Source organism: Cibotium barometz, chromosome 24, assembly GCF_041138505.1.
Source record: "Cibotium barometz isolate CiBa-2024 chromosome 24, ASM4113850v1, whole genome shotgun sequence".
NCBI lineage: Eukaryota > Viridiplantae > Streptophyta > Polypodiopsida > Cyatheales > Cibotiaceae > Cibotium > Cibotium barometz.
In genome coordinates, this window is record NC_141069.1 from 32,148,337 (window position 1) to 32,220,425 (window position 72,089).

The window sequence follows — 72,089 nt, forward strand, 5'->3', positions numbered from 1 at the left end:
TCATTCAATTATGTGGCACATAAGGTTTTTGAGCCACACTTACAAGACTTCATGAGAGTATTTGTTGATGATTTCTCTGTTTTTGGTAAGAAGGACTTACATCTGATGCATCTGAAGTTGTGTTTGGAGAGGTGTAGGCAGTTCAGACTGGCCTTGAACCCTTTTAAGAGTGTGATTGCTGTGAAGAGTGGGATTTTGTTGGGTCATGTGATCTCACAGGAAGGCATGGCAATTGATGTGAAGAAGGTTGAGGCTATTCAAACAGCAAAGTCTCCTACTAATGTGAAGGAAGTCATGAGGTTTGTGGGTCAGATTAAATGGCATGCCAGGTACCTCCGATATTTAGCCAATATTTGTGCACCATTGACACATTTAACTAAGAAGGATGTACCTTTTGTGTGGGCTGAGCCTCAAGAGAAGGCATTTCAATTGTTGAAGAAGATGGTAGCTGTTGCACCAGTTTTGCAGCCACCAGATTGGACTCTACCTTTCCATATTTTTGTTGATGCCTCAGATGTAGCAATAGGGGCAATTTTGATGCAGGAGAGGGTGACAGGATGGTATAGGCCAGTATTTTATGCCAGTCGGATATTATCATCTGCAGAAAGGAATTATGCTGTGACTGAAAGAGAAGCTTTGGGGATGGTATATTCCTTGAATAAGTTCAGGCATTATTTGTTGGGGAACAGGGTAATATTTCATGTGGATCACCAAGCCCTGCTGTATCTGATTAAGAAGCCATTGTTGACAGGAAGATTAGCCAGGTGGATGCTTTTGTTACAGGAGTTTGACTTTGTGATTGTCCATACTCCAGGGAAAGAGCATGCTATTGCTGATTACTTTAGCAGGTTGGAAACTGGAGAAGCACCAAGTGGGGTGGATGATGATCTACCAGATGCCCCATTGTTTGAAGTTCAGGCTGCTGAGTCGGATTCCTGGTATGATCAGTTTTTGACATTTTTAACTGAGGGATTTATGCCAGTAAAATTTACTCCAGATCAGCGAAGGAAGTTTGCTTTGAAGAGTAGACCATTCTTAGTGATTGCTGGAGCATTGTACAGAAAGGGAATTGACCAGGTGATAAGAAGATGTGTACCTGAGTATGAGCAGAAGGCAGTACTTCAGGAAGCACATTCAGGAACAGCAGGAGGACATTTCTCAGGGGATATTACAGGAAAAAAAATATTGCAGGCTGGTTTGTGGTGGCCTACAGTTTTGAAAGATGCCCATGACTATGCCAAGAGCTGTGTGATTTGTCAAAAGCTTGGACAGCCAGATAATTCAGATAGGATATCAGATCATCCTATTTTGCCTTTGGAACCATTTCAGAAGTGGGGAATTGATTTTGTGGGACCTGTCAAGCCAACAACTCCAAGAGGTAACAGGTATATCCTTGTTGCTACTGATTATTGTACAAAATGGGCTGAGGCTGTAGCTCTGAAGGATAACAAGGCTGCAAGTGTTGCCAAGTTCTTGTATCACAACATCATGACCAGGTTTGGGTGTCCTGTAGAATTGGTCAGTGATAGGGGAACTCACTTTCTGAATGATGTAATTTCTGAACTAACAAGAACTCATATGATTATGCACAAAAAGTCTACAGCTTATCATCCCCAGGCCAATGGACAAGCTGAGAGTATCATATGTTTTTATGTATATTTAAATGCTCTTATGAAGCAGATATACATGAAGTACAAGAATTGAGTCAAATAGACTCTTATTGAACTACTCTATGTAAAGTAGCCACTTGTTGGCGAGGTTCAAAGAATTACGTTGACTTACGAGGATAATAGAGATATCTTCACTAAGGATCGGAGATCGTTGATTTGTGAAGATGGTAGCATTGTTTGGAGAGGTTTGTAATTTGAAGGAAAATTTCAGGCGGTGGGTTGTACCATTGACTAGGCTTTCACCCACCATGGCCCCCCCATCCAGAGATGTAACTGGAAGTTGTCAATGGTGAGACTTTGGTGAAAATGTTCTCCTATGCATGAGTATGGATATGTACTCACATGGAGCAACTGCTACATTAACATAGCCAAAAGAATAGTAAGCTATAAGCTTAACAAAATATAATGGCTATTGAAGATTCTTGGGAGTTGCTTGTGATTTTTATCACTTATAGGTAGGCTTGATGTGTGACTCCCTTGTGTTTGTGTGTTATTTTATTTTATTTTTTAACTACCATCTTGCGAGAGAAACAGGTTCTTGTGGCTACTCTCCTTTTTGAGGGAATAGATTCTTATGTCTACCGCGTAGCTTCTGCACTTACGCTTCACATCCAGAGGGGTGAAAAGAGCATTGTGAGTTTGTCTTTGATGCGCTCATAAGTCTCTGTTTTGCAGGTGTGGGAATTGATTCTTGAATTGCTGGCTCAAATGTTGTCGAGGCGGTAGGTAAGATTGCTGGCCATTGGAGTTGTTTTAACATAATAGCTCTTGTGTGTAGGTGTTGAATGCACGAGAGTGTTTGAGTGACTTGCTTGGTATTGTTGGGCCTCCATTCTTGTCAAACTTTAGGTGAAGCTGTTGGGGTTGAAGTCGGTGGTGAGGCTTTCTTCATGTTGTTCGATTTTGGCAACCATATAGTGGCATTACCATCATAGTATTCTTGTTGTTGAAGCACATACACAAGCACCCATGTTGGGATTGAAGTCGGTGGTGAGGCTTTCTTCATGTTGTTCGATTTTGGCAACCATATAATGGCATTACCATCATAGTATTCTTGTTGTTGAAGCACATACACAAGCACCCATGTTGGCTGATGCGTTTGGTGCTGAGGTTTCCTTCTTTGTGCAAGCTTAGGGAACTTTGTGATGCGCTTGGAAATCCAAGCGTTGTTATTTCCTTTTGGTAGTACCCTTGTGCTTGCAGTAATCTTTTTGGTACCCACACTTGTTGACTGGATGGAGTTCTTTGAGGAACTCGCATAGGTATTTGTGGACGGTGTTGTGGAGTACTTTTCTTTTCCTTGGCCTCTAAGTACTGTGTTGAGGAAGAGGCTTTGACTATCGAGGCACCCAAATTTGATCAGCACCTTCGTAGTAGCCTTGAGCAACAAGTAGCTGTTTCTTCACCCACATTTTGATACCATTAAGATACCTTGATTTTTGTTGTCTCGGTGGATTTTTCTTTTTGTTAGAAGTGGAAGGTTGTGAGCCCTCCTTCACATTGGTTGGTGTTGAGGCTGCATGTTCAAGACTCATGGCTATTTTTGATGATGATGAGGCATTCGAGCATGCAATTGTCTCCTTTGGTGAGGTTTATTGATGAAGAGGCATAGGCTCTAGGGCTTTTTCTTTGAGTTCCTTGTTAGAGATAGATGGTTGCGCTTGGGGAACTTCTTCAAGAATAGTTATTGATTGCGAGGTTTTGGCCTCAAACTTCATTGGTGAGGATGGGGTTGAAGGAATAGATGCTTTATTAGAATTGGTCGTTGATGTAGATGGTAGGTCATTGCATAGAGGGGCTTTTGTTTGGAAGAGGCTTGTAACCTTTTGCGTTCAACATCATAGAAATCCATTAAATTTGGATCCTCTTCCTTACAGTATGGTATTGTTAACTTTTTATTGTCGACACCATGATGACTCTATCACTAGCAAAGCATAGTGGTGCTTAGGTAGCAATAGTCCATTTACGTCCCAAGATCAAATCTGCTTCCAACACATACTCAACCACAAAAAACTTGCAAGTAATGGGATTAGTTTCAATATACATTGTATGTTCAAAGTACCTGAAACATGGCATGTTCAAGTCTTGTGTAAAGGGAATTCTTTCAAAATGAGCCGTGAGTGTTGGTTGACCTAACAAATCCTATAACTCAAGGGTCATGAGATTGTGTTCTCATGTTGGATAAAGCTATGCTTGAGCTGTGGTGATTTTATTTAAAATTTCCAATCCAACTAGAATCCTAGGGATCTTTTCAGTAAGATATGTTGGAAGTTACACCAAGGTCTCTTCCCCCCATAATAGCAATTGTACAATGCCTACAGGAGTGTTCAAGGTGGCTGTTTGCATGGATTTATCAATTGAATACGAGTCATGTATCCAAGTTTCACCAAGGATGACATGATACTCAAGGGAATCTAGGATAACATGGAATGTAAATTTCACATTTCCACCGATTGTTTGAGTAGCATAGCTAAAGTAACCAGGACCTTCAATGTTTTGTCCATTGGTTCCTTTTGCAACACCATTGTCTGTAGGGATGACTTTAGGTTGTCCTAATGACACCCAAGTGTCTATTGTCATGATGTTATAACTAGCTCGAGGGCTAATCAATGCGCGTTTGCACTTAACATCATTGCTTGTAAAAAGGAAATCCAACCATATCATGATATAATCTTCAATAGGAAGTATGGATGTTTTAGTTTTTGTTTTAGCTTCAGATCCCATTTCTATTTCATATTCCCATTCACTTTCATCCTCTTTTTGGCTCTTAATTTTTTCTAGAGTACTCCTGTTCTATGGAGCTCTTTATATCTTGGTATAACTCATGTTGAATTCTTAAAGGTGCAAGTGCTGATGTTATGCTAGCTTCACCATGAGAGAAGAGCATTCCTCCAAATGAGGTTTTGAGAGACTACTTTAATTTGGTAAGGGAATTATCAAATTCCTCACGTGCTTTCTCAACTATATAATTCGTACAATCTGTCTCTAATGACTCTTCTGTGGATAGTATGTCTTCCTCTTAAAAGGGGAAGCGGTACTCCTCTGGGTTTTGTATTTTGGTTGCTTTTTTAGGATTGGCATTATGAGGTTCAATCACAATCGACGATCCTGTAAGACACTCAACCATGCTAAGCATGATCTCTTGAGTTTTCTTTTTGTATTCCACATATGTCATATGATCATGATTTTCAATTTGGGGTGGTTGGGCGGGTTTTAGTTTCTTGATTGGTCTATGAAGTACAATTAGTGAGACGAATCATAACTTGTTTCATCCTCACTAAGTGACGTACTAGAACTTGTTTTATCTTTTGACTTTCTTTGGATCGTTAGTTTTTCATTATGTTTGTCCATGCGACGAGATCGAGTTTGCTTTTGGGCTTTTGTATCCTGTGTCGCACATATGGATCTTGTGGTTTGTGTGGTAGCTTTTGATGTGGATGCTTCTACATCATGTGTAGCTTTTGGCTCTTTTGGGTTTATGTCCTCCACAGGCTCCTTTTCCCTGTCCTTTCATTCAACCTTGTGGTCCACAGTTTGTTGTCCCTTGTTTTTTCTTGGTTTTAGAAGGTTTTGCTTTTTCTTTTGGGTTCTGCTTTAAAGCATGTTCTTCTACCCATGTTGAGGTATTGTCTTTTGCATTCTTTTTTACCTTTTCTTGTGCCTTGGCTTGTAAGCATGTAAGCACATTCAAGGGACAATTGCTCGTTTTGTACACTGCCTTGGCTTGTAAGCATGTAAGCACATTCAAGGGTACCGTGGACAATTGCTCGTTTTGGACAATTGCTGGTTTTGTACACTTAAGATGTTAAGAGTTGTATTTTGTGAGATAGGTTGCATTGAAGCAACTCGTCTTTGGGCAATCTTGGAACATGTGATCAATGCCATGTCATTCACATATGGGTTGCAGAGTGTCAGTGACTATGGGCATGGAAGTATTCCAAATTGTGCAGTCTGCCACTTTGTGAGGTCCATGACAATAGAAACACTGAAGTGTTCGATTAACTACTTCCTGAGCAATTTCCACCCTTTGGACTGTTTCTGTTTGGTGCATGGGAGATGGAGGTTTTGAGTCAATTGTTGATGAATTGGGACACTTTGTAGTATCATGATCAAAGGATTTACAGTATATGTAGTACAGAAAATTAGGTGCCTTGTATGCACAATGGGGATTGGCATGGTTGTAGTGATTGCACTTAACACGACATTTTGCTCCTCACTTGTAGAGGCATTAAGGATGGTTGGTTTTGAAGGAGCTCATCTTCTCTTAGAGATGTCGATTGAAAGCTTTTAAGCAAGGTTGCATAGAATTCAGGGAATGACAATTCCGAGGTCAATCTTTCTTTTGCCATTGCTTCACTTAGTTTAGATGAGGAACACCTCTTAGCATAATCATCTTCCAGTATGTTGTCATCTAAACGTACTGCTTCTTTACAACTATTGATCGAATTTTTTCAGGTTGGATACAACGATCAAGTTATGTAAGCTGTTTTTCTTTAAGCCCATCATGAAACATCTTTTCAATTGAAAATCGTGTAATTTTTTCCATGACTCACATCATGAGTCCAAGAGTTTTATCCGAAGGATAAAGTCTCTAATGGATTCATTTGGTTTACGCTCAATTGAATAGAGTTCTTTTGCTGCGCTCCACTGATCACCTTGTCTTAAAAAACCATGGATAAAGGTTGTTTTCAAGGTGCTGAAGTTGGTTTTGATTGCCGACATCAATGTGATGAACCATTGATTAGCTTTTCCCTCTAAGCATAGGTTCAACGCATGTACCTTAGTGGGGCAATTTGGGTTTCCAAAGGCCTCACATCGCTGTTCAAACATTTGTATGAATTGAACAGGATCTGCTGTTGCTGCATCGTATTTGCCCATGATTGTGGAAATCTGTATACGGTCGTATTTCTGTATGAGTCACTGAGGCCATATGTGAGTGCTCTTATGGGTAGAGACTCACTTAGTCCTTGGGCAACCCCCCTTCTTCATAGACTAGTTAGTATATCTAAGGTGTGGGCATCCAGGGGTTGAAAAGGGTTGGTACCTATAAGATTGGTGAGAATGTTAGGTAAAGGACCAAAACCTAGTGGGATTGAAGTGACAAGGGTTGTAAAACTCGATGACATGCTTGTTGTAGGCATGGCCAATGGTATTGGGAGTTGCAGTTGGGGCATAGATCTCAATGGCTCAAAGATGTTAGCCACCATTGGGTTCAGTAAGGGTGACGGCCCACGTAGTCCCTCTAGCATTGCCATGTCTAATTGCCTAATTGCTCCTTAATGAGCAAGCACACATTTTTTGGCTTTTTATATTTTCTCAGCCCATTATAGTCTCAAGAGGCTTGGCGTACTCTCGTTTGCCCTAATTAGCTTAGGCGCTATACGCATGTGAACCTTAGAGATATTTTTTCTGGAAAAAGTGCATGCTAGTAACTTCCCAGATGGAAGAGGAGGTCATAAAACCTATTTTCCATCATTGTCTCAAGATGGAAAAAAATTTCAAGGAATTTTTCCCTGTTTCGTAGCACGTTCTTGTTGTTGAGGGTGTTTCAAAAGAAATTTTGAAAAACTCTGTATGAGAGAGTTGTAGTATTTTTGGAGTACTACAACTTTGTCTCCTTGAGTCATTCGTGATTTTGTTGTTTAGACCCTCAAAAAGTATCTCGAATATGGTTTGAAGTTGTTTTCGTGCCGTTTTTTGCGATTTTTTGTGCTTTTCGGGCTATTTTTTACCTCGATCTTCGGGTTGAATTTTGAGACAATTGGTCGGAGGCCAAAATGATCGATTTTGACTTCGGACAACCAAGTCCAAATTTGAAGAGCTCGATGTCGACTTTCTGCTCTGCGGCCCTAGAGCGCCCCTAGAGTGCCTTCATCATCGGATTCGCGGTTTAGGAGATACAAGCCTCCAAACATGGGTGTTTTCTAGTGTCTTTTTTTATTTTTACGGATGGACCCCCTTTCACGTCATGAATTAGCAGGATTCAATTCACCGCATAAAGCGAACTTCACGAATTTTATCAATTTTTTTTTTCATATCTGATTTTTTTCTTTGTAAACCTTGTTTCACGCCATGAACTCCGCTTCACGGAAAAATTAAATCTGATTTTTTCTTTTTTGGGCGTGAACCTTGTTTCACGCCGTGAAACACTTAGTGTTTCACGCCGTGAACTTATAGACTTCATGGAAAAATTAAATCTTTTTTTTTTGTTCATGAACCTTGTTTCACGCTGTAAAACCTTCAGACGTGAAAGTGTAGAAAATGGTTTACCGCGCTGAACCATTTTTTTATTTTTATTTTTTTGGAGTCTAGTGAAATACGAATTTCTTTGTTTGGGGAGGTATTTTTTGAATTTAAAATTAAGGAGATATTGGCATTTTCCCTAAAAGATAAGTGGGAATCAAAAAAGTCAACCTTTTTATGACACCCCTTACACCCTTCATAAATGACTCCCAAAATGGATAATTTGACAACTCATAAGCATCTACTCATTGAATGCTCATTAGCCTTAATCGGTTATGTAAAAAAAGTGATTAAGAATTAATCAAAAATTAATCTTTCACTAATTTTCCTCTCTTTTACACTAATCAAAGACTCTAATTATGTCACGTAGGCTGTAACGCCTGTGAGGACCGACGGCAGACCGGATGGCTATATCCGGGGTTCTGTGGGAGAGGACGCCCATGCGGAGTCATGGGCGGCCAGGCTAGTGTGGACGGCAGGCCACACACTATATAGCCTGGGGGATGAGGGGCAATCCTCATTCTTCCTCTATGGCTGGGTGGTGAGCCAGAGGCCGTCCCCTCTTGTGGTAATGCCCGTAGCGACGTTACGGGAATGTAACACTGGTATCAGAGCCAGGTTCGAGGGAATCGTCAGAGCCCGCGCGTGACCGGGGGACCGGAGCCCACTCGATGGTTTTCGACCATTCGTCTCCTTATCCTTATCTCGAATGGAGGGTGTGGAGGGAGGCAGCCATGGAAGAATGGAGGGGAAGAACTCTCTCTCTCTCTCTCTCTCTCTCTCTCTCTCTCTCTCTCTCTCTCTCTCTCTCTCTCTCTCTCCCCCCGTCACACACACGAAGGAGTATCGCAAGTAAGCAATTTTTGTAAGCGATTGAATTATTCTGAATTGAATATCTGCTTTGAAATTTGTTTCATCGACTGTGTGCGGGGGAGGTGGAAGGGGCGAAGAGCAGCCCCATTGTCTGCTAAAGCTTCGTTGAAGCTTGTGTGTGGGGGGGGCGAAGACCACCAGCCCACGATGCTGTGAATGACCAGGCGGCGACGGCGTTTTCGTTGACCTGTGTGTGGGGGGGTGAACACACGACTGTGCGTGGGGTGGAGAGAGGGGCACATTCTTCGGTTCTCCGCAGGCAGCTTTCGGTCACGGGGGAGCGAGAGCTGGTCAGCTGAGTTACTTGACAGCGAGATTGCTAGACAGCTCATGAGCATGACTCAGTTTTCGCCGGTTCACCGTATTGTCGGCTCGCAGATTCATTCATGTCCTAGGACTCTCTGAGCTGTCTCCAAAAAGCGCGTTTGTAGGCGAAGACCAAAAAACTTGCGTAGCCACGACGTGTACAGCGGCGCCTCCTTCGCCAGCGCCGTCTACAAGACTACGAATGTCGTGAGCGCCGTCTAAGGGGGGCCAGGCGGCCAGCCAAAGGCCAGGCCAACCAGACCTAGGCGGCCGGCCAGCCAGCGGCGGCGGCCATGGGCAGCCACCCAGGCGACGGCGCCGGCCAGCCAGCCTTAGGCGCCCAGGTGGGCGGCCAGCAGAACGGGCGGCCAGGCGGCCATCAACGACCACCAGCGACAACAACAGAAAAAAAAAAGAAAAAAAAAGAAAAAAAAGGGTTAAAAAATCTTATATTTTTTAAATATATTTTTATTGCTCATTTTTATGAAATTAAAAATGAGAAAATTTCAAACGAATCCTCTCTTGAATGGGGAGGAAAGATCTGGCAAGGCACAGCCTCTCGACAATTTTTATTTTTTTATGAAGACTCTGGGAGCGTAGCCTCACCAGATTTCAGTTTATAATTTTGCGAACGTCGTCTTGCTAGAGTCAAAGTTTTTGTTCGGACAAATTTGTGTTTGTTCTGTAGTGACAAACAAATGTGTTCTTCTGTAGACACCCCACAAAACAAACCCAACACGGCCGTCGTGCCGTGTGGCCGTAGTGCCCGTTTTCCACAAAAGAGACTCCGCACATGGCCGTAGCGCCGCGTGCTAAGAAAGAGACAAATCCCACGGCCGTAGCGCCGAGTCCTTCGAGAGAAAGCCGTTCTATGGTCGTTATGCCTAGTGAACACGTCTATGGCCGTAGCGCCGCGAGAATAACACATGTGGTGATCACACATTTGGTTCGGAGAGACTAAATTTAAGCTGAGCATACACTTAGTGTTGACCATCAAAGTCACGTAGTTTGGCTAGTGTAAATCAAAAACTGAGGTGTGTTTTACTTGGGCTAAGAGGACCGGCAATGGCGTCAGTTGTGCCCAAATTAGACGAAGTGCTTATCACGAGAAATCAGATAAGCCTAATTGAGCCGTAGTGCTCATAACCCTTCACAATCTTTTAACAAATGCTAGAAGATCGTGATAAACTTTGGCAAATGAGAACCATGTACAAGCGTAGTCTTGATATGGTTATGCCTCGTGTCCAAACAAGTTGCTTACTGTTTGTATTAGTCACGTGATTGGTTTATCTAGGAGTACTAATCTGAAGGATTAGCATACGCCTAGATAATAATAGCAGATTTAGGATTGATTTGTAGAAATCAAAGGTAAATCTGAAGGGGTTTAGTCTTGAGATGTAATGCTCAATACCCTTATAAAACTTGATCGAAGAGAACTATTCTTAAACTCACTAGCATGGTTTTCTCTTCTTTTTATTGCCATGCGTCGACATCCCACTGCTCGAGAGTTTGTGGTGATCTTTCGAGGGGGGAGAGCCTTTTTATATGTCACATCAATTGGTTTGGTGATAATTTGATGGTATGGGACATCAAATTCTCACGGAATCGATTGTAGTCTTGGTAGAATGGGATGCCAAGGCTTGTGCATGTAACTTGACTCTTTGGCAGGTTGTATGTACACTTGTCCGTAGTGATAAAGTGTGCAAGATAAAATTTGAACTTTGAAATTTACCAAATATAGCCATAAGTTGGGATAAAACCCAGTTACAGAGTTCGGAGAAGCTCTAGGTAGCAAGACCATGATGGTGTGCTAGTGCTAACAGAGTGATTTAGTTCCGGAGTGATCTAAATCTAGAGGTTAGCAGTAAGACTAGTTTGGTTGGACAGTTTCATGCATGGGGGACGCCCTATAGCATTTTGCAAGCGTAGTCTTGCCTATGTTCAACATAAGTGTACGATTGTGAGCACATTTTAGTTGCTACCATATGAATTTGGGAAATATATTACTTTCCTACATAAGCAATTGTAATATTGCATGACCGGCTATTTTGCTTACAAAGTTCATGTGCGTGTAAACCCTATGAGTCGTATGACCCCTGGGAAATGAGTGGAGCATTTCTTGGATTTAATAAGGTTTTACATGGCAATAGTGAGTAGTATCTCACTCCAGATGAGCCTGATTGTTTTAATATCGGATCCGACATATGTAGTGTACATAAACTTGGGCTGAGTGAGGATAGGAGACTAAGCCGGAGAGCTTAGTGGTAAATCCTACTGTATCTGGTGAGTTTTGACTTAACCGGAGTGTTATGAAGTAAACTCAAAGTCTGGGGCTGAACTGGAGTGTTCGGAGGCAGACATATCTTTTGTTAAATCGGAGAATTTAGCAAAAGATGAGCTTGGGGTGAACCATGGTACCCAGGAAAAAAGCTCTTCACACTAAAATAGTGCACAATGATTTTAGGGTGATAAAAATCCATCCAGGAATGTTTTACAACTTTCCATAGATGATAGATGAAGACCATGTACTTTACGGAGTTAAAGTACATAGGTGGTGACTTCGGCGCCACATTTTTTGTAGGAAGTCACCAGTGGTGTGGTTAGGTCAGCCGAGACTCCACAAGACCTATGCACTAGTTTTTAAGTTGACCTCTATGATAAGGACGTCCAAAAATTCGTGTTGTAATACCAGAAATTGTACTGCAATGTGCAATGGAGGGGTCAATTTGTGTAGTCACTTCTTAGCAGCAAGTGACTTAAGCATCTTGTTATAGATGGTTGTATATGGTACTCCCACTCGGGGGAGGTACACGTTGGGTACGGAGTTACTCACAGACTAGTATGGAGCTACTAGTGTGATGATAGTGGGTACGTAGTTACTCACTACTAATACATAACTGCTAATAACATTAAGATCCTCGAGTGAAAGATACTCTAGATCAACATTTTAAATTACCGAACCACAATCCATGAGTATCGAGGTACTCATAAATATGTTGACGTTGCTCAAATCGAGGGACCGATTTGTTCGATGGTATGGAATAAGCAAGGAGAGTGGAGTAACTTAAAAGTTACACATCACTAGTTCTAGTGAGTTGTCGAGGTCATCCGTAGTTTGATGATCCCCTCTACCTATCAGATAACATTCAATTTTGCAAGCCCTGGCATTAATCCGTAGTGATTATGAGTTGGGTGTGAGATATGGTTATGAAGTTCTTACAAGAGTACTCGTTTATTTGCTTGTCATTGATTATAGCTTGGTAGAGATTGCCACCTGTGATGGGTAGGTAGCTTTGCCGCTATAATGAGGAGCCAGCAAATAATGTTCTCATAGTTATACTTCATACCAACACCAAACAGGGATAGGATGAAATTCCTAAGTTCATCATCACGAAGTACTGTGATGTTTGCATTTATATTGAATGTACGATGTAATGAGACATTGGGCTTGTGTAATTACCATCAATTATCTAGCAACCTATGGCTTCGCAGCAAGCTCAGTCATTATCTGTGGATTGATAATGTGGTTATTAGTAGTTTCAAATTTTCTTGATAGATGGTACAACCCACCCAAATAATTCATAAGTGTGTAACCACTTATGAAGGGTAGTAATATGCAACAATGAAGCACTTTGTTACAAGTGTGAAACCACTGATCTGTTGCAAAACAGTTTATCAATAGTACCACCATATGTGCGTAGACACTATACCACATCTTCGTTGCAAGATGTTTAAAAGTTTCTTGGAAGGACTCAAGATATAACATATGATATTAAACACGGTCTAGATTTGTTCTTGGACCTGTGATACTAGCGCGTAGTCCGCTTGACAGTAGAGTTTTTGAGGACAAAAACCTTTCTGAGGGAAAGGAGGGATATTCTCAAATATCACATAAACTCGAATAGTTGTGTGAGTCCAGACAATACTTGAAGGGATATGTCTGGTAATAGCAACAAAGAGTTGTAAGTGAATGGATGTAATTCCAGACACCCGTATAGTGGTGCAAGAATCTTTATCAAACATCTCCACATACTATATGATCTGCTCGCATATATAGTATGGCATAAGAGATAGGAAGTTTGATTGTTATATTTGAATGGAAATTTTCAAAAAAGTTACATTTACTCTGAGTTAGAGTGGAGTTTAACCATCCGTAGATTGATGGTAGTTAGAAACTCAACAAGATTCTAGAGCATATGCTTGTGCAAAGAGGTTACTCTAAGAGAGAAAGTATCTCTCAACTTTGGATCTGATCCTTGTGATGCATGATTAGATTGGCTCTAGTTTATTTCTCCTATGGCCGTAGAGCTTTCCAAGGAGAAGTTTTAACAAGTTGGTGATGCAACATGGTAGCGTAGTCTACAAATATCTAGTAGCATGGTCTAAGAACTTGCGCTACTAGAGTGCTCTCCAGTACATTAGCTTCTGTGCCTAATGACATGATGCAAAATAAGGCATGAAATTTGCCTTAAGATTTTGGTTGAAATACCAAATCATGGCTTGTGTGAGCATGATCCTGTCTTTACAGAGGTCTGGCGCGCTGTACGCGTATGCACTTTGTCACAGCCTCGCCCACCTTCCTCGCCGGCACGTAATGCTAGTCCGGAGAGACTGGACGTAGGTGCGGCGGGTAGCGAAGCGACAGTTAGTCCGGAGAGGCTAGCTGAGTCTTCGGGGTATAGTTTTGATAGTCCAAGTGCGGGTCACCCTGGGATTCAGAAGACCTATGCACTAGTAAAAAGACAGTTTTATTGGCCTAGTTTGTTTAAGAACGTCCAGACTTATGTGCTGAAATGCAGTAAGTGCCAGGTCAATAAACATGAACGTCTTAAGGTTGGAGGACTACTCCATCTGTTGGAGATTCCTCAAGGGAAATGGAAAAGCATTTCCATGGATTTCATTACCGGTTCACCCAAGACGAGTCGAGGGAATGACTCGGTGTGGATGGTAGTGGACATGTGAACTAAACTGGCAAAGTTATTACCACGAAGAAAACTGTAAAAACGCCAGAGTTGGCAAAACTCTTTATTGAACATCTCTACAAGCTATATGGCCTGCCCGCAGATATAGTGTCAGATAGAGATAGAAAGTTCAACAATCATTTTTGGAGGGAAATCTTCAAAAAGTTGGATACTACTCTCAGTATGAGTACGGTAAATCATCCGGAGTCTGATGGTCAAACAGAAAGAGTTAACCAAATACTCGAGGATATGTTGCGTTCTTATGTAAGTAAGAAGCAATCAAATTGGGAAGAATATTTGCCCATATTGGAGTTTGCTTATAACAGCTCCAAGCATTCAGGACGACTGGATTTACACCATTCATGTTAATGTATGGATTCCAGCCGGGATCTCCGATGGCTGTAGGCCTAGAAAAGGAGAAGATTCAAACTGTCAAGGATTTCCTTGAAGATATGAATGATATGCTCAGAGCCGCACGTGAGAGCATTCGTAGCGCTCAGGATCGTGCTAAAACTTATGCGGATAAAGGACGAAGAAAGGTGACCTTTGCAGAAGGTGACTTTGTATTTCTCAAGGTTCCTGCGCAGTCAGAAACCATGAAAACGGGAAAGTGTGATAAACTTTCTCCGAGATATTGTGGTCCTTTTAAAATCCTTAAGAAGATTGGGGACGTGGCCTACAAACTTGAGTTACCGGAGAGTTCTCAAGTCCATCCTGTCTTCCATGTCAATAAACTGAAGAAATCAGTTCACGGGTTAGAGAACGCAGCTTCTCCATGCATTTTGGTGGACTTGATAGAGCCACCAAAGATACCACATGAATCTGAAAAGATTCTATAGTATCGTGACAGACAAACCCGACATAAAGTGTACCAGGAGGTACTTGTTAAATGGACAGATAGGGATGAGGAGTAGCAACCTGGGAACGTCGTAGTGCAATTTCCAAAAGGTTTCCCTAGTTTGTTTTCGAGGACGAAAACTCTTCTTAAGGGCGGGGTAATGTCACATAGGCTGTAACGCCTGTGACCGACGGCAGACCGGATGGCTATATCCGGGGTTCTGTGGGAGAGGACGCCCATGCGGAGTCATGGGCGGCCAGGCTAGTGTGGACGGCAGGCCACACACTATATAGCCTGGGGGATGAGGGGCAATCCTCATTCTTCCTCTATGGCTGGGTGGTGAGCCAGAGGCCGTCCCCTCTTGTGGTAATGCCCGTAGCGGCGTTACGGGAATGTAACAAATTAACTACTAATTCACAGTTAATTCACACAATTGAGCACATCATTGGATAGAGCAAGGGAATGCTAATCTATGTGTATCAACAAATGTGTAAATTAATCTAAAATTTAGACACTTAGTTTTGGTCTCCTCTTTTAAGGTAAAATTAAGCAAAGAGTGTCAAATTCCTCCAACTAATGAAGAAATTGATGTAATTAGGTATTTTGATCCATCTAGATGCTCTCAAAACACTCAAAAACACTACTTTCGGCTACTCACATGATCAATTTAGACCCCAATTAACACATTTTCTAAATTTTTTACCTCTTAAACAAGATTAATCACTCGTAATGACAAAAACCGGTCCATTAAGAGAAATTAGTCGAATTCAAAGATTTTTTGATGGTTTTAAGAATTTTTTTGAAGGATTAAGCTACTCCTAATGCTTGCTAATAAATAATTTCAATAAAAAATACAAAATTAAGCTAAAAATAATGATTTTAGTTCTATGTTTAACACACTAAAGAGAGCTAACATTCACTAAAAAAATTGCATTCTACTACATTGTTTGATGCAATGGATGCAAACTAAGCCTAATACAAACTATGTGCAAGCCCTAAGAACATGAAAAACCACAATAACAATAACAAAAACAACAAATTAAGCTAAAAATTAAGCAAAAAGTATTCTTTACAAAAACAACAAATTAAGCTAAAAATTAAGCAAAAAGTATTCTTTACAAAAATAAAAAAAGAGAGCTATTCTACACTAGATCACATACAAATCACCATCAAATCCACATCTTTTTCATGGAAAACCATTAATCAAGATAATGGGCAATGTGTAATGCGTAAATTAGAGAAAAAACGATGGAAAAAGCCAAGGGATGGCTCCTCGACAACGGCGCCAAAAATGTTATGGTTCATCCTAACCCCTCTTGAAACACATCCAACAAGAGGTTACCTGGTGAACCGCAACTGTCATGATGATCTTTCCAATGGTTGAGCTCATAACACTTTAGGTCTCCAAGCCTCCCACTGCGAATGTTGTCACACCACCACATTGCACTATGGGTACTCATCCCTCCTCTCACCTCACTTCACTACACACACTCACTAGCATGCATTAGGGAGAGAGATTAGCAAGAGCAAGACTCTATTGTACAATGGGAGAGTATGTTGTATTATGAGAGAAATTCACTTATATCCATGGCCATAAGTGTTCACACTCACTTAATATGTGGCCGACCGGGCACTTTAGGCTTATAAGAGGCCTAATGCTATTACAATGACTACTCTCATAATACATCCATGAAGTACATCACTTAGGACTTCATCCTAACTTGCTACAACATGCTCTTGAAGCGGGAATTGCCATAAATACTCTGTTACACCATTATGGGTGCCGGTCCAAGTTGTAGCTTTGGACACCATTGCTTCATATCTTGAATGTATGGTTCTTTGGTGTATCTACCTTGAATCCTTGATGTAAGATAATGGTGGTAGCTCTTGTTAACCCTAGGAATGGGTTAACATATGCCTTTTCCAAATCTAGTGCAAAAGAATACATTTCTGCTTATTCCTCAAAGCCAAATCCCTATCCAGCACCATAGTAGCATAAATATTATCTCATATATGGATCTGCCCTTTATAAAGCCATGCTATTTTTCAAAAATCATCTCCTGAGGAGCAGGGGTTATTCTAAAGGCAATGACTTTGGTCAAGATTTTGTATATAACAGTCAACAAAGTGATAGGTCTCTAGTGATTAAACTTCTCACAAGCATTCTGTTTAGGGATAAGTTTCACCAACCCTTCCTTTAAATCCCTATCCAACCCTTCCTTTAAATCCCTATCCAGGTTGCTTGATTAAAGGCTTCACTGCACATTCTCCAAACAAACTCCTTAAGAGAGAGCCAAAAAGCAATAAAAAACTCCATAGATAATCCATCCCAGCCAGGAGACTTCTCTCTCCCCAGTCTTAGGAGGGCCTCCCAACATTCCTGCGTTTCAATATCCCTTTCTAGTAGCCATTTAGCTCTATCAGAGTCCAGGCTCTTATTAACTTGTTCCAAAATCTTGGATTCAGCTTGGACCCTTCTAGCTGAAAGATCCTCCTTGTGAGACTGAGAGTTGATCCTCAGTGCTCCACCCATTTCCTGGCTATCAATCTCATCCCTTTTAGATCCTACCCATTATCATCCAAAACCCTACCTACAACCTCCTTGGCAAGTGGCGGTGGTGCTAGGAATAACCAAGAGTAAACAATCTGGCAGCTTAAGCCCAGTGATGTACTCTAATCCTTACATGCCATTCTTATGTGTACCTCTATTTCCATGAGGGGAGGAGAATAGTATTGCCATCTAGTTTTACTACTGGTCCATGACAAATGTACCAACTATATCAAGATGCAATGGCAATTATCCATTCCAAGAGCAAGCCAAAATTTATAATTACTTTTACTTACAATCCCGTGTCAAGAGGTATTGGATACTTTCTTTCCAGGTCAAAGTGCAACTGATCGACCGGATTTGACAACATGAGTATTCTACCAAAAGTATTTAGATACCATGAGATGTATCATTAAAACTAAGATTTTTGGCAATGTTTTTGGATATGTATCGGGCAAAGAATTTCAAAAAAGAGCATTGCCACAATCACACGTGATATTGATCTTGGATAGTCACTATAAACCTAAGAGCACCCAAATCTATGATAGATTGGTATATGCTAAACTGCCTAAGCAAATGTTCCTCGTTTTGCATGAGGTTATAGTACGTTGCAATATCCATGGGCCTTGTAGACGATTTAATCTAAATGCTATTTTTATGGATGAAGGGAAATGCTTAAGGAAATATCCACATAGTTTTACACAAGAGACTTTCATGGATAAGAGTTGAGAGTTCTGGGGATAATAGTGGTTATCCCGTTGATATACATCATAATGATGGAAGAACTATGATCTTGATAATAGATGGGTTGTGCCATATAACTCTTTTCTATCAATGAGTGAGATATAATGCACATATAAATGTGGAAGTATGCTTATAATAAGTATTTTTATAAGTAGTACATATAGCAACCATAAGATTCCATACTATACATAGAGATAATGTCCTTGATCAAGTAGTCATTGATGAAATACAAAGGTACTTAGATGCGTGATATGTCTCTTCATTAGAGGCTTGCTGGAAATTCTTTGAATATGACTGCATGACGAGAATCTAAATGTGCCGTGCTTACATGTGCACTTACCTAGAGGTCAAAATGTTCTCTTCCGAGATGATGATAATATTGTTAATGTTGTTGAGAGGAAAATTGTGCGAAAGACTACTCTCATGGAATGGTTAACTTGCAATGAACAACATTTTGAAGCAAACAATACGTTGTATATTGAATTTTCTCATTAATAAATTTGGCTCAACTTCAAAAAAAGGAGACAAAGAAAGTGAGGGAACACTATAGGATGCATGTATTTCATTAATAAATTTGGCAGTCAACTTCAAAAAAATGGAGGAAAAGAAAGTGAGGGAACACTATAGGATGCATGTATTTCATAGTGCCTTCTGCTGGTGATCAATACTATGCTCGTCTACTTCTCACTATAGGATGCATGTATTTCATAGTGTTTTCTGCTTGTGATCAATACTATGTTTGTATACTTCTCACCATATGCAAAGGATGCAAATCATTTGAAGAGTTAGGTTCTTTCAATGGTTGTCTCATTCCTACATTAAAGATAGCTTACATTGCTAGAGGGATATTGGAAGATGATGGTGAATGGGTTGCATGTATGAAGGAAGCATGATCATCTCACAAATTGGTTTGCAGCTAAGACACATTTTCGTAATGATATTAATGTTTTGCGAGCCATCTTCTCCACAAATGTTGTGGGAGAGGTTTTGAGAGGCAATGGTAGAAGATTTCATGTACGCTTTGTCATGCGTGGGTCAAATTAATGAGATTTAAACACATGAACGTATGTATCTAGAAGAGATTCCTCGTGAGTAAGGACCTGGGATGCCTCATCTTGACATGATGCATTTTGAACTTTTAGTATGTATGAACTTGAAAGTGTGTGCACGTATATAGATATGTGGACTTGAACTGTACATTCACCCTTTCTTTTGTGTATGCATTTTGAAAATTGTCGTTTTGTTTTAGGGACAAACATGTGTGGCATCATATTCACTTTGGATATGTTGGAGTCAAGGATTGAAGGTTAATATTTTTATTTTTATTTACAGTTTTATTTAATACATAACATTATATAACTTAGTTTCTTTACATCTCTTTGGTGTGCACCCCTTCCTTATTAACATGTTGCAAGCATTATGCTAGATGGCCACGAGGATGGGTATGTAAATTATAGCAAATCATTATAATTGTTAACATATAAACATTTGCATGTTTTTTATGTGACCTCTTATTTTTACTTTGTTTTAGGATCCCACCTATAGTGGACTTTTTCATGGTCAGAGTTATGAATGAGGGCTTGAAGAGATACGAGATTAAAGTTCTCGATGAGGAGCTAGGTGTATATTTATTTATGAAAGAGTGCATTTCTAACATTGTCCATGACGTAACAATGACATGTGTTGCCTCTTTTGAGGGTTACTCTACACTAGAGGATTGGGCCCTATTCACTACATATACAAGTTACTCTTTTTGGTACGAGTTCTTTGTAGCACCTAGCATAGCTTTGTTTGGATCTTAGTTAGTGTCTAGTAAGGGTAATTATAATGTTTTTTTAATAAAAATAACATTATATTAATATATTAATATTTGTTACTTTTACGTGTAGGTCCATGAAAGAAAAAGACATGCACATTGAATGCAAAATATAGTGGAGATGCATCATCATCCTACCATGTTGGATGTGATGCATTGTCCATGGTCGATGGCCCTAAGAAACACAAGAATTTTTTTTTCTAGACTGCCAGATCGATCAGTTGATTCTCACTATTTTATTTTTTTGAATATTGATCTTTTTTATCACTACAAAGTGAGGACATTCTTTGCATGTTTCTTTGGATATTATTTATTATTTGATGATAAAAATCAACCACAAACACATGCATGTGTTTGTAGTTATTTTGAGAGAGAGAGAGAGAGAGAGAGAGAGAGAGAGAGAGAGAGAGAGAGAGAGGCAAAAATAAGAATTTAAGAAATGTAAAAATATGGCACACACAATTAGATCGTAGTCCATAATTATACTCAACTATAATTTATATAATTAAGTATATATATCATATATATATATATAAATATAACATTTAAATATAATTATTATTACTTATAAATCAATCGTAAATATATAATTATTAAAAAAATTAATATGTATATTTTTAATAAATCAATTATATAATAATTATATATGAACTCCCTTCTCTCCCATGATGCGGTCCGTCAATTTCGTCTCTAGAATAACCCTGGTAATTTAAAAAACATAATTACCTTGGGTAGCTTAACATCCTTGCAAAAATCATGAAAGCAGAGAAAACCACGTGGCATGTAAATAAAAATAAATTATCAAATAGTTCAAAAGAGGGTACTTTGTCGAGAGGCTTCACGATGCTGGAATGTAAAGGAGAGCACGTCAGGTACTCTCTCTCTCTCTCTCTCTCTCTCTCTCTCTCTCTCTCTCGTCTTGTTGTATATAATGTTGTGCTTGCACCAAAGACTAGTCAGTGGGGGCAGAAATCTCCTATTTGAGATCTATTTTAACGGAGCTATGGTGGATGACCATAATCTCACTAAAGAGCATGCCAAGCTCTAGTGATCGAAGCTTGATTGGTCTCCTAGCTTTGTGCTATGTCAAATCCTCACATGAAGAAATTCCCTAGCCAAATTCGACCGGCTCTCATGCTTCAAGTTCATCCGACCACTATGCAATTCTTATCTCTCCCTACCAAGTTAAGCCCTATTCCCCATACTTCTTTCCCTCTTCCTCACCCTCTACCCACTACATCGGGTGGCCTCGTGTCTTTGCTGGTGGGCACTCCCATTATGATTCCGTTTTGTTTAGTTTGATGGATATGGAGCTCACTACCCTCCCCTTCCTATTTACACAGGCACCATAGAGGGGGAAAACCACGTCACATCGATAATTTAAAAAAAAAAACTATGTGCCTCTACCCAAGTAACAAGTACGCAGTTGCACGTGGTGTGGTGCTAGTGCTTGAGCTCTCTTCTTGACATCCCATGTACTGCTTCTCATCTTGGAACATCTCCAGGCCCATCACAGTTTTGCAGCCTCCTAAGCTGTGTCTAGCCAGATGGAAAGGGAACATGTATATGCGCTTTACCTTCTATGGCTTTTTATGCGTGCGTGCGTGCGTGCATGTGTGTGTGTGTGTGTTTGTGAAACGGACTTCTCTCATGAGGTGAAGGCCTATGGCAGGTGTAAGGAAGGATGATGCTTCATATTGCGGTTATGCATATGCAACCAGCCAAAATGTTGTGTAGTCCTTTTCAGATGCAAAAATGACAGGCCTCCTTCTACATCAACAACTCATATGTCAAGCGAGATACCCCCACTCCTTCTTTTGATGGTGAGTGACGTGTTTTCTTCTTCCTTGGGACACCACCTTCTCTCCTTTATTCTACCTTTGTTGCTATAGACGACTTAGTTTCTTTGCTTCTCAGCCAAGCACGGTCAAGGTGTTACAGCTTGGGTTGCACAGAGGCGACTTTCGCTTATACTTTGTGCTAGTCGCACACAGGCATTACTACCCCTTTCTTTTGCCATGCCTACTACCCACGACCGTCATGCTTGCTTGTTGCAAATTTTGTGTACTTGCATTTTCTCTATCTGCCCGGTGTGCAAACGTGTGCAGATGTACATTTTTGTGTTCAAACGTGCACTTTCGTGTGCCACCTATGCTTTGCCTTGTGTCCGGATACTTTGTTGTATGTTGGCTATGTTGCTGCTCATGCCCTTGATTTGCTTGTGTGGCTACTATGCTTGTAGTGGCCTGGCTATATTTGCTACCACAGCTTTGCTACTTGCTTTGCTTTTGATGTCGTGCGCTTGTAAAGGTGTTGCCTTTGCAACACTTGTGGCTTTTCACTGACACCCTAACATCTTGTGCTTTACATGCTCACCCACTAGTGCGTTGCTTCTTTTGCATTGGTGGCTGGCTCGACTCCTTTTGTGCCACCATCGCAGCTCTCTACCTTCCGGATGCTAAAGATAATACTAATCTTCCTCATAATTTGACTAGTCACTTACTAATCGCAGCCCATGATGCTTAAGCTTTTGCTAACCTTATGAATCTTTCGCGTCATCGCAGGAAATTAGGTGGACATCATGCTTGGTTTAAACTCTTTTAAGGATTATAAGGTGAGCCTCTCTATGCTCCTTATGTATGCTTTTCTTTATTCTTTTGTGTGCGTGTAAAATTCCATATCTATGTTTACGCAGGTAGTATGGAGACAACAAAACCAATGTTTCCCTCTCATGCATGCCATGTATATGAAGCTATTTTTATTGCTCCTTTTTCTTTGATGGGTAAAGACGTTCTTACCTAAGAAATTAAATTAGGGTGTGCGTGAGTGCGGGGGACCTGGGGGTTGTCATCTTTCTTTTTGCCTTTTCGTTTTGTTTGTCATCATAGCATCAAGAAAAAATCTAGGGTTTCAGAATCTCTTGCTGCTTGCACCAGACTCCAAAGAAGACAGATGAAGCTTCTTATCGTTTTCGATTGCAAGACAAGGTATGACCTGATGGTAGCCTTGCCTACCTGCTTGGGTAGCCTTATCCACTTGATTGCTTGCTCTTGTACATTGTCAACATGCTTTAAAAGAACGTGTGTCATCTTGAAGCGCTAGATTAAACTTGAATTTGAAAGCATACCTGGAAGGGATGCTAGACCGACATCCACAATTGATGAACCTCAAGTTTATGCTTATATTTGGCAGAGATCTCAAAGCACCTTGCAAGACAAAACGTTACAAATTCATTACCATATTTGAATCTGAGTTTTATGTCATTAGTCAAGTCATAGGACTTTTGTGCTTGTTTGTGTGAGTGAGGGGGAAAAAAAAACTTTACATAAAGTATGGTGTACAGTTGGCACAATCCTCCTAAAAAAATATTAAATATAGAATAACGTGCCCTTCCCCCATTTCCAAAATAACACTTTTGATATCGAAAGTGGACTAAAGGTATACCTTCAGTGTTGAAGGTGGCCACCATACCTTTATCACTCTGCATTGCTGAAGTCTAGTGTCCTCCAAAACTTAAGAATTTGATAAACATCCTACAAATGCTCCAAGAAGGTGTCATGGTTGTGCCAGCACTCCGATGCTCCTCTCTCTCGTAGTACCTCTATAAACCCTAGCAAAGTCGGATCTATGGCCTCGTACGCTCATAATTTTGTCGTCTTCAGCACCTCCCACATGCTCCAAGAATATGAATCTGTAAACATACTTGGAAAGGGTGCTAGAGCTACGTCCACTAATGATGAACTGCACACCTATGCTTATGATCAATGGAGATCTTAAAGTACCTCACAAAAAGGATAAGTACAAATTGGTTAGCATATCTCAATCTAAGTTACACGTCGTTGTTCAAGTCATATGAATTTTGTGCTTGTTTATGTAAGTGGAAAAAAATCATATATAAAGTATGGCGGGGAGTTGGTATAGTCATTATTCTATCCTTAATCTTGACCTACTATCTCTAAACACAAGCCCTTACACAACCTCACCCCTATGCTAACCGCAACGAAGCATCCATTAACCCTAGTGGCTTATCTCTTTTCTAGATAGCTCGGAAGGTGTAGCTTGATCACCATATTTGAAATTTCACTTCAAGAATGTCTCTCGTCTTTGTGAGAGTGTTTGCCTCCTCGAGTAAAAAGCTTTTTGTGTACATTGCTTTGCACTCATGGCACCTCCCCTTGCCGCCTGATTTGCTGTAGAGAGAGAGCACTCTTGCCACCACACTGTTTGCCACTTTGCAGGAGAAGCTTTGCTTGCATCTTAATTTTGTTCATAATTTGAAAGTTTTTTTGCAGATTGCGGTTAGTTATGAGGTTGAAGATAACTCATGCCCACCGACAACGGTTATAGCTCTATATTAATCAGTGATCGTGAAATAATATCATACGAGACTCGTCGCATCATTGTCTTCAATATTGCAGGCTGACAAAGGTATTCCTATTTCTTTCTCTTTTATATTCAAACAAACTAATGGCCACTTTCAACACTGAAGATAACTCATGCCCACCGACAACGGTTATAGCTCTATATTAATCAGTGATCGTGAAATAATATCATACGAGAGTCGTCGCGTCATTGTCTTCAATATTGCAGGCTGACAAAGGTATTCCTATTTCTTTCTCTTTTATATTCAAACAAACTAATGGCCACTTTCAACACTGAAGGTGAATATTTGGTCCACTTTCAATACCGAGAGTATTATTTGGGAAACGGAGGAAGGACATGCTCCTTTATGTTTATAAAATTTTGGAGAGGACTGTGTCAATTCCTCGCCATACTTTATGCATGGTTTTTTTTTCACTTGCACAAAATTCGTATGACTTGAACAACAAAGTGTAACTTAGATTCAGATGTGCTAACCAATTTATAATTATCCTTTTTACGAGACACTTCAAGATATCTATGGTTCATAAGCGTAAATGTGCTGCTGTTCATAAATAAGTGTTCATCAATAAACATCAATAAGTGTTCATCAATAAGGGGACGTGCTACCCTTTCCAAGTATGTTTACAGATTCATGTATGTACTTATATATAATTTCTATATAGAGAGATGTGTAACATAGAAAAAGAGACAAAACCATTTTTCTATGCCGCAGCAGGGCGGGGGTCCACGACCTATTATTGAACCCAAAGCAATGCACTGATGCAGGCAGGATACGACCGACTTGCACGACTACGACTCCTATATGAGAAGGCTTCATCGCTTGCGTGCAGGCTCACTGCTGCAAAATCAAAGTGACTTCTACATGCAACAGCAAAGCAAATTTCAAGCGAGATCGATTTCCGGACGGCTTCCAACTCTCAGGTCAACATTTCGTCTTTTTGCGTTTTCACCTCCTTTTCCACACAGAGAGAGAGAGAGAGAGAGAGAGAGAGAGAGAGAGAGAGAGAAGATTTTAGGGTTGAAAACCGTCTTGCTGAATAAGGGAAAAGAAGAAGCTCCTTTGAGGTCTTCCATGAATTGGATGAATAGATGACCAACGTCCATCATCCCAACACCTTTGTTCCTCGGGAGACAGAAATGGGTGGAATTGGCTTTTGGCGACTCAAATTCTGTGGAGCACATTCAAGGGCAATTCTGACATGTCAGCTCTGCTGGAAAAAATCATGAGCACACGCTGAGGTGTACAAATCTGCTCCAAATTCCCAGGAAGTAGATAGCTTAATTTGACGGTCGAGTTCTCTTTTCCATCGACGCATTGTCAGTGAAGGCCCAAATCAATGGGCTTTCCCCAATATTAGGGTTTTCCAGGACGTTCCCCCACGTAGATGGATTACAACAGGGTGGACTACAAGCTGCCACATCAGCATCATCTTTATGGGGCACTAACAAGTCAGTTTTTGGGCAGTGGGGTGATGACTCTCATAAACTTGGAGGGTTTGTATCTCTATATAATTTGTACTTAAGAGAGTTCTTCATGGGTTTAATGAGGTTCTTAGTAACACCCATCTCATGCGCCATACTAGACATGAGCATACATCATCTTCTACCACTTGCCTTCGAGTGAAAGCTTTCGAGTCAACAACAGGATGAAAGTGTCAGAATCGATCCAGCGGAAGTTTGAATACACGTAGAGAGAGAAGTTGACGCAGAGAGAGAGAGAGAAAAGTTGACGAACAACGCTTGACCTTGATTAGCAATGAATAGATGATTAGATACAATAGTGGGCATGGGTATATATACCCTCAAAATGGAAATGGCCGACTTAGTTAGTTACGACTTTATTTCCACATGAGATACTCACTTTAACACCCTCTCTGTAGCTCATAGTGGACATAGATGAAGAAACCAAGTTGATGTAGATGCAACCATGGACACCTCAGTACCGGCCGGATACCGAATACACCTCGGAAAATGCACCAAACAACATGTCTCCTCAAGAAAATGCCATCTTGAGCTTTAGCTGCCACATAGAATAATGAATTGCAGACAACTCCACATCCATGATCCCCCATTCGTTGAACTGAGAACACATCACGTCCAAAAATCTCTGAATGCTTGAACTGTCAGACACGACGCCCAAAATTCTGCTACACAATGAACAAGGAACTCATCCCATCCATAGTCTACTACCAATGAACTACGAACACATCACGTCCATAGATTTGTCAAGCTGTTCCATGCCAGATGCATGTGCCTTGAACTCCGACACACGGGTCCAAATCACCAAAACGGGAGCACAAACTGCCCCTCTCTGCCACTCACATGCCTCTCTCTGGCTGAAGCACGTGGTAGCATCCATCCACCAAGCTAGAATGCTGGAGCATGTGCCAGTGAAGTCCTCGCCACACCGGCAGACGCCGTAGCATCCCTCTTAGAATCACTGTCCCTGTCATCCTCGTCAGCTTTGCCTTTGCCTTTGTCATTTGTCGAGCCTTGAGCTTTAGCTTTGGATGTGCAATCCCGAGCCAAATGCCCTCGCTTTCCGCACTTATAACAACGGCTCCTAGACTTCTTATTGGATTCCGATGCAGCATGTGCCGATTCTACATCCTTCGGAACCCGAATCTTGCCTTGGGAAATGAGCACTGCTTCCTCCTCAATGAGAAAAGAGCTGAGATCATCAAATTCCAGCTTTTCCTTCGTGACTTGTAAGCGTAATGCCCTCGAGACCATCTCGTACTCCTCAGGCAACTTCGTAAGAACCAAGGCAGCTAACTGGGTACTAGTTAATGCACTATTCATAGCCGATAACTGATCATGGATAACCTTTGCCTTCATTAGAAGTGACTGCATAGAGGTCCCGGTTTCAAACTTGATGGAAAACAACTGGCCGAGAAGGGTTACTGCTCGCATTGTTGAGTCTCGATCAAACATTCCTGCAAGCTTTGACCACATTTCCTTGGCAGTCTTTAAAGTCTGAATGGCAGGGGAAATTTCCTTGGTGAGAGATTCTGCAATCGCCGACATCGCCTTCGCATTGTGGGCATCCCAATCCACAAGAGATTTGAGAAACTCCTCCTCCTGAAGACGTGTGAACCGATTGCTATCCCTTCGGGGACGTTCCTCCGAGCCATCAACAATGTCCCATAAGCCTTTTCTGCTAAACCACAGCCTCATGATCAAATTCCAATGCGCATAGTTGTCGCCATTCAGTTTGTCGTCCTTGCTCGAACACGGGAGTCCCATCTCGAAAACTCCGTCCACCTCTTCTCAGTCGACCCGGTCTGCCTGCTCCAAAGTTTGCCAAGCACAGAGAGCAGTAGCGTTTTAAGAAACGCTGGGCAGGGCGTGCTCTGATCACAATCGAGCCAAGAGGCAGTTGTCCAGCTCAGCGCTGGGTATGGTAATGTCCCCGAAAACGTAACATCTGCAGTCCCCGCCAAGAAAAAAAACACTCCTTGCTGCCCAGAATATCCCACCACCAGCCGACCACCATCCAGCCGCTTCAACCGGTCGCCAACACCTTCGCCTCAACCGGCCGCCAACACCTTCGCTATTGTGCTCTGCCACGCTGAAACGCTGCAGCAGCCACCTTCTCCAACTCCTCCGTGTGCCCAAGAATCAACGAGCACTCAGCTCTGATACCATGTCAGAATCGATCCAGCGGAAGTTTGAATACACGTAGAGAGAGAAGTTGACGCAGAGAGAGAGAGAGAAAAGTTGACGAACAACGCTTGACCTTGATTAGCAATGAATAGATGATTAGATACAATAGTGGGCATGGGTATATATACCCTCAAAATGGAAATGGCCGACTTAGTTAGTTACGACTTTATTTCCACATGAGATACTCACTTTAACAGAAAGCGGGTTGAAAGAGAAGGGAATTGTTGTGTGTGTGAGAGAGAGAGAGAGAGAGAGAGAGAGAGAGAGAGAGAGAGAGAGAGAAACAAACAAAGAAAGAAAGTCATATCAACGTCTGGGGAATGCCTTGAAGGCATATGGGACCAAAAGACATGAGAGAGAGAGAGATGTTATTAATGTCTACGAAAGAGTCGAAGGGTCTATGAGATCGAAATGATGTTACATGTCTATGAGTAACCTGGATGTCAAGACAGCATAAAAAATGGAAAAACTAGCTATCAAATGAAAATGTAGGGGCCAACATATTGTGTAGGCCCTTGCTTGTACAATATAGTAGGCAACAAAAGAACCTTGGTGAATTGGGGCATGTTCTTGGATTCATCTAGGTATATCTTTATGCTATATTAGCGGAGATGCAAATTTCACATTGTGAAGTTTTCGTTCAAGTTGCCGCTAGTTGATATTGTGTTAATTCTTTCTATCTTTAGTGGTGCACATGCCCTATCTACTACATTTTTGTTGTAATAATTCTTTCTATTTGTTATGATCCTTAGTGCTAGGCTTCATTATGGACAAGTCTGCCCTACATCTCTGGAGCTTTGACAGAAACTCAATACACCCACATACCTTTGTGTGAATGTATGCTCTTATGTGTGTGTGCGTGGGGGTATGTGTGGAAGCATATATTAATACCAAGTTCTACACCCACTATTGGGCACTAATGACGTTAGTGGGTATGTCATAGTATCTAGTCCATACTATGCATGATGAAGTTGATGGTTTATTGTCTTGTGGATGACTACCTTGAGGTTATAAATTGCACTTTCTTATAAGGTGAATTTGGGCATGTTCTTAGATTCATCTAGGTATATCGTTATGTTGTGTTAGTGGACATGCAAATTTCACATTGTGAAGTTTTCGTCTAAGTTGCGGCTAGTTGATGTTGTGTTAATTCTTTCTATCTTTAGTGGTGCATATGTCCTATCAACTACCTTTTCGTTGTAATAATTCTTTCTATTTGTTATGATCCTTAGTGCTAGGCTTTATTATGGCTGAGTCTGCCCTGCATCTCCGGAGCTCTGACAGAAACTCCGTACACAGACCTTTGTATGAATGTATGCTCTTATTTGTGTGTGCATGGGGAAGGCGGGGGGTGTGGGAGGATATATTGATACCAAGTTCTAGACCCACTATTGGACACTGATGACGTTAATGGGGATGTCGTAGTGTCTATTCCATACTATGCATGATGGAGTTGATGGTTTATTGTCTTGTGGATGAGTACCATGAGGTTATAAATTGCACTTTCTTATAAAGTGAATTTGGGCATGTTCGTCGATTTATCTAGGTATGTATGTCCTCCTTCTCATGGATGGAGTACATGACCTCAATATTCACTACTTGTGTTGGTGCATCTTTGAGTTGCTGAAGCACGTCCTGGATCAAGAGCTGGCTCTAGGGTCGGGGCCTTTAGGGCCGAGGACGTCTGGTTCTTTGGCTCTCAAATGACTTCAATAGTGTGTGGTGCTAGCATGCCCTGGGCTTGGGGTGTGCTCACTTAGTGGAGACGCTTGGCTCTGTCATGGTCCATTTGTCTTGACAGATCTCATTTGGGGTTGTCGATCGGGGCTTTGAAACCGGCCTCTGGTAGAAACCAAAGTGCGGTAGACTAGCAGTCACCCTTCCACTTGTAGTCCAAATATAAAAACAAATTTAATTGGAGCTAGAGTGCCCCAAAACTGTAATTAGAACGACACCTGTTGGTCCCAAAGCTTGGCGCCCCTTTCGGTATTTCTTTATTCAAATTCAAAAAGATGTAAAGCTGAGTACAACAAAACCAGCCAGGAGAATACACCTGTATGTCCAATCTGGCAGCCCACAAGACCTCTTAGCACAGAGGATTCACACACAGATCTGTGTCCCACAAAAGCAACACTCTGTGTTTCCCTCTGATCAGCCAAGACCATTCAGCAGGGCAGCCTTGAGCACACATCTGGCATATCCCATGAACATGGTTCCACAACTCAGCACAAACATACATCCACTGTCCAATCTCTGTTTCCACCCTTTCAATCTGCCATACCTCTCCTCTCACAAGGGGCCAGATAACACAACTCTGCAGCCGACATAGGCCAATGGAAAGAAAGAAAGATGGACAAGTTCAGAGCTTACCAAATCAGCACGTGATTCTGCACTCGTGAGGTCAATCGTACCAGTTTGTACTTGCAAGAAACTGTCTGTACTTGCCTCCCTGCAACCACTTGACTAGTGCACCAACTAAACTCTGGTAAAGCACTGCCTGCAACTGCTACAACAGGAGATGCATCGCCTGCAGTCTGTTCAGGACTGAACAGTACGGAAGCCGGTACCTGTCAGTACAGGTCAGCGTACTGTACCTGTCCGTACTATCTCTGCGCCTGCAGAGCAGCACAACCTGCAGCACGTACTGTACCTGCCTTCAGCTTCTGTCAGCGCCGCCTGAACCTGCAGCAGTCCGTACACGTGTACTTGCTGTCGTACATCTCTGTACAACCTGCAGCATAGCCGCCGCCAAAGCCTGCAACACAGCATGCACCTGCTTTCAGCCCCTGTCATCAGCGCCGCCTGTACCTGCACAGCAGTCGTACCCTGTACGGGCAGCCACGTGGACTGTACCTGCAGCTGTACGGGCACTTCTGTACGGAGAACAGCAGTCAGCACTCTTCTATGCAGTCGACCTGCTTCTCCTCTTCTCCACGCTTGAAGCTTGCACGTAATCCCAAAAAGCAAGAGAGAGAGAGATGAGAGAGGCGTGTAACTCCAAAAGTGGAGTGGCCTCTCTCCAAAATTATCCTAGGCCCCCAACTTTAATATTTATTAAAGTTCCCTAGGGGCCATTTAGGCCTAGGGGCCACCCATGATTCAAACATTAATTATATTAATGTTCTTGGTCCCCCTTCACACCTGGAGATGTCCACACATCATTCTCTTTGTCCGGGCACCCCAAATGTGAATCATTTAATATTTTTGCTCAGCAACCACCATGCCCACACTTGTGCTGTTCCATTTTCACAGGGTCATGACATACCCCCCTCTTGAAAAATGGCAAGCGTCCTTGATTGCATTCTGGTGATACAGCAAAATATCCGAAGTGAAATATACAATATGGCAAGATCAGCGTCCCAATCTCTCTAAGCCATGCATATGTAACATCATTCACTGCAAACCAATGGCGTAGTAGTAGTCCAAGTTGTATACCACTGTGAACCATACACAACCACAACATCCAATGTGACTAGTACACATATATCATAGAAGTCCCGTAAACAGATGTACTGTCAGTCCCATCACTACCTTCGGGTGAGACAAAAACTGCACCAAGCGACCTCTAGATGTCATCTGAGCCTGTCTGTATCAAGGGAGTGGAGGTGCTACTCCCCTCTTGAGCATCAGGCAATGCTCCAGACCCATGCTCTGTTGAACCTGAATGAGCCAAAACAAGAGTCGGCTCCAACTCAAAGGCATCGAGATAAAGCTGCAAAACCTAAGGTGAATCTGTTAAGTCACCTTCCTCCATCCACTTCACATCCATCGGTGAATAGTTCTTGAACTTCACAAGATAGCGACGGGAAACTTTACCTCGTACCTTTCTTTCCTTATTTCTTTCCTTATGTGCCAGTATCTGCTCTGGAATAAGAACCTCATCAAGTTCTTCAACTTCCGGCTGAGCCTCATCTGATACATCCTCAGGCACATCCCCACGGAAAGGTCTAAGGAGACTCACGTGAAAAGCATTGTGAATCCTCCAGTGATCTGGTAGCTTCAAACGATAGGCCACCCCACCAATCTTTTCCAATACTTGAAAAGGCCCATAATAGCGCATGCTCAACTTAGGGAATAAGCGCTCTTTACCCTTCATCTTCTTGAGTCTAGCCTTTTCAAAGCGCAAAAGAACCCAATCACCCAATGCAAACTCTAATGCACGTCTGTGACGGTCTGCAGCTTTCTTTTGCTTCTTCTGAGTTTTCTGGAGTGCCAACTTAACTCTCCAATAAGCTTCATCCATGTTTTCCACATACTGATCAGCCTCAAAGATTTTATCCTTTGTATGCAAAATGGGTGGTACCTTCTTCCCTCCTTCCATAATCTCAAAAGGCGCCTTGCCCGTCGAGGTATGGACAGTGTTGTTATATGCAAACTCCACCAAAGGAAGATACTTTTCCCATTGCTGCTTGTGCTCTGACACATAACACTTAAGAAGATCTAACACTGTAGAGTTAGCCTCTTCTGATTGACCATCTGTTTGTGGATGAAATGTAGATGAAAACTTGAGAGTTGTATCCATGTTGTCAAACAACCCTCTCCAGAACAAACTCGTCATCCGTGGATCACGGTCACTAATGATAGACGTAGGCAAGCCATGATACTTGAAGATGTTCGCCATGAACAACTTCACCATATGATCAACTGTGATCGTCTTACGTACGGGAATGAAATGAGCCTGCTTACTGAACCTGCATATGATAGTCCAAATGCCATCATTGCCCGTTTGTGTCCGTGGAAGATCAAATATAAAATCCATGGCAATGCTCTCCCAAGGTCTATCTGGTATAGGTAAAGACTGTAATAACCCTGGTGTCTTTTGACGGTCAAACTTTACCTTCTGACATACGATGCATTGCCTAACAAAGGCATCAACATCTCTTCTCAAGGTTGGCCAATAAAAGAAAGTCTCCACTGCTTTTACCGTGGCGTCAATACCTCTATGACCTGCATACGGTGGAGCATGACTTTCAATCATAACCTTGAGTCGCAATGGCCTGGTAACACACAGTCTGCCATGCATCAACAAAAACCCATCTCTGAGAGTATAGTGCTCATGCCGCTGACCCTTATATATCTGATCATACAGTCTGGTAACACACAGTCTGCCGTGCATCAACAAAAACCCATCTCTGAGAGTATAGTGCTCATGCCGCCGACCCTCAGATATCCGATCATACAACCTTTCAAAGTCCTCATCATGGGCATACTGCTCTTTCATTTCATCAAGCTCATGATGATAAGCAAGTGAAACTGCTGAGACCTGTGGCTTGCGTGACAAAGCATCGGCCACTACATTCTTTTTGCCTTCCACATGCACAATCTGGAAGTGAAACATTGACAAAAAGTTTGCCCATCGCATATGCTTCTCTGAAAGCTTAGTTTGCGTGAGGAAATAACGCAAGGTCTGATGATCTGTCTGCACAGTGAAATCAGCCCCAAGCAAATAGTGTTTCGATGTAGAAAGAGCATGAATTACAGCCAACATCTCTTTCTCATAAACCTGTAAATGCTTCTCGGCATCTTGCAATATTCTACTCTCATAGGCTATCACATGTCCTTCCTGCATGAGAACGGTCCCAATGCTACTTCCACATGCATCACAATAGACAACAAAAGCCTTTCGGAGGTCCGGTAATACCAATACTGGATCCGAAGTAAGCTTTTCTTTAAGCTTTTTGAAGGCTATAATTTCCTGATCAGCCCATCTAAACGGAGTTGCCGTCTTTGTTAAGGCATGAAGGGGCGAAGCAATTTCAACAAAATACCGTATGTACCGCCTGTAATAGGAACACAATCCCAAAAAGCTGTGTACATCATGCACGGTCCTCAAATCTGGCCAATTAAGAATTGCTTCCATCTTCGATGGATCCATATGGACTCCATGCTTAGACACAATATGCCCCAAGAAGTGTATCTTTTGCTAGAAAAATTCACTCTTCTTGCCATTAATAACCAGCCTATGGTTCCTGAGTTCTGCAAACACAATGACCAAATGCCTTCTATGCTCCTCCTCAGTTTGTGAATGCACAATCATATCATCAAAGAATGTGCCCACAAACGCTCTATGAGGTCGGAAAATCCTGTCCATCATTCTGTTAAATGTGGCAGGTGCATTTGTCAAACCAAAGGGCATAACCAAAAACTCATACAACCCAAACGTGGTTCGAAATGCTGTCTTATGCACATCCTTGGGTCTAATACGTATCTGATGATACCCGCTTTTCAAGTCAAGCCGACTAAAAACTGTGGAGTCCTGTAAGCGGTCCAAAATGTCATCGATCCTCGGAATGGGGAATCGATTCTTGATGGTATTCTTGTTCAGCGCTGTGTAGTCAATACACATGCGCCAAGAACCATCCTTCTTTTGCACTAAGAGTACAGGTGAGCAAAAGGGTGATGAACTAGGCTATATCAACCCTTTATTCAACAGCTCCTGTATCTGACTCATAATTTCTTCTTGTTGGGCTGCACTAACACGGTACGGCGGTCTATTTGGTGGTGTACTACCAGGAATTAGATCAATGGCATGATCTTCTGGCCTCTCCGGAGGAAGTTCCCCTGGCAATGACTCGGAAAAACAATCTTGGAACCCACATAAGAAATCAGTCCTGTCCTTATCTAACATAGACAAATTAGACTTAGACTCATCATCTTTTGCATCCTTTACATAAATCAAGTACGCGGAAAGATGCTTTTTCATTACTGATGAAATTGCCGAAGCTGATACAATAGGAACAGATTCCCCTTTAAGTTTTACATCCAAAACATGTTCTTTCCCTCTATGAGTCAAAGTGATCTTCCTATTGTATGTATCCACCACCGCATGTACTCTGTGGCTCCATGGCATTCCCAACAAAACATCACATCCATCAAGTGGCATGATGAAAAACTCTTCGCTGTCTACATAACCCTGCAAATGAAGCCTAAGCTTCCCAATAATAGGAGTGACGGGTTCAGCATACCCTGGACAAGCCATGTTAGCCTCATATAACGGCTCCATCTCCTCTGCACGAATCCCCAATCGGCCAGCCAAATCCGGTGAAATAAAGTTGGCTCTAGCACCTGTGTCAAAGAATATCAAGGCATTTTGATCTCTCACTTTGCCCCATGCCCTGCACAACTCTGTCTCTTCACCACCTGGTTGTTCCCCAACAAGATCAGGAACTAACCCTGCAAAAGGTTTTGGTTTCTTTGACTTGGGCTCTCCTTTATTGTCAGAGTCCTTTTGGGACTTTCTCTTGGGACAATTAAAAGACATATGTCCCTCTTCTGGACAGTAAAAACATTTCCGAGCATCCCTCAAAGCCTGTCTCTCCTCAGAAGTTCTCTTAGGCATTGGCAACTTCTTATACCGCGTCTCTGTAGACCCTTTTGCATCATGCGAAGCATGCCAAGACTTTTCAGATTTCTTGCTCGAGTTCTTACTGCCTTTAAACCCAGATGAGACTCCAGTGAGTAACGCATTAGCTGTCATAGCATTCTCTATCATTTGTGACATGTTTGTTACTCGAGTCTTGATACAATAGTCACGCACTTCCTTGGGCAGCCCACAACAATACTTCTCTACTTGCGCAGACAAAGGCACTGCACGGTAAGAAGTAACTGGGAGTAAAGCTTTCTAAAACTTCTTGTTGTGTTCTTCAAGATTGTCACACTTTGATGCATCCAACTTGTGCCTTGCTGTCATTACATCCACCTCAAAAGTAGATGTGAGCCATACGGAAGAGAACACCTGTTTAAATTGTACCCAAGTAGTTGGTGCTATGCCCTGCAGAAGAAGAGTAGACCACCACTGCAATGCATTGCCTTTGAGAAAAGTCGCAGCTTTTCTCACCTTTAAGGACTCCGTGTAATTACCACTAGAAAAAGCAGCATCAAACTGCTGTAAAAAGGTAAGTGCCTTTAACTTATCTTTGGCTCCACTGAATGTATCAAATTTCACAGCAGCTTCCCCTTCCTTATAATCCTTCGTAAGGAAGTGGCTTCACAAGATTGCTACCCCCAGCATTCATGCCCGTCATAGGGTCAACATTACCAATTACCACACCTGGCATGCCATACATTCCAGCCATGTTTCCAAACATACCATTATGCATACCGGGCTGCATGCCCCCATACATATTTGCTTGCATTCCAGGTTGCATGCCCCCAAACATGTTTCCTTGCATTCCGGACTGCATACCACCATACATATTCCCTTGCATACCAGGCTGAAAATTAGCTCCAAAAGTCCCTGGCATAACCATGCCTCCCTAAGGATAACCCCTAGTCATGGATTGGAACGCAAAGCCACCACCAAAATAACGTGGATGCATAGTCTGCCGAGGAACAGATGGCTGTCTGAAAAAGGAACTCTGTGAGTTAGTACCAAAAGCATGTTGCATGTTCGGAAACTGTCCAAAAGATGGATCCTGTGGGAAGGCAGCACTATGACCCTGAGGAAGGTTCTTAGAACGCACCTTCTTCTTCTTCTTTTCAAGCTCAGAACGGGATCTCATAAATTTAGCAAACTTCTCACTTTGTGTGAGCTGCATAAACACATCCATTACACCAGTCAAACGATTTTTAAACTGAGCATCATCTTCCTCTTTACTAGGCATATCTTCTGGCTGTGTTACATCCTCATATTGCTCATCATCTGCAGCCTGTTCTCCTGCAAGAATATCCTCAGATTCATTTCTCTCAGGAGAGGTCTCTTGCTCTTCCTCTTCATGATAAAAATATTCGTCTTCTGTATCAGACATGTTGCTGAATTTTTTTTCAGCGATGACTTTCCTGGAGTCAACCACGAGCTCACCCCCTTAAGAAAGTTGATGATGGGTTCCGACAACGGAACCTTGAAACCGGCCTCTGGTAGAAACCAAAGTGCGGTAGACTAGCAGTCACCCTTCCACTTGTCCAAATAAGAAACAAAATTAACTGGAGCTAGAGTGCCCCAAAACTGAAGTGAAATCCACACCTGTTGGCCCCAAAGCTTGGCGCCCCTTTCGGTATTTCTTTATTCAAATTCAAAGAGATGTAAACCTGAGTACAACAAAACCAGCTAGGAGAATACACCTGTATGTCCAATCTGGCAGCCCACAAGACCTCTTAGCACAAAGGATTCACACACAGATCTCAGATCTGTGTCCCACAAAAGCAACACTCTGTGCTTCCCTCTAATCAACCAAGACAATTCAGCCGTTCAGCCTTGAGCACACATCTGGCATATCCCATGTACATGGTTCCACAACTGAGTTCACATATACATCCACTGTCCAATCTCTGTTTCCACTCTTTCAATCTGCCATACCCCTCCTCTCACAAGGGGCCAGATAACACAACTCTGCAGCAGACATAAGCCAATGGAAAGAAAGAAAGATGGACAAGTTCAGAGCTTACCAAATCAGTGCGTGGTTTTGCATTCGTGAGGCCGATCGTACCATTATGTACTTGCAAGAAACTGTCTGTACTTTCCTCCCTGCAACCACTCGACTGATGCACCAACTATGCTCCGATAAAATTCCCACATGCAGCTGGAGATGCGCTGCCTTACTGTTCAGAACTGACAGGTCAGAACTTGCCCGTACCTGTCCGTACAGGACTGTATGGACTGTGCTGTAGTCGCCTAAATCTGCCCGTACAGGTGTTCGCTTGCTGTACCCGACTGTACCAGTTGGTACAGTTCTGCGCCTGCAACCAGCCGCCTGTGTCAGCTGACGTACAGTTGCATGTACCTGTTGTACGGTACCCTATCTGCTTCACCTGCACCAGCTAGCAATAGAGCAACAGTCACCTGAACCAGCGCCGCCTGTACTAATCCGCACGCAGCAACTTGTACCTGCAGTCGTACAGCAGCCACGTGGACTGTACTTGCAACTGTACGGCCTGTCCTGTTCTGTACGCAGCCAAATGGTACAGTTCTGCGCCTGCAACCAGCCGCCTGTGTCAGCTGACGTACAGCTGCATGTACCTGTTGTACGGTACCCTATCTGCTTCACCTGCACCAGCTAGCAATAGAGCAACAGTCACCTGAACCAGCGCCGCCTGTACTAATCCGTACGCAGCAACTTGTACCTGCAGTCGTACAGCAGCCACGTGGACTGTACCTGCAACTGTACGGCCTGTCCTGTTCTGTACGCAGCCAAATGAATGGGAGAAGAAGAATTTAGGGTTAGAGTTCATGTGTGGGAGACATACACAGAGAGAACAAGGGAGAGAGAGAGAGAGAGTTGTGGGGATAAGTCAACTCAATAGCATTGAGTGTGTGACTCCCCTATCACACATGTATATTGCACTAGTACACATAGTGCACTTAGTACATTAAAAGTACTAAGTGTACTATGTACTATAACTTATGGGCTTGTACACACTATAAGGGTGGGCATAATGCCTTTACCCCAACAACCTCCCACTTAAAGGCAAAGTGCCCTTAAATGAAGGAAAAGAAAAATCAGCATGTACATGATAATATACAAGGCCATATCAAGGCTGAAACTGGCCTCATCCAATGCCCATCAAGTGTCTGCAATGAGCAAACCGCTCCGGAGGCAAACTCTTTGTCAACAGATCAGCCGGGTTGTCATCCGTATGAATCTTAACAAGCTGAATTTGCTTGTTCTCTATCACCTCTCTGATGAAGTGATACTTCACATCCACATGCTTCGTCTTTGCATGAAAGACAGGGTTCTTTGCCAACTGAATGGCACTCTGACTGTCACAATGCAACAATGGAATATCCCTTGTATAACCCAAATCAACCACTAACCGAGATAGCCATAATGCCTCCTTGCAAGCCTCTGTGGCTGCAATATACTCGGCCTCTGTAGTAGATAAGGCAGTGCACTTCTGCATCCTGGATATCCATGACACAGCACCTCCTGTGAATGTAAACACATAACCGGTAGTAGACTTCCGGTTATCTGGATGACCGGCATAATCTGAATCCGTGTAACCATGCACTAATGCATCCTGTTTGCCAAAACAAATGCACATATCCTGTGTGCCCTTCAGGTATCTCATGACACCTGTCACTGCTTCCCAATGCTTCTTGCCAGGTTTGGCCATGTATCTAGAAACCACTCCCACTGCAAATGCAATGTCCGGCCTAGTAGCAACCATGGCATACATGAGACTGCCACAAGCTGAAGCATACGGAATCTTGGCCATATTAGCCCTGCCACTATCTGACTGTGGGCTGTCCGTAGCACTGAGTTTCACATATGGAGGCAAAGGAGTACTAGTCTTCTTCCCCCCGTCCATATTGAACCTCTGCAAAACTTTGCCAATGTATTCCTTCTGAGACAAATACAACACATGCTGATTTCTGTCCCGAAGTATCCGCATACCCAAAATGTGATTTGCATCACCTAAATCCTTCATATCAAAGGTTTGATGCAGCCTCTGCTTCAAGGCATCCATCTCTTTACGAGATTTCCCGGCAATCAACATATCATCAACATACAAGATGAGGATCAATAGTCTGCCATCCAAAGCTTTCTTGGTGTAGAAGCAGTGATCTATGTCACTTCTCCTGAATTTCTGGGATTTCATGAATGTATCAAATTTATGATATCATTCCCTTGGTGCCTGTTTGAGACCATAAAGACTCTTTTTCAGCTTGCATACAAGCTTCTCCTTTCCACTCACTGCATAACCCTCTGGTTGTTGCATATATATCTCCTCATGGAGATCACCGTGAAGAAAAGCAGTCTTCACATCCATCTGAATCAAGTCCATATCATCATGAGCAACCAAAGCTAATACAGCTCTAAGTGTGGTCATTTTGACCACTGGAGAGAAGATCTCCTCAAAGTCCACACCATATTCCTGCTTGAAGCCCTTAGCCACTGACCTGGCTTTGTATCTTGGCTTTGCATTTGGTGCAACTTTGAGCCTGTAAACCCACTTGCATGGCAAAACCTTCTTGCCTGCAGGCAAATGCACCAACTTCCATGTTCCATTTTTGTGCAGAGAATCCATCTCTGACTTCATGGCACGCTCCCAAAGAGCCTTGTCTGTCCTCTGTAAAGCCTCCTTATAACATGAGGGCTCCCCACAGTCAGTGAGCATCAAGTAGTCAACCCCTGGAACAAACCTGTCAGGGGCTCTGGAGGGTCTAGTGTACCTCCATACCCAATGACCATCATTTGCAGGTTGCTGTCCAGCCTGCATATCACCCATTGGTGGCTCCTGTTCCATGCCATAAGGCTGAAATATCATGCCCGGTATCTCCTCTAACTGTAGTATATCCATAGGGATATCTTCTGCCATCTCTGGCTGTCCATTTGGACCATTTTCAGCACCATTTAAGGGCTGGTTTTCCTGCTGTAATGGCTGATTTACAGCCCTTGGTTGTTGTCCATGATGTCCATCATCATCAAAGATGACTCTGCCAGGCTCCTTATACATGCATGTTTCATCAAAAATGACATCATTGCTGCGTATAATCTTTCTATTCACGGGATCCCAAAGTCTATACCCCATTTCACCTCTGTCACCATATCCTAGGAATATGCATTTGTGAGACTTAGGATCAAGTTTGGTGCGCATTTCCCTGCGTATGTGCACGTACACAACGCAACCAAACACTCTCAAGTGCTTGTATGACGGAGGCTTCCCTGTCCATACTTCCTCTGGCACTTTCCCACCAAGCCTCGTGTTAGGTGACCTGTTTATAAGGTGAACGGCTGCCATAACAGCTTCAGCCCAAAAACCATGAGGTAATGTAGCATGTGACAACATAGAACGGACCTTCTCCTGAATGGTCCTGTTCATCCTCTCTGCTGTCCCGTTTTGTGGAGGATCATAAGGAGTAGAGAGCTCCCTCTTGATGCCTTTAGCATCACAAAAGTCCTGAAACTGTTTGGACATATACTCTCCACCATTGTCGGAATGCAAAGCCTTCAGTGTTTTGCCTGTTTGGTTCTCAACAAGAGCAACAAACTTCTCAAACACTGAGAATGTATCACTCTTCAAACGAAGAGGATAAACCCACACCTTGCGTGTGGCATCATCTATGAAAGACACAAAATATTTTGCCCCTCCCAAAGAAAGCTGAGGCATCTCACATACATCTGTATGCACAAGCTCTAACTAAGCATCTTTCTGTCCAAGAGCTTTCTTGTGGGGGCACTGTAGTTGCCTACCATATATACAATGCTCACAAAACTGAAAACTTGAAAACTTTAGAGAAGGCAAGTAACCCAAACGAGACAATTGCTCCATTCCTTTGACACTCATGTGTCCCAACCGGCTATGCCACATAGAGATTTCCGGCAGCTCGATTGCATTTACATTAGCATGGTGACAAACATCTGCATGCATGAAGTAAAGAGTGTCCACCTTAGAGCCTCTGGCAACAACCAGTGAGCCCTTACTAATCTTCCACTTTCCACGACCAAATGTGGTAACATAATCAGCATCATCAAGCTGTCCAGTAGAAAGCAGGTTCTTCTTGATCTCAGGCACATGCCTGACATCATGGAGCATAAGCTGTGAGCCATCTGAAAACACAAGCCTCACATCACCTCTGCCAAGAATCTTGTATGCATGGTTATCACCCAAATAAACTACTCCTTCATTGCCAGCAGTATACCTGACAAATAAGTCTCTGCAACCTGTGACATGAAAAGAGGCACCTGAATCAATGATCCATGAGTGCATACCATGACCATCTCCTGTAAGAAGTGAATGGGCATCAAGTGAAGACGTGAATAGGACCTCATCCTCACTGTCACCTGCATGTGACACATTGATTTCTTCAATCTTGACTCCACTTTTGCCCTTTGGCTTTACATCTTTGGCTTCATCTTTGTCTTTGTCTTTGCTTTTTCCCTTTTCCTTTTGATCATTTTTCCATTTGTAGCATTGCTTTTTAATGTGTCCCTTCTTGCCACAATAATGGCATTCCAAGTCCTTTTTGGAGCGGGACTTGCTCCTTCCCCGTTCTTGGCTTTTACCCCTTTGCTGGGATCTCCCACGTGCATTCATTGCATTGGACTTTCCAACAGAGTTGTTTTTCCTCTTCATCTCTTCTTGAAGAAGAGCACCCTCAACATTTGCATATGACAGCATAGCATTCGAATTGCTAGTGGCTGTCCTGAATGTGTCCCAACTCTTTGGCAAAGTGCATAAGAGAAAGGTGGCTTTGAACTCGTCGTCCATTGCCAACTTTTGATTTATAACTTGGCTGACAATACCATTAAACTCATTTAGATGGGCTGTCATAGACGCCCCTTCCTTCATCTGAAGACCTATGAGTTTCTTCAACCAATACACTTTGCTTGAGGCACTTTGCTGGGCATACAAGTCCTGCAATCTCTGCCACATTCCCCTCACATGCCACACAACCATGTCAGCAGACAGTTTTGCACGCACGGTTCATGGGCGGGCATCCCCTTACCTGGAACTACACATTGGTCAAGCAAGCATGAAAACAGCATGCAATTTCAATTGCAAGCAAGCACATCAATCCCCGTTCATGCGACTATACCAAAATAGACGTGCTCTAGGTAAGTACACGAGGTACCAGACCCAATGGAACACCAATCCACCAAGCATTTTCGGGCATGTACACGGAGGCACAAGTCCAAGGTTGGATCAAAACGTACGTACGGATCCAATCCGTACCATACATCCGTACCGTACGGGGATCCGTACGGACGGATCGATCCGTACGCGGGGGTTTTTTTTTTTTTTTTTTTTGCTTTGCTTGCCTGCAATAAACGTTTCACCTGCGATAAACGTTTTTTTTTTGGGGGTTTCGCCTGCGATAGCGTCTGGACTCCGTACGGTGCACACCTTCCGGTAAGGGCCTCTACAGTCGCACTCTCTCTCTCTCTCTCTCTCTCTCTCTTCGCTACTGTTGCCGCCGCCTTCCTTTCGCTTCGCCTCCTTTCCGGCGCCTTGCCACCCTTGCTCATCTTCTGTGTTCGCCTGGTCTCGCCTGCTTTTCCCCACCCACCCTTGCTCAGGCCCCCAAGGCAGCAACATAACTCTCTCTCTCTCTCTCTCTCTCTCTCTCTCTCTCTCAGAGCCTTAGCCCACCCTCTGTGGACCGTGCATAGAGCTCTCAGCCTCTCTCTCCTTCAAGTCTCTCTCTCTCTCTCTCTCTCTCTCTCTCTCTCTCTCTCTCAGTTGAGCTGCCCACTAAATATTATGCATTGCATGATTGCTGAATCCTGATTGAAATTGTATGGCATTGTGCATTGAATTTGTCAGAGCAATCATGCATTGACTTGTGATTCTAATTTCTCACTTTTGAATTAGTAGGTTTTTGACCTTGTTGTGTCTCTATTTCGAAAGTTTTATATGTCAATGTGGACATGGACTGAAATTTTATGTAGGTGGCTGAAATTTCTAGATTTTATGTATTTTTACCAATGGTACGTATTTTTACGTACCTTAAAATTTTTTTCCGTACCAAACAACGTACAGTACATACGGATCCGTACAGTACATAACGTTTGGAACCACCTTGCACAAGTCCCAACGGAAAGCCAAGTCTACAGTATCACATGAGTGGCATCAATTCCCGACATAAACAATTGCCATGGACACCAGTCCAATGTACATACATAATAAGAAAGCACGGGTGGACCAATTGGGTGGCCAAATGGTGACATCCCCCCCGGCTTCTAAACAGTTGTCCACAACTGAAAAGCATCCAAATATGTTTGAAGTACATGCGGGCAATCTCTGAAGAACTCTTCATCTACCCAGTTAGCATTAATGGGAAGGTAGTTCCTAAACTTCACAAGGTAACGCCTCACAACTTTGCCTGCAGAGCAAGCTTGCGTTCCTTGTGATACACAATCTGCTCTGGCTGCAAGATCTCCTCAAGCTCATCCACTTCTGGTGGATCCTCAATGACCATTTCAGTGGGCTCCGGCCCTACATACTTGTTTAGGAGACTCACATGAAAAGCATTGTGTATGTGCCAATGACTAGGTAATGCCAATCTGAAAGCCACTTCATTGATCTTCTCGATCACTTGAAAAGGCCCATAGTACCTGGTTGCAAGCTTAGGATATGCACCCTCTTTGCCAGGCCTCTTTGCAAGTCTTGCTTTCTCAAATTTCAGCAATACCCAATCATTCTCTTTAACATCCAATTGCCTTCTATGCTTGTCGGCAGCCTTTTTATGCTTGTCTTGTGACCTTGCAATGGCTGTCCGCACCTGAGCAAAAGCAATATCCAAGTCTCTTACATACTCATCAGCTGCAAATATCTCATCCTTTGTGCGAAGGATGGGTGGCAAAACCACCTTACCATAAACAATCTCAAACGGGGCCTTTCCCGTAGATGCATGCACCGTGTTGTTATATGCAAATTCTACAAGCGGTAAGTACTTCTCCCAAGAAGACTTCTGATCTGCCACATAACATTTCAAGAGATCCAACACAGCTGAATTTGCAGCCTCACTTTGTCCATCCGTTTGAGGGTGATAAGCTGATGAGAAGTTCAATTTGGTGCCCATATTATCAAATAAGGCCCGCCAAAAGAGACTTGTAGTCATGGGATCTCTATCCCCCACAATGGACGTCGGCATTCCATGATGTTTGAACACTTGTGCAAGATATATTTTAACCATATGCTCAGCTTTGATGGTCTTTTTGACCGGCAAGAAATGAGCTTGCTTGCTAAACCTGTCCACAATTGTCCAAATTGCATCATTACCCTGTTGGGTCCGTGGCAAGTCCATAATGAAATCCATTGTAATACTTTCCCATGGCTGCGTGGGAATAGGCAATGGCTGAAGCAAACCTGGTGCCTTTTGCCTATCAAATTTGACCTTTTGACAAGTAATACATGCACGTACATGTTCCTCTATGTCCTTCCGCATACGTGGCCAAAAGAAATACCGCGCAATCATGTGCGTAGTAGGCATTATGCCTCTATGACCAACATATGGAGGAGCATGGTACTGATCCAAAACCTTTTGCCTCATGTCAGACACCACACATAGGCAATTATCTTTCATGTGATAACCCTCTTTGATCACATATAAGGCATGTGTATGACCAACCATCAAATCAGCCCAAATAGTGGCAAAATTAGCATCCGTATGATACAAATCATGCATGGTAGACAAGTCCTCATGAGAGGCAACCGAGATAGCTGCTACATACGGCTTTCGTGACAATGCATCGGCCACTACATTCTTCTTTCCAGGGGTGTGCAAGATCTGAAAATGAAACATAGAGAGAAAATCGGCCATCCTCATATGCTTCTCTGACAACTTAGTTTGAGTAAGAAAATCATAGTTACCGCGGAACGGGAACGTTCCGGGAACGTCGGATGCTAGAACGGGAGCGGGAACGGGAACGGGAACGGAAGCGGATCGGGAACGTCGCGGAACGCCACGTCATATGACATGTCAGCATATGACACAAAAAAATGTAACTTTTTGTATACGGATAGCCAAATATGCTTCATAATATTTGCTCCCCCAAGACATGAACATACATTTCTGCAAGCAAAACTTAAAAAAAAATAAAATAAAAAATAAAAAAATTCGAAACGTTTTGGGACGTTCCGGGAACGTGCCTTCGCCCGGAAGGGCGTTCCGGCGTTCTAGGAAGGCGGAACGACGTTCCGTGGTAACTATGAAGAAAATACCTCAAACTCTGGTGATCTGTCTTCACAGTGAAATCAGCCCCAAGAAGATAATGTTTCCATATAGTAAGTGCATGAATTATAGCCAAGAGCTCTTTCTCATAAATGCCAAGAGATAGCTCTGCATCATGCAATCTACGACTCTCATAAGCCACGGCATGTCCCTCTTGATTAAGGACAGCTCCTATGCAATTTCTAGATGCATCACATTCCACACAAAAAGGCTTTTGCAAATCCGGAATGATCAACACTGGACCATGAGTAGTTGCATCTTTCAATTTGAGGAATGCATCTCTCTCTACATTAGTCCATTTGAACACGGCCTTCTTCTTTGTCAAATCATGTAAAGGAGAAGCAATCCATGCAAAGTGCCGAATGAATCTACGGTAGTAAGAGCATAATCCAAGAAAACTACGGATCTCATGCACCGAACTCAATTCGGGCCAATTCCGAATTGCATCAATCTCTGCAGGATCCATCCGCACTCCATCTTTGGACACAATAGGCCTAAGATAATGTATCTCTGACAAGAAGAACTCACTCTTCTTTGCATTTATGAAGAGTTTATGCTTATGGAGCTCTTAAAAAACAATAGCCAAATGAGCTTTATGCTCGTCTTCGGTCTTCGAGAAGACTAGGATGTCATCAAAGAAGACACTTGTAAATTTCCTGTACCCACGGAATATGCAATCCATCATTCTGTTGAATGTAGCCTGGGCATTTGTAAGACCAAAAGGCATAACAAGATACTCATAAAGCCCAAATGCTGTCTAGAAAGCAGTTTTGTGTACATTCTCAGGCACTACACGCACTTGATGATATCCACTCTTGAAATCAATTCGGCTTAAGCATGCCGATCCATCCAACTTGTCAAGGATGTCGTCTATGCGTGTAATCGGAAACCGATTCTTGATGGTAAGCTTATTTAAAGCTCTATAATCCACACACATACGAAAGGATCCATCCTTCTTTTGAACCAAGAGGACGGGTGAACAATATGGGGAAGAGCTTGGCTGAACCAAACCCTTCTCAAGAAGCTCATTCACTTGCTTCATAATCTCCTCTTTTTGGGATGCACTTACACGATAGGCTGGCCTATTAGGTGGTGAGCTACCCGGCACAAGATCAATGCAATGATCTTCCGGTCGTACAGGTGGTATCTCATTTGGTAACTCATCAGCAAAACAATCACTGTGCTTTTGCAAAAATTTCAGCCTATCATTACTAAGAGTGTTTACATGTACATTATTTTCCTTAACATGATCTCGTACAAAAATCAAGTACGCAAAAACACTCTTTTTCATTACTTCCTTAATTTGTACATGAGATACAAGGGGAATGGTATCACCCTCTTCACCAGCATCAATTACATGTTCTCGGCCTTTATGCATGAAGGTGATCCTGTTGGTCTTGTAAGCCTTGCACGGATCAATACGTGTATGTCAAGGCTTTCCAAGCAATACATCACAGCCATTCAAAGGCGCCACAAGAAAATCCTCATGATCCACATAGCCTTGAATGTGTATGCGCAACTTGCCAAAAATAGGCATGACCTGCACTTCTCTACCAACAAAGGCAGCCCCTGCTTCAATTTGAGGATCCATGTCCTTTACTTCAATACCCAGAGCAACTGCCATCTGCGTGGATATGAAATTTTCAGATGCACAATCATCAAACATGAACAAAGCGGGCTGATCTTTGAGCTGTCCCCAACCTTTACATACAACCCTATCTTTGCTATCATGTGAAGTGTTGCCCTGCACATCCGGAACCATATACACATTAGGCTTTGATGCATTTGCATTATCACGCTTCTTCTTGTTTGGACATGCCTTTGCAATATGCTCGGTGCTACAACAAGTAAAGCATTTCCCCTCACTTATATATTGCTTTTTCTGTTCCGGAGTGAGACCATAGTCTCTCAGTTTGAAGGGACGCTTCTTAGTAGTGTTATTTTGAGCCTTTGGACCATTTTTATCTTGGTTTTGGTCCTTTTTAGGTGGCTGTCCATCATTTTGCAGGTTTTGGACAGCCCTCTCTTTGCCTTGAAATGAGGGTTTAGCCTTATTGGATCGACTCAATTTGAGTTCCAATTGTTCGGTGGCGGTGGGGGCTGCAATTAATTGGTGTAAGGTATGACGAGGATACATTTGTAGTCCCGCTTTGTACACGGGTTGCAATCCCGATTGAAACCTTCTCTTCCTTTCCGCCTTGGTGACATGCATAAATGGAGACACCTCCAAGAGCACTTTCCAAAACTTTTGTACATATGCATTTACCGATTCCCCCTCATTTTGCTTTACCCAATCCCACTTCATTGTTATCTCATTCAATGCATTGGGAGGCAAGAATCGAGCATAGAATCTCTCCTTGAACTCTTCCCATGATCTAACAGGATTTGGTGAGAGCTTCTCTGTGAGCCACCAATGGGCAGCAGTGCCTTTCATGAACATGCTTACATGCCGGATCATGGATTTCTAAGTGAAATCCTCATCACTGAAAGCAATATCAAAATGGGCAATAAAAGCAAGTGTCTTTGATGCATCATATTCCCCATGATGTGTGTCAAACTTCACAGATTTGTGTCTCCGGCTTTGAAGTCACGAGACTTTGATGCATGTGTGTGCATCTCAACATGTTTTTCCCCATGTTTGTCCATTGGGACAGTCCCTGTGACTGGCATCATTTTTGGACCAAAAGGTGATGCATAAGGCATAGATACATGTGCCCTGTAAGCATGAGGCATGGCTGATCCCTCAACATGCATTGATACATTTTCAGCCATAACTTCTCCCTCACGAGCACACTTGAAGGCATGAGTGGCATGAGAGATACACGGAATACCTGCACCAACAGAAAATTGCAGCCCATGTTGCATGTGTTGTGCATGCACATTTTCAGCCGCTGGCAATGGCATTTGACATATATTTTGACCACTGCCATAAACATTGTATCCTTCACGGGCTACATAAGGTATTCCTGCATGGCGTGAAGTCACTGATTGTTCCTCTCCCATAGCATGGAGATTCATCCTCTTAGACATAAGTTCTTGTTCGGGCACTCGTGGGGATTCCAAGACATGTGGGATGGTTGCCTTTTCTACATAGGCATCCTTGGTACGAGCCAAGTATGCACGTGCTGCATCCCTCGGTTGCATGTGCAACTCTTGAGCAATCATTGCCATTGCATGATCCATATAAGATTCAGCTTTCTTGGCCTTCAAACGGTCATGTACCAATGGATCCTCGCGGCGGTAGAGATTCAATTCTTCTTGTTGTGCATGGAGAAGAGTCATACGAGTAAGTTCAGCCCTCAAGACTATGGACTCTTCTTCCTGCATCTTCTCTTTGCCACGGAACGGCTGTCCCACATATTCATGTTCCCTATTGCGCACCACATGAGTTTGCTCATCCTGTAAAGCATTGGAAGTATGCATTTCATTGTCCCTGCCTCTTGTGTTAGCATCTCCAACATTCATTGTATGGTTGTCCATAATGTTCTAACTGTAGAGATAGCTAGTGTTCACGGTGATCGTCTCTTACGATAGAAGTGAAAGAGAACCGTATGCTCTGATACCAATGTAACTTGGTTGAACACAATGCTAATCAATACACTTAAATACACTAAGATTTGATGGACACTTGCTCAAATACAAGAAGTAAATTGCTGAATTGACAAGAGACACACAATGAGCCGGAACGGCCGACCCCTCCCTCAAATAAAGTATATTGATCTTGGGAGAATCAAGTACATAGTGTCATGGGCATTTCTGACCAGATTTCCATACCAATGTATATGAATACAGTATTGCAAACAAGTGGTTGTCGATGTAGACTTGCAACCCACACTACCCTCTTTCGAGCCTTCCAATCTTCCAAAACACTGGAAAATGATCGAATAAAGTGTGGGTGATATGCACTGTCATCCATACATCCTCTGGCCCATGTTTCCTACCATCTGCTCTCTATTGTTCCACCAACACTTGGTAGCAACAATCTGCAAGAGAGCACGTAGGACAAGAGAACACTACACAGGTATGTGATCTTGTAATCCGGTTCCTCCCTCCTGCTACTTGCTCCCATATTTAAGCATAAAAGCTTACCAATAGCAAGTAGAGTCGATGACAGCGGAAGTCTTTGCGATGGAAGTCCTTGGAGTGTTGAGATCTTTGATTTGTCACCTTTCTTCGCGACAAAAGTCTTCAAGAGGATGAAGGGAACCTTGGGAAAGCTTCCCCTATGGTTCAACTTGAGAAAGGAAGGCTGAAATTAGGGTTTTCAGCCAAAAGACCAGCAAAAAGACCAAAAATTACAGCAAAAATGAGAGCTGTTTTGCTGAATTTCAGTCATTGGGAGTGAGTAGGAGAGTGATTAATGGAGAGCTTGGAAATGGTGGAAAAACAGAGTTTTCAGCCTCCAAAAATCTTCATGAAGAGAAAACACGAATTTTCTCTTAATAAGTAAGTGAATTGGGGTCCAATCAGGTGAAGGGACATGGGGAGATGCCGATTTATGAGTAAAAGGGGAGGATCAGGTCCTGGACATTACTTACCACCTGTTCACATGCCACACAACCATGTCAGTAGACAGTTTCACACGCACGGTTCACGGGCGGGCGTCCCCTTACCCGGAACTATACATTGGTCAAGCAAGCATGAAAATAGCATGCAATTTCAATTGCAAGCAAGCACATTAAGATGCTATGCAATGCAGCATTGGTATGGACAATCCCCGTTCATGAGACTATACCAAAATAGACGTGCTCCAGGCAAGTACATGAGGTACCAGACCCAATGGAACACCAATCCACCAAGCATTTCCGGGCATGTACACGGAGGCACAAGTCCCAACGGAAAGCCAAGTCTACAGTATCACATGAGTGGCATCAATCCCTGGCATAAACAACTGCCATGGACACCAGTCCAATGTACATACATAATAAGAGAGCACGGGTGGACCAATTGGGTGGCCAAATGGTGACAGTACCTCCCGTCGATGGTCTTCCAAAAAAGATCCAACTTAGTAATTATGATGGTAAGTTGGATCCAAATGCTCTTCATTTGTGGTTCTACTTATTTTTCCATAGTGCAAAGGTCCGAAAAGGACAGTCATGTTGGTTGCTTGTCATTTGATGGGCAAAGCTTGCATGTGGTGGTAGGATTGGTTGGACAACACCACGAAAGGTGAACACTGTCAAAGTCTTTACGTCAAACCTGCCCCAATCTGGGGACCACAAACTGTAGTTCCAAGGGTCTTCTCTGGCCAAATACAAGGCATATGCCATAGGGAGCTTACCAAGCCAATCATGACCCTAGACCAGAAGGCAGAGGAAGGTGTAACAGGGAGCCAACTGCAGGATCAAGCTTACCATCTTATTTACTGAAAGTAAAGGGTTAATTGAACTGGGTGCGACCACTGTAGTAGAACTGCATGCGAGGGTGCAGAGAAGTGTTGCATGCTCCTTCCTTCGACGTTCCTCGTTTGCTATCTGCTGGTCCTCCAAAAGCTTCAGTTGAGACTCTTCCGCTATGCGGCCTTCTCGTTCTCCAAGGCCCACCGTTCTCTGGACTCTTTGGCGAATAATCAACATTGATTTTGTATGGCTTGGGGTTTCGGTCGCATGTTCTTGCTGTTGCCATGTGTGCTTCATGGCGAGGCTGTGATTGGAGCATTGCATCATTGAGGTAGATTTTTGAGTCTGCAGGGTCGATAAACTGCTACATCATTCCTTGCATCTTGGCCTGGGCCATCATGAGGGCTGCTCTCCATAGCTGGGTTTTGTAGGAGCATTGTCTCGATGGCTCTTCTTGAGCCTTGTGCTCAGCAGTCTCCTCTTGCAAACTCATAGTGGGAGGCCTGACGGTCTTTCCGCAGCGCAATAAAAAATTATCCGCTAGATACAATAGTGGGCGGCTACTAAGCTTTTTCCAGAGTCTAACAAACCATCCACTAAGTTTTTTTACTTTGTTCTATGCACAGCTCACAAGGACAGAGCTTGGATACCTGGTCAGGTCAGGTAGTGCAAGTCCTGCAGTCTTGTCTTGTTGAGTCCAATTTGTACTCATTCATCTACGGCACTGAAGCAAATACACTGGTGCGAGCCCTCTAGTGGGTGATTAGGACTTGGTGCACTATGCAATATATCGCTCTCTTCTTTCTTTTGCATGAAAGTAAATGAATTTACTATCTGCAAACAAGAAAGTCCAAAGACTTCCAAGCATGTAATATATTGGCATTTAGTGGTGACTTGTCCTTGGACAGGGAATGTTACCTATTTTTCCTCTGTTTTTCCGGTTGCGGGTTTGTACTATGTAGGGCTGGTGGACCAGCTTCATGGGGCTGCCAGGCCTCTATTAAAAGGATCCTTGGCCCTCCTCATTCCTCATCTCTCAAGTGTTGAAGTGCATCAGCAAACAAGTTCTCGAGCATAGATCAGCCCAGCACTTGCGCAGATCTACAAGGGAAATCAGTGTTAAAGGTCTGCCAAAGCTCAGCACGCCATCAGCCCCAGCATAGCAAAGCAGCACGTGAGCACAGTTGCTGACAGTCAGTTTGGGATTCAGCCAATTCACTTCCGTAAAGGTTTGGGACTCCATCAAGTCATCATTATGGTAATACTTCTTTGTACTGAGCTATGATCCACTAACGAACAAATACACCGCGAAGTGGGGGACTTAAGTGTGTGGATTAGGACCCAATTTGGTGCACTGTCTGTCTCTCTCTGTCTGTGCATTTCTCTCTCTCCTCTTATTAAAGTGAATTGCATCTTAAGCACACCTAATCAAGGATCTTCTACTATGTGTGCAACATCAGGGCTAGGCAATGCCATATGTTAAAAAGCATTACCATATGTGATCTCACATTCTTAAAAAGATAATTTAAAATCAACTACTTACCCGTGTATTGGTAAGTATTGGAAAGGTACTATACTTCCCACTTGTATGGTGCTGATTATTTTTATATGGGTTCGGATCGCACACTGGAACAAACTTGCTTTTGGGAGGTGCTGTTTTCTTTTTGCCTTATGCTTTTAATGCTTTTCAGCTGGGTATTTGTAGTCCCATGTAATTACTAGGCATTTGTTCATAAATGAGAAGGGAAGACTTTGAGACCTCATTCTTAAGTCACACTTGCAGCCGTAATTCTTTTAAATGGTTACTTATTGTCACATTCGTGCCAACAGGAGCCAAAGCATACATCTTCACCTTCCTTCTTGAGAGATGTTGGAGCATTGGGGCAGGTTTCCCTGGCCATGGCCATGGACAAAGAAGGATCCGTATGTGAACCCTGATTTGGACCCGGTTGTGCTGGTTCCAGGGATTGGAGGCTCCATATTGTTGGCTGTGAATGAGAAGGGACGTAGAGAGCGAATTTGGGTTAGGCTGTTTGCGGCTGATCGGGAGTTCAAGTCAAAGCTGTGGTCTTTATTTGATCCTGAGACAGGTATCTATCATTTGAATTTCTTTCTTGTATGCAATACTTCTCGTACATCTGAGTATTCTTGAGAGCATGCAAATCTTTAGGATTAGGTGCAGGTCTTAATACACAATCCTCTCATCATCAAGACAATTGCTTGGGCTTGACCGTTTTGTTGTCAGAAGAAAAGAAATGAGAAAGATTCAAACATTCAATGCAATTGATAGATTGTATAGGAATCTATGTGCTGGATTACTTCACACACCGGTTTCTTTTTTTCTTTTTTTTCTTTTTTTTTCAGGAAAGACAAACTCTTTAGATCCAAAGACAAGGATTGAAGTTCCAGAGGACAGGCATGGGTTGTATTCTTGTGATATTCTCGATCCTGATTTAGTAAGATGCTAATCCTTTTATCTTAGCTTGTTTTTTGTTATGATTGGCCAATGTGTGCAAGATTGAACAAGAATTGAAAGCTAATCTTGACGACTTGTAAAATAAGAGCCAGTAAAAAGCTTGATTTTTGTCAATTTGTGGGTCAATCGATCAGGTTGTTTGGAATAAACACCTACCATGTTCCAACATGCGCGCATCATTGTGTGCGTGTACGTACATGTCATACATACATGTATACATATAGGCATACATAAACATAAAACATGCATGTACGTACTTTTGTATGCACATGCACATACACATACACATGCAAACATATATGTTACACCCATACGTACATATGTGTATATGTGTGCGCGTGTACATGGATATATGTGTGTGTGTGCGTGTGTCTATATATATGTAAATATATAATTTTTTATTATAATATAAATATCTATGTTTGTACGTATGTATGTATATGTATATGCATATGCATATACACATGTATATATGTATATATATGTGTATATGCATGTACACATTTATATAAATATGTATTCACACACACACACACACACACACACATATGTATATATACATACATATGTGTGTGTGCGCACGCATGTATATGTGTGTGTGTACACAAACACAAACACACGCACACATACAACACACAACACACATACATACAACATATATGTACACACACACATGCACACATGCAACATTGAAGAAACCACACTGAGAAAGCTTTCGCCCGAGGGAGATTGGATCAGGTGAAGACCATGCTAGGATGACACGGGGATGGAGACTTGAGTATATACATAAGTGTATGTATACATATATGTATGTGTGTGTGCGGAGACACACATAGGCGCGCGCGCACACACACACACACACACACACACTTTTTAGTGAAACCACATACACACTTTTTTTAGTGAAACCACTACTTCATTAATAAAAGTAATGTACATTCATAGTTGTCCTAGAGTGGAACAACTACAAGTCAGATCAGAAACAATGGGAAAACACTTAGAGCTGCGAAAAGAGAGCTCTCCAAGATCAAAAGAATCTCTAAGAGATTGGTAAAGTGATCTACAGAAGCAGGTCGACATGAACAATAGAAAAAGCAGCGAGTCCACCAAAAAGCCAAAAGAGAATTCCAAGTAGGAAAGGTTATAGGTCTTTCTTGGTTGGGATAATGTAAGAGACACTTCAAACACCCTACGCCAACGAATGCTCTCCATAGTCAAAGAGTTTCCCTGGTTCGGGGGCCGGTCCGTCCAATGTAGGTGGTGTAACAAAGCTTTCCAATCTTGAATGAGACCAATAGCATAGGGAGAACTTGTGATTTTGCCATTAAAGTGTCCAAAAACTATATCATCATAGGGGTGACCCAAAGTCCGTAGGCTTTTGTATGCATGGAGATACACGTACTACCCAACATGTGAGCCCATGGCTTTGTTTGTGCCACAAAATCAAGTAGAAGCATCGCCTTCCTTGTGAGGACATGATAATGGATATTGAGAATGGCTCTGTGTTTCAAGGAAAAAGGAAAGAATCATTGGCATAGGCTTGAGCCACAAATTGGTTTTCATCCTCCATGGAAATTCCATGTAGTAGGCCATCTTGTGACAGCTTATCCATGCATAGGAGCATCGGATGCGTAGCAATGGCACATAGCAGGGCATTGAGAGGATAGCCTTGCCTCACAGATTTGCCAAACTTCCAAGGAGCTGAAAGTTCTCCTCCCAAAATTCATTTCGCTTTACCTTCTTGATATAGCGAGAAAACAACATTTTTCATTTTGCACTCAAATCCCATTCTATCCATTACTTGGGCTATGAAATCCCATTGGACAGAATCAGAGGCTTTAGCTATGTCCACCAGGCACTTGCATAATGAGGACATCGTGGTGCATGTATTTGGCATATTCAATGCCTATATAAGCATTGGCTATATTGTCCATAATTTGCCTTCTTGTGTGACGAAGCCATACTGATTGGGATGAAGGTCAGCATGCCGTATACCTTTGATTCTATTCACAAGCATCTTAGTCACAAGCTTGTACACCACAGGCATCAGAGAGATGGGACGCCAATCCACTAAACCTCCACAAAGCTGTTTTTTGGGCGTAAGCCTTCTTTCTAGGAACATGGCAACTGTCCAATAGACCATCAATAATTGACCATTAAGAGGATGGGCTGTTTTGGAACATCCCATAATGCGTGAAAGAACTCCACCGTAAGCCCATCCCATCCTTGGGACTTCCATTTACCCAGATTTTTGAGAGCATCATCCAGTTCTTCCTTATGGTGTGACTATAGGCTGAACATATGGCAAGAGTTCGTGACGTGCATGGAATACTTCCTCAAAAGGGTGCTGAGGGCCAAGGGGCAGCAAACATGTGTGCAAAATAGTGATGACAAACGTCAATAAGTTGTGCTTTGTTACATCCAAGTTCCATTAGATCATTTCACTCTTGCAATAGAGTGCTTTTGTCTAGATGTGTGCAAATTTTTTAAAAAGGATTTGGAAGAACAACCTTTGTCAAGAAGCAGCTTTTGTTGAGCTCGAGTTTGCCACTTGTTCAACTTGCAAGCATCATTTTGGTCAAGACAATGTTTGGCCTGTGCCATATTCTGGTGCTCATCAACTGTCGTCACAGGTCGCAATTGGCTAACTTCAGCACGCTCACGCGTGCGCGCGCACGCGCGCGCGCACACACACACACACACACACACACACACACACACACGCATATCACATCGTCCCTCTAGCAGCACAAATGGATCTTTTCAGCTCTTGAGCATTGTAGAAGTGATGAGAGTCACACACACAATGAGACATGCGTGCGCGTGCGCACACGCACACACATGCTCTTGCAAGTTTAATGGCATTGCGTTACCCATCCAGCATTATTTTCTGGAAATAGTAGCAAAATTCCATGCTTGATCTTTTTTTTTTGGGGGTGGGGGGGCTAATGTTGTGTCGGCTGGGCTAATTCAGTCTAAATTGAGGATGATAGAGATACTGAAAGCACATGCACTGACATGCAGGAATGATATATAGTTTACTTTGATTCCGGTGGGTGGTTGAGTATTTTTCTTGGGAGCAAGCTCGCACAAGTGCACAACATTGATTGTGTTCTCAAATGTTGGGTGAACTATGCAAGGCTGTGATCTATTCTTTGGGCTCTCTGGTTGTAGGTGGTGCCTTTAAACATTGTCTACTACTTTCATGACTTGATTGAGAAGCTTTTGGAGTGGGGTTACAAGGAAGGATCGACTTTATTTGGCTTTGGCTATGATTTTCGACAAAGCAACAGGTGCGATGAATATGTTGAATTTTTCAGACAGTGAGCCTGCTTATATGTTATTTGTAGTTTGGTTATTTGTTTATTTTGTTTTTTCATGAACTCCAGGCTTACAGAAGTGATGGATAAATTCAAAGCCCGGCTAAAGAGTGCCTACATAGCCTCTGGTGGAAAGAAAGTCAACATTATTAGTCACTCCATGGGTGGAGTACTTGTGAAATCCTTCTTGGCTCTTCATCATGATGTAAGAATTTTTCACGTCTGTAATCACAAATGGGCATTTTTTCATTTCCTCATTGTTAGTTTAAAAGCTATTATGGTGGTTTATGCAGGAATTTGAGAAGTATGTGAATTCATGGATTGCTATTGCAGCACCCTTTCAAGGTGACACATTTTAAACTATCATTTTCTTCAGAAACATACACAAGGCTGAAGGTAAAACATACTAGGGTTTTTGACCTGCACCCTAGAGTATCTAATGAGAATCTCTCAACCAGCTTTAGCTTGCGAAAGTCATAATTAATAATTAGTTCATGGATCATCATGGAGGGACTTGCTAGCACAGCACCCAGTCATAGCTCCCTCCCCTAGGTTGAGGCCAAGTGCCTACTCTGCAGTGCAAGGCTTGAACCAGGCAAGGCCTCTTGTGTCTTCATCCACGTGGGAGTATCCATTAATGAGCCTAATCCTTACTTATATAGATGCTAGGTAAGGGTGTCCTCAACTTCAAGGTCTTTTTACACTAGCTTCTTAATTGCTACCTTACCATTACTCATTTAGTAGAATCTTCTATTAAAGTTTCTAATTGGCATTAGTCTGACCTCATCAATACTGCCAATCTAGTTAGCACCCAACTAAGGTGGTTGCAGCTCAATGGCTGGTCACCTTTACACTAGGGCTCTTCTCTTTTCACCATTGCTCCCCCACACTTGTACAATGCAATGTTTGCTGGCATTTTCCATGGAGGCTGCTTGCAACAAAAGAGCAATCAACTCCAATTCTCGTAGATACAGAACACAGATTGTTTCCTGTGTTAAAAGCTAAACAGATTAGTTTTACAAATGGCACAAGCAACTTATTTCATACCATAGACTCAATTTAGTGACTGACATTTTGTATTTATATGTTTGACACCCACACCCTGTGCACACGCACAGGCACACACCCGCACAACCATGCATTGCCCATGCACATACTCCCACTCACTAACACGCATGCAACAGCCCCCCTCCCCCCCTTCTCCACACACACACACACACACACAATATATATATATATCTAAGAAAACAAATATATAGATTATTATGTCTGTATGTGTATGCATGTGCATCTTAAAAGACTTCTTTGACCTTGATTTAGTACACCATATTGCAAAAATCCAAACACATTGCATTAGAGTAGGATCGTTGTGATGCCTTGAGGTTCTCATAAGAAAAGAGAGATTTCAAATAAACCGTATTCATACAGTTTCCTTATTTTTTGGTGCAGGTGCCCCAGGATTCATCATGGACGTGCTTCTGACAGGCTGTGAATTTGTTAAGGGCTGGCAGCGGGAGCTTTTTATTGCTAAATGGAGCATGCATCAATTGGTACCCTAGCTGCATTACCTTAGAATTTGATACTTCGATTGGGTTTTATGATTGCCTATGATGTTGGTGTCTTTTCGTGTACTTGTGCAGCTGATTGAATGCCCTTCTGTGTACGAGTTGATGGCAAATCCTGACTTTGATTGGCCCCGAGTTCCTCTTTTAAACATCTGGCGGGAGTCGGTTGATGATGGTGGTGAAATCTCTGTAAAGTTGGATTCATATGGGCCGAAGGACTTACTTCCTGTCTTAAATGAAGCTCTGATTAATAATACAGTTAAGTACTGGCTTCATTCCTAATGTCCTGCGCATGTGTGTACAGGCATGCATGTATGTATGTATAAGTAATTCTCTCAATAACAAACCATTTTGTGAGGCAGATAACTTATGGTCGAGAAAAAATTCCTCTCCCATTCAATAATGCTATTTTCAATTGGGCAAATGAAACGCGGAAAGTCTGGCAATCTGCGAAGCTTCCGCCGGGGATCAAGTTCTACAACATTTTTGGCACCAGTAATGATACACCTCTAGATGTATGGTATGTATTTGACTATTTGCCACTTCATTGTATGTGCATGTGCCTGTTGTGTGCACGGGTCCTGGGGCAGGGGGATGGTAGGGGGAGGCATGGGTGCTGGTGCATGCATGGGTCTAAACAGTGTTCTCCATGACGCTTTTGCAGGTATGGAAGTGAAAGATCACCCATCAAGAGTCTGTCGGATATCCTTAGAACAGAGGTCTCTTCATTACATTTGCATTTATCCATTTGGAATTTTGACAGCCACATCGAAGCTTATAAAAGCAATTGGGTCCTTGCAGGCAGATTTTTTCTGTGTAGATGGCGATGGAACTGTGCCACAAGCTTCTGCGATGGTAATGCTACTAGGACTGACTTGACGAATTAAGTGGTTTTGAAGTTGGTTATTAACATGGTCTTAATACTAACCTTTATGTGTGCACTGTCATTTTCAGGGTGATAATTTGGAGGCCATTGCAAGGGTAGGAATACCCGGAGATCATCGTGGCTTGCTGTGTGAGACTCGGCTTTTCCGTGTTTTGAAGCAATGGCTGAATGCAGGAGAACCGGACCCATTATACGATCCTTTCTTAGACTTTGTCATCCTTCCCACTAAAGAAGAATGGGAGGCATATTATTCAGCAGTGTCTGATGATAAGGGAAAGGGAGATTTGGAGGACCATCAAGAGGCAAGCTTTGGATTTGTTGCAAGCATTATGGCTCATGATGGAGAATACGCACTACATGCGGAAGCCCAGGCAACTGTGTCAGTTTTTACTAGTGAGTATGGTGTGGTGGTGGACAAGGCATTGCCACATTAAAGCCTCTGGTGCTGCAGAAGGGTAATCTTGAATGACAATGCAACTCTCAAGCAGTTCATGCCATCGTAAAGAGATCTGCACTGGTATCATTTGGCTGTCTGTCCTTGTCATCATGTGTCGGAGTTTAGGCCTCTCGTCTTGTCATTGCTTAATTTTGTATATATGGTTTGTATAGACACTTAGCATATTGCTTGTAAATGATTTTTTTCTTGGGGGTGTGTGGCTAAGGACAACAAAATTGTTGTCCTCCATTGATGCTACGGCACCTCTACTTTTTTGTACAGTCCAGACGTATGATAATATTTGGGGAGTCCAGCATAATTACATGAATGAAAGTGGATTGGATTATTTGATCATAGCAAGGGACTTTCCTATGAAAATATCCTTAGCTTTTGTGCAATCTTGTCATCAAGAGAGTAAATCTTGAGCTTTGCTAGCCCTTCGCATTGCACAAAATATTAAGTCTATGTTCAAGACCTTTCTGCAAGCAATGCCAGAAAAGCATAGTCTGGTAAGGTTAGAAATGGGCTTTCTATCTGCATTGTGATGGCTTAATATATGTGCCTAACTGTATGATTAGAATGTGTGAGAGAATGTGTGTGTGAGATTTATTAATGATTAATAAAGGCCAAATTGGTACTACCAAAGGGGCCTATGCAGACTAGCGTGCGAGTGCGAGAAATGTCAACAAGTATTAAATTGTCACATGGTGAGCACCAAGGATGCTAGTGCCTTATTTTGCTGTTAGGGCTCCAAATTCACTCTTGGTGTAGGTGTAGAGTTGTAGAGGCGGGGGGCGGTGACCTTGTCCTTGGTGGTGTTACAAGGTGAACATTGCATGCAACCATGGGAAATGCCCATGATTCCCATGTCGGCTTTGTGTCATCTCCTCTAGATAGTAGGGATTGGGTCTGCGGATGATGTGAGTCTTCGGGATGCCCTTACACAAGTGTTTGGGTGTATTGATGCAACTGCCTGTCTGGAGGTGGTGCTGAGTCGTCTTTAGGAGGGGGGTTTTTGTATGTGTGCTCTGCTTGTGTGTCTCATCCTCATTATTAAGCTCTTTAGCACGTTTTCCCTTGTCTCTATCTCATGGAAGAAAAATGTCACGTGTTTCTTGTCCTCATACTTTGTGACTCATCAAGGACTAAATCCCTCTCTAGATAGATAATCCACCCTTTGTTTCATAGTATGTTGAGCATCAAAGGATGGCATGTTCCTTAATCTCAGCTCTTACATATCATATGATGTGCATAGTTGTGGTTCTTGACATTGTTGCATGAACACCACCTCTCTTTCAACCGCCTATGTGACAAAACTATCATGGCCCATGGAATTTCTAAGTGCACGTGCTATAATCCCAAGATATTGTGGCACTTGGATAAACCCTTCTATTGTCAAAGTCGCCTCGATTCAAGCTCACTCTCGAAGGGAGTGTCTCTAGATATATCCATGTCCTTTGAATGAAATTATTCCAAATGTTGTCTCCAAGGACCATTCAGCTACTGCATCAGTAGTGCATAGTCTAATCGAAGTATTGAAAATGTGGCATTGCATATACAGGGAGGCCCATGCCTGTTGTCCATTTCATTGCATATATGGAGAGGCTATGCGTGTCATCAATTTCATTGCTTTAGCATAATTGTGGTTCTCTAAACTTTTCATTGCTTTAGCATAATTGTGGTTCTCTAAACTGTATGATGCTAGTTGCATGGACGTAGACAAGGCCAACCATGGGAGCTATGGTACCCTATGTAAATGACATTACACCCTCTATATGTAAGTACAAGCTAAAAAAAGGCATTGCTGGCTACAAGAATGATGTGATGTGAGATGGAGGGTTTGCTACATACTAAAGGTGAGAGCGTCATGACCTACAACCTTTTTATGGACCTCGAGTTAAGAAATATGAGACTGCTCCCTTAAAATGGTGCCCACACATGGCTGTTGATTTAACCAATAAGTCAAAGAGAAGAGACACCTGTTGGAAATGTGCTTGGAAGTATTGATGCCAAAGATGCACAACCCTAATCATTCTTGCCTATCATTGATTCATATGAAAGTATGGGTTTGAGAGTACCACACCTAAGTACGTGTACTCCTTCTGTGTCCCTATTGACCAATTATAAAATGTATAAGTGAATTTTGTCCCTATAAGCGATATGGAAGGCCATAACTTTGGGTCTTTCCAAGGTTATCACACTAAGTCTTTTTTCTAAAAAAGGAACGTAATGTATCCAAATGTCTATGGAAGCCCTTAATTGTATGTGAAAATAATGCTACATTATCTACATAAAAGAGGATAGAGACCACTATCTCAACCATCATGGATTCCTTACCACCCAAGTTGTTAATGAAATTTTTAAGCTTTTGTCTATCCAAAGTCTGGAGAGTATGGGACAAAGGAGACAACATTGTTTCACTCTAGTTGTTATTATGTATGCTAGTTGTGAAAGCCCTTGCTACATGCATACTTCAAAGTATGATAGACTAATTCACTTGAGAGAAACCCTTTAAACTCGGTTTCAGCTAACTGTTGGAAATGATAATCTAGTCAACCATAGCGTTTCAAACCACACTTCCTGACATTTTGGTTGTGGTATTATATTTTTTAATGTATTGTGCCTATTTCTCATGATCTCATTGGGATTGATTGATGTGACTTCAGTTGATTGCTTAACTGAGGTGGATTGTATTTATGAGTTGTTATTGTGTATACTAGTTGTGAAAGCCCTTGCTACATGCATACTTCAAAGTATGATAGACTAATTCACTTGAGAGAAACCCTTTAAACTCGGTTTCAGCTAACTGTTGGAAATGATAATCCAGTCAACTGTAGCGTTTCAAACCATACTTCCTGACATTTTGGTTGTGGTATTATATTTTTTAATGTATTGTGCCTATTTCTCATGATCTCATTGGGATTGATTGATGTGACTTCAGTTGATTGCTTAACTGAGGTGGATTGTATTTATGAGTTTTAGGTTTTGAGCTATGTGAGGGTATTGTGATAGAGGGGTGGCACAATGTGAGGGTACCAATTGAGGTGTCACATGGATGGTGGATTGCGTGGTGGTGTGAACACTGAGATCTTAATATTAAATATAATATTTTGTGACCGTGTGACAACATTTATTGAGTATTTAATTTATATGCTATTTGCATATCTTAGCATTATTATAATGTGTGTGTGTGTGTGCACAAATTGATTTATTATGGCTAGGCACACATAGTTTTGTTGATACCTTAAAACATTGGACAAAGGTTATTTTTATTGTAAAGAAAGTCCAAACTTAGAAAAGATGCTATTTATGACTCTATAGGCCATACAATGAATATGATTTAAATACCCCTTGTGAGGAAAGCCCTAAGTTAGAAATGATGCTATTTATCGTTCCAAGGGCTAATTTTATGAATATGATTTAAATACCATGTGTGGAGAGTGGAGCTATGCACGTGGGGGGGGGGGGGGGGGGGGGGGGAGGGGGGGAAATTGCACTTGATGAGTTTGTCTTTGTCTTCTTGAATATTTTTGTCAAAAGCTATTGTTAAGTGAATAGTTTTAAATGTTTTGAGGTTGATGGTTTTTAAGTTATACTTGGAGTAAAGGTCTTATTTTAGTGGTATCAGAATATAGGCCAAGAACACTAGTATGGGCTAAGAAATTTCTGAAAAAATTTTAGAGTTGAGATTTATAGAAGGGCAAGGTGAGTTCTTTATTGTTATATAGTTTGTTGAATTGAAATTCATAAAAGCATGTAAAAATTTATGAGCCTGTAAGGTGTGTGAAACAAAACAAAGTGTGCTTTGTACAACAAACACAAAGGCTAAAGCTAAAAGCTAAAAGCACAATTTGTACAAAACAAATTGTGCTTTGTACAACAAACACAAAGGCTAAAGCTAAAAGCTAAATTAAAGCTCACGAATGGCACCTCTCTTCGTGACAACAGAACGAGGGTTCAGGGAGCGCCAAAGCTTTTTTTTTTCAAAATAATTACCCTTTGTAAAATGCTTAGAAAGGCCTTACATTCAACAGAAAAAGAGAGATCGATTTAAAAAGAGATTCATCATTTCCTTTCAAACCTTTCTACCTTGGGCTTTTCTCACCTCAAACAAGTTTCAAGAATAACTTTTTCTGCTAGAATTCCAAGGTTCCACTAACCCTCATAATTTTTTGAAGTATGGGCTTTTTAATCGAAATATGACTATTAATGTTTTTTTTTTAATTTAAAGATCTTAGTAGTACCAAGTAGTTTGAAAAATATAATGTGTATACTTTAGAAAAAAATATTCCTTGCAAAAAATTATTTCTATTTTTGGGAAAAAATGTGTATAGAGTTTGCCTTGGGAGATTTGTTTTTCTTTTGTTTATCAAGGCATTTCCATTTAAGTGTACTTTTTTGACGAGATGTTATTCCATACAAGAAACGTAAATATCAACAATTTTGTTATATTTTAAATTTTGAATATGGGTAAATTTCCACAATATCCCGCTATTAAAGACCAACTCGATTCTCTTTCTGCGTTCTTGTACAAAGAATGAGAGTCTTAGGAGGATTTTAAGAAAAAATCTTGCAATGTTTGTATAGGGGAAGCACAAATAGATCAAAGAAAGATAAAAATGTTAAGAAACTTGACAAGCAAAGTTTAACTAACAACAATGAACCCAAACAACATGTTATTAAGTGTTATAGGTGTTGTAAGCATGGACATTTTGCTGGGGATTGTCCGACAAAGAAGAAGAACAAGATCATGACCCAATGTGCAACTAACGGTGGCAATCATCTCAAGCGAGAACGTAACCCTAACACAACACACTACCTAATGGTGAAGGTAAGTACACATTTTTGTTTATATATATTTTATAAATAGTTCACATTATTTACTATATTTGTCATACTTTTTATTCTTAAATAGTTTACATAAGATTTAGCTAGTAAACCTAGGCAAGACAATAATTGTTGGTAGAACCTTAGTCAACGAGAGACTTTAGGAAGGTTTCAGTAAACCTAGGCAAGACAATAATTGTTGGTAGAACCTTAGTCAACGAGAGACTTTAGGAAGGTTTCAGTATATCCCTAGATATTGGTAGCTAAAGACTCAAAGTTGGAACATATAAGAGAACTATTCTCATATTTCAAGATTAAGTTAAAGGCTAAACAAGTTCAAATTCATTGCAGAGGGATGGTATACTAAGTACAAGACTTAGATAAAATTACTAAAGGGTGTGAGAGCTATAGAAGCCTTAGGCAAAGTTTAAGTGAAATCTCTATTTCCTTGATAAAGACAAAACAACATAGCATCATTTAGCTTATTAGTGCTAGTAAAAAAGAGAGGAAAAATGTCAGTTTATATACTAAGTGTGATGACCAAGCGATAGGGAAAATTTTTAAGTAAAGTTATTTGTCAGTATAGAATCCAAAAGTAAGTTATTTATTAAGGTATAAATTCTAATACAAGTTTACAAACCAGAATTCACTAATTAAAAGATTCCCTCAAGTGCAAGATTTAATCGTCTTACAAAGCATTTCTCACTCAAAAGCTCAAGTTCTAAACCCATTTCAAGTCAAGAAGTTTATCTAATTTCAAGAGCAGTTTAATTTCATGACAAAGAGAAGTGCAGTAAGTCACTTACGATCACAGATCTCCTCGTGGTGTTTAGTACTATTCTAGATTGATAATACCAGAACTCTAAGATGAAGAAAAGACATCATTTAAGTTATTATTAATTTGAGAGAAAGACTGGATACTATTAAGTTGACCAAGATTTCAACAAGTTGATCTAAAACAAATTTTCAAAGTCCAAGATTCTTCCAAGTTCATTTGCTATAAACATTAAAGTTTGATAATTTTTCAAGTATTGCAATTTAGAGCAACCTATATCATAGCAAATTCAACAGAAGCATGACAATTTGTTGAGATTAGTTTATCAAATATACACGACAATTACTTAAAATTTAAAATAAAAGAATCTAGACTTTTATTTTTGCTAATATAGCAAATAATTAGAAATTCAATAATTATGAATAATCAAAGATAAATTATAATTTTGGAATTTGAATATTGACATTCATCACAAGACATCCAAAGAAAATTTAATTTGAGATAGAAGCCATCTTAACCTTTACAAGAAGATTTACGTTCATTGACAAGATTAATAAACTACAAGACTAGTATACTGCTTAATGAAACCTAATTGTTGACAATATTTAAGCAGATATTTATCGACTTTTTATTTAACAAGACTCGTTGATTTTAGCAGACATTGATTATATTTATTTCTAGCATTGATTTTGACTAAAGAATTCTCAAGTAACAAATTAAAATTTATATTTGTTCATTAGTCTAAAGGTAAGGAAAATTTGTGTTGGGATGTAAGTTTTAGGTGGAACTAGCCCTTCTGTCTCAAACTTATGTTCTTAATGAGTCCTTTGAGTATCAACAAAACTATGTGTGCATAAATTGATTTATTATAGCTAGGCACACATAGTTTTGTTGATACCTTAGAACATTGGACAAAGGTTATTTTTATTGTAAAGAAAGTCCAAACTTGGAAAAGATGTTATTTATGGCATAAGGGCTATAAATATAACTTAAATACCACGTATGGGAAGTGGAGCCATACACATTGGGGTGGAGATTGCATCCAATCAGTTTGTCTTTGCCTTCTTGAATATTTCTATGAAAAGCTATGTTTAAGTGAGTTATTTTAGATGTTTTGTGAGGTTGATGGTTTTTACGTTATACTTGGAGTAAAGGTCTTGTTTTAGCATTGAACCTCATCTTTGGATGAAACTCTCAATGAGGGATTGGGAGTAGGACCAAGACCATCAAGGTTTGCTCTAGTGAGAAGTGCTCCAAACCATGTCATATGTGATAGTTTTAAACTTTTGGTATAAACCCTAAGTTAGGAATGCCCCTAGTAGCCCCATCGTTTCCCGAGACATAGAGTCTCTTTTCACAGTACCATTAGGGGCTACCAATCCATAGGGAAATCCTAAAATCGGTTCACAATCACACATAATGCAAGTAGAAGTACAACCTCCTAAAGCATTAGGACATTTTGGAGGTCATTCGTAGGGCCTTTTAGTAGAGAGAGGAAGAAGGCAATGTTACGTTGAAAAATAGGTTATTTCTTTTTTCTAAATCCAAAAACTCTTCTTTCTCATGTCAAAATGTACTGTACTTACACTTGATAGTCACTTTTCACACCCGAATGCATTAAACACACCTACACTTTTGTAGGGAGGGAAACTTCTATTCGAATCCATGTATTAAATACACCTTTTTGCAAAGGAGGAAAAATTCCTCCCCTCTCAAACTTCCTCTTGGCCTTAAACAATATCTCACGCTCTTTTCGTTTCCTCTACCTTCTGCTGCACTCCATTTTCTGAAGCTTCAAGCTTTTGTACTCCATTCCTTCTTGAAAAGATGGGTAGCAAATCTCATTTTACATCATCCTGATTTTGCCCCACTAATGCCATCCTAGATGATTCAATTCCTAGGGCAAGGAGTCAAAGATCATTAGTGTTTTCTATACTTGTATCCAACTCTCTCAATGCGCAAAATCAGTGGACTGAAGTGCTAATCACCAAGGGCACATGGGTCCTTATGCAGCCAAGGAAGAAAAGAAAGACAAGCAACAAGAATACATTTAGGGCATCATGGAAAGGAAGAGTAAAAGACTTCAAGATAGAGACTGGAAGGACAACCATCAAGGAAGTCCTAGTGCAGCAGATATATATGCATAATGAGTTTATGCTTGAGAATCCAGATGACATAAAATTTCCCTCGCATATACAAAACCTTAAGTAAATCTATCGCTTGTCAATCTTTCATTTTCTCATAAAGGTCTAAGGAACTGTGTAAACTATCCACGTCTATGGTTGCAGATGTGTACCCCTCATCATATGAGGAGTGGGAGCCAGTTCAGTGCATCATTGGAATTATGAATGTGGTTCATGCACACATTAGTCGGCAACATTATGAGGGAAGGAGCAACAAAAGCCTTGTATATACATGAATCTTTTTCTATGATCATTTCTACCATTTTCTCAACAAAAAAACACAATCGTGGCCGCTTGGAAGAGCTACCTTTGCAAGCTGAGTGGAACTACATGGATTGGCCTATCCCAGATCCCTTATAGTAATGGAGTCAGCAAAGAGCAAGCTCTTTAAGGATGTGCAACGCTCCCTACAAGGGAGCATTCCAACTCGTGTAGTAAAAATTATTGTTTACCTACCAATTACTGTGTTTGTGGATCTTTTTAGCTTATTTAAGGTGAAGCTAGCGAGAACCATGCTTGTCTGGAAAGATTTGGACACATTTCTCTTAGCAAGACTTCTTGATGAGGGATGGCCGAGTAAATTTTTTGACGATATCCATTGTAACATTGCACTGGAGACAGTAGTTGCGAAGTACTTGATTGCAACTCAAATTTTTATCTTGTCCTTCTGGTATAGAAGGTCCCGTTACATCAATGGAGAGTTGGTACCAATGGATCAGGAAGTCACAACAAGTGCAATGGATGACAAAGTCATAGACATTGAAGTGATTGATGAAGCTTCAACACTGGTGACAATTGTTTCTATACGAGGAAAATGTAATTTACAAATAGCTACGTAAGGATATTGTCGAAGAATCCTTGCAAGACACGCTGGCACACTTTAATTTCATTCACAATGGAAGAAAGGTGCTCCTTAGAAGGGAGCGACTAATACAATGTAAAGAATTGGGTAACACAGTCAAGATCATTCCTACTTGACAATACCCACTTCAATGTACTCTTCTGACATAATTACTCAAGTCTATCCTATTAATGACACTGAATGTACTCTTTTAACATAATTAATCAAGAGCCTTTTGTTCGATGCAGTACTTTCAAAAAACAATACAATGTATACTATTTTCCAAGACACATTACTTGAGTGAGAATAGAACAGTTAAAAACATTACATTATAAAAAAGAATTTTTCATTACATAATCTTGTATAATCTTTTGATTTGTATAATCCATCTAAATATGGAATCAATTGTTCTTCCAACAAATAAACATCATGTGCATTACCTTCGAAAGGAAAGGGTGATATCCATGTTCCCATGGGATTGTACATAGCCTTCTTAGGGGTATCATCAATTAATAATGTATTTGTGGGATTATATGGGTGTTGGATATCCACATAGCGCTTCATAAGTAAAGGCACCCCAAGTTTGTTGTTGGGATGAAAAACACATGGGTCAATGGAACAGTGCCTTTGGTCATATACGGAATACAATTCTGTTTCCTCAATCTTAGATTCTCTCAAAACTAGCATGACAAGAGGCCTTAAATTATGCATCATCATTGAGGACCATATGGCCAATCTAAAGTGCTTAGTTACAAAGTTGATAAATTGATACAGTTTGGGCCTTAGCATGACATGCATTTCTCTGACTTTGTAATTCCTTGTAGCACTTGGTCCAAAGCTCTTGGGCTGTCTTTTGAGCAGCAATCCATTAACATCCAAGATAATAAGCCTCCTTGGTGTCTGGAACCATTATTGGCATGATCAGTATGAATATGATTGAAGCTTATAATCATTTTTAAGGGACAAAAAAAGCTAATAGAAACAATTCTTAAAATTGAGTTGGTTACATTACATCAGGTAAATTAGGCTTGGGATCTTCATTAAGCTTGGGATCCTCACTAGACTTGGCATCCTCATCAAACTTAGGTTCTTCATTGTTTGCCTCCCTACTAGGTCCCGCCTCGGCCTCTGCAGTCTGCTTCTTGTCTGTTTTCTCTTCAGGCTTCGGCTCTGCCTCTTCAGCTTGCACTACCTCATCAGCCTTGGGATGTTCAATGTTAACCTCCACATTGGACCTTGGCTCTGCCTCTATGTGCTTAGAGGGATTTGCCTCGTCCCCTATAGCCTGAAGGAGCACCTCGACGTCTGCAGGATCGGGGAATTCTAGTTGGTTCTCTTCAGACATCTCTGTGCTATTCTTTAGTATTAATCGTATCATGGTCAGTCTGTACCGCTCCACATAGTTACTATCATAATTCTGTAATACGGTCTGAAAAAACAAAATTCACAATGTCAGACCGCAAATCTAGCTAAATCAATGTCCACCCAATGATTCTTCCACTTACCTTGGACATGAAGGGATTCATGGAGAAGAGACTCTAGAGAATATATTCTGCATATATCATCGATCTCCATCCAAAGGAGTGTGAGTCTCCTTGCTTGGGCACTTGAACAAGCTTGACCTCTGATTTGTACAGTTCATTATCTCCATATAGGGAGCCAAGAACATGAAGAAGCCTTTTTATACACCTGCATAATAAATAAGCTTTCACAATAAGATACATTACCAACTTCAAGGAGCCATAGATACTAGAGAAAGGTGCTTTGAATGTTTACTTACAGGCCTAAATCAAGATGTGATCTTGGTACTCAATTAAGAGTCCACACGATTCTCTTATATCCAATTCTATAATGGCAAGGCTCCAATGGTTCCTGCAAAAGCAGAAATATCTAAAACTAAGGCATCCAGGCTATCTATTAGATGTATGTAATGTAACTAACAAGATAGAGGAGTAACATACCCTGATTCGTATGGAAAAATTAATACGGTAACCTCCAGCATGTTCAAATAGGTGAACCACTTTGAATCTCTTGATGGGAAGTACTCCTTCGTACCAGTGGTGCTAGGTGAGAGTTGAGAATAAACATCTCAAAGTGGCTCTCACGTGGAAGCTGGCACTTTATTAAACTGCAAAAACAAGGGTAACTCATTGAGGAAAAAGGGAAGAACTAAAGACAGAACTACCATATCATCAGAAAATGCAAATCGGATACCTACTTTAAATAGACGTATAGGATAGTATCTATGATGTGTGAGGTCCTCTCCACCATCAAAGTTCTGACATCCACGATGTCAAGGGAGAGCTGTCGCCCACCATCTTCCATATTCACGAAGACAAAAATTCCCCTCTGCAAGCTCCTTAGTATCTCCAGGTTGACTGACTCCAACTCTTTTGTTTCTTTGATGTACTGTTCGTGGAGATTCTTTGGGTTCGATTTTACTTGTTGATCCTTGTCTTTTCTTGCCTTCTTCTCTTCCTCCCGTCTGACGTCCTGTTCTGCCTTGGCTCTTGTGTTAATATCATGTGTAATATCTATAATTTTTATTTTATCCTGAGGAGCTCTTGCTGGTGGAATCATGAGGATGTTTTTCATTTTTGGGTCTGTAATCTCTGTAGTGTGTAGAAGCTTCTCATACCTCCACCTAAGCCTCTTCAGTGTCTCACTATCCTTGGGCATTATAGTCATCCTATGTGCATGGGCACACGCAACACACAGGTCATTGAAGTACTCTACGAGAAAGTCTTTAGCAGCCTCCTGTAGATAGAGCAAGGCTGTCTTCTTCCACCTTACAGATAGGCTCAAGTTCTCACATATAGACCTACACACCTGCTAGAACGGGAGCTTGGGAACACATAACTCCACACAATTCTGCGCCTTCTTGATCTCCTTCAGAATGTAGAAGTTTTGTGAGCATCTCCTTGTTCTGGCCTGCTTCAGAATATGAATAAGTTTTCCTTTCCTTGGCTTCTTCTGAGGCAGCCTTTGCTGCCAATCCAGGCCCCTTATCCTGTCTCCTTTGCAGTGGCCTTTGTTCTCGCCATGATCTACCAATTAGCTTGGTAGAAAGAGACATAAATCAACCTTTAACTCTCTCTCTCTCTCTCTCTCTCTCTCTCTCTCTCTCTCTCTCTCTCTCTCTCTCTCTCTCTCTCCCCCTATGTGTGTGTGTGTGTGTGTGTATGCGTGTGTGTGTGTGTTTCTGTATGTCTAGTGCGATTTGGCACGATATCAAACAAGTGTTAGACATGCAAGCGCCATATCGTACCGCCAAACCATAAAATACCTCTGTGTGTGTGTGTGTGTGTGTGTGTGTGTGTGTGTTGTTGAGATATCGAGCTCATCTAGTGAGGCGGTGGACACTGATGATCCCCCGGGGGGATAGGCTCCACACTTACACCACTGGCATGGTTGGTGAGATTATGGATGATATGCGGCCAGTGGAATGACAAGCTGTGTGATAGCCATTCTAGAGAGATTGGCATAGTTATAGCGCTAGCTCATTTAGTTGGGTTCACACTATAGAGAACCCTAGTATGTATTTGGTTGAGTACCTTTTCATATTGTGTGTACTCTTATCCTTGTATATGGTGTGTTGAGTGTTGTGTGGAAGAAGGAGAAGATTTTTAGCCTCTCACCTTGTGTGTTCTCTTTTAGGGTTTTGTGAGTGTGTGTGTGCTTGCAAGAGCTCAATCTCGTATCTTTTCATGGTATTAGAGCCTGGTTCATGCTAAGGGTTGAGCTGCAAGCAAGCGAAGCATAGGAAGCGGTACGAGGGT

At 41.7% G+C, this 72,089-nt stretch overlaps 1 protein-coding gene across 1 annotated transcript; it reads left to right on the plus strand.

Annotated features, from left to right (window-relative positions):
* The first annotated feature begins 25,040 nt into the window (after positions 1-25,040).
* Positions 25,041-60,030, plus strand: LOC147625194 (alpha/beta-Hydrolases superfamily protein). Its single transcript, XM_086818459.1, has 12 exons — positions 25,041-25,303; positions 52,832-53,091; positions 53,366-53,457; positions 56,652-56,770; positions 56,867-57,002; positions 57,091-57,142; positions 58,247-58,347; positions 58,438-58,620; positions 58,725-58,882; positions 59,027-59,081; positions 59,164-59,217; positions 59,317-60,030. Exons 2-12 carry the CDS (start codon positions 52,869-52,871, stop codon positions 59,680-59,682), a joined length of 1,539 nt encoding a protein of 512 aa, XP_086674585.1. The 5' UTR covers positions 25,041-25,303; positions 52,832-52,868; the 3' UTR covers positions 59,683-60,030.
* Positions 60,031-72,089: the final 12,059 nt, after the last annotated feature.

Coding starts and splice junctions, on each gene's coding strand:
- LOC147625194 (XM_086818459.1), top strand. CDS start 52,869: ATGTTGGAGCATTGGGGCAGGTTTCCCTGGCCATGGCCATGGACAAAG. Junction 57,143..58,246: donor TATTGCAGCACCCTTTCAAG/GTGACACATTTT, acceptor TTTTTGGTGCAG/GTGCCCCAGGATTCATCATG. Junction 59,218..59,316: donor TGCCACAAGCTTCTGCGATG/GTAATGCTACTA, acceptor TGTCATTTTCAG/GGTGATAATTTGGAGGCCAT.